Genomic DNA, 53,255 nt, shown 5'->3' with positions numbered 1-53,255 from the left:
AGGACATGAGGAAAGCATCCCCAGTCATTAAAGAACATTTCTTTTGTCAAAAACCATTAATTGGTTTCCAAAGCCCATTCACAGTAATCAGAAGACCAAATTCACAACACCACCGAGGAACCTGATGATGTTCTGGAAAAAGTGACTTTCCTACAGGAAATTACACAGCTACATTTCACTTATTTCAGTTCTGTCTTGGGTGTGCTTTTTCAGCACATTTGATTCACATAAGCTCTATAGTTCCTGTGCACAATCTGCACTGATTTCCTGGGAGTCAATGGAGCAGATATGGGGAATCATAGACAGTAACCTAGGAGGGAGGTTGCTCAGTAGTACAGCATGTATAGGATCAATCCCTGATACCTCCAGCTAATACCATGGTAAGCTACTATCAGCAGAGTGCAGAGCACCAGCCCATTCAGACCAATTATCCAACATAGTATAAAACAGAAATTCCATGTGCAGATGTGAGACAATTCACACAGAAGGAGAGCAGATGTTTGGACAGAGGACTTCCTGATTTGTTGGAACTGTGAGGAAGGAATGGAGTGAGTGGCTGAAGAAATGGATCAGTCTGACTGATCTTAGTGGGTTGGAAGATGGCAGCAGCAGACATGGGGCTGCTATGATATGAGCTGCATCATAACATAAGAATATCACTTGCTTCATGGGTGGGCTGGCTATGGCCCAAGGCCTCGGGGCAACCTTGATGTCACAAGGGCAGCCATATTTGTTTATTCATATGCCTACCTTGTTCACCTATTAAGTGTGTGCACGTGTGTAATATTTACCCAGGTGAAATAAATCAAATCTCCCTCCCCCCACCCCGTGCCTTACCTCAGAGGTAGCTAGATCATTTGACACCCGGAGCTAATAAATTTTTGACCTTCCCCCTATTACGACAAAACTATTTTCAGTAATAGTCATGGCATGAAATGAAATATTATAATGGCCAGGAAATAAACACTGAACATGTTTCCACAAGCAGGGGATGAAAAGTCAGTGCCCTCCCCTGCTGTTGCTCCCCTACATGTAGTACTCAGTGACACTGCCCCTGCCTTTGGAGGTTCAGTATAGCAATTGTGACTAATAACTGCTGATAAACCTATAGACCACCATGAATGTTTAGAATTCACTTTTATAGTTATCTAAGTGAGTGACCAACACCCAAACTTCCCCTCTCACACACACCCACATTAATAACCTCCAACCCTCTCCTATTCAACAAGCTGTGTAACTAGAAAAGCTGCATACAGGCAAAACCCATGAGTACATATTTTTCTGCTATGATTATTTATTTATTTATTTATTAGATTTGTATTCCGCCTTTCTCCCCGAAGGGCACCCAAGGCAGCTAACAGTCAAGTTAAAATACAAATAAGGATACAAATAAACATTAAGATACAGAACACTTAAAAATAATTAAAACAAGATAAAATACATAGCAGCAGATTAAAAGCACACAGTAAAAGACATAATTTATAAAAACAGTCCTTGTAGCGCCTCAAAGGCTTTCCTGAAGAAAAAAGTCTTCAGGCCCCGCCGGAACGTTAATAACGAGCAAGCTGTCCTCAATTCAAAGGGGAGGGAATTCCATAGTGCAGGTGCCACCACCGAAAAGGCCCTGTTTCTGGCCGCCATTCCCTTTACCACTATCAATGATGGCACAACCAACAGGGCCCCTTCTGATGACCTTAGAGAATGGATCGGACTATATGGAAGAAAGGCTTTAAAGATCATAACCAGCACCTTGAATTCAACCCGGAAACAAATGGGCAGCCAGTGCAGTCGCTGGAGTAGCAGCATGACAGAGTCAAACTGCTGACCCCCAGCAACTACCCAAGCCGCCATATTCTGCACTAACTGTAGCTTCCGGATTGTCTTCAGGGGCAGCCCCACGTAGAACGCGTTACAATAATCTAATCTTGATGTCACTATGGCATGGACCACCGTGGCCAGATCTGCCCAAGACAGGTATGGCCGCAGCTGGTGCCCCAGCAGAAGCTGGGCAAAGGCACTCCCAGGCAGGCTTTGGGACTGAACTTTGAGGAGTTTTGCAGCCTCAACTGGCACCCCTTTTGGCAACTGGCAACCAACCTTTATATTTTGCAGCTATGGAGCACCTCCCCACCTAAAAAAAGAAAAGAAAAGAAAATTTTTTTTATTCCTCATAGGGATTTGAACCCCTAGCCTCTGGTTCCACAGAGTAGCACTTTAGCAATTGAGCCATAAGAGCTCTTAGGCTCAAAGTGTTTGGAATTAATACTTGAGGCGCTGATGGCCACCAGCTGGGCTCAAGACCTTATATATTAGTTCTGAACACTTTAACTATAGGCTTTCCTATAGCCCAATGGAGAGAGTGCTGGGCTGTGGAGCACATATAGGCTTTCCTATAGCCCAATGGAGAGAGTGCTGGGCTGTGGAGCACAAGGTTGGAGGTTCAAATCCCTCCCTAGCCAGCAGTGCTGGGTGGGGGCGGCGCAGGGAGGGAAAAAAGGTGGGGGCGGGGAGGAGGGGGAAAAAAGGTGCTGGAATGCTGTTCTGGTGTGTTCCATTACAAAAAAAAGCCCTGATTATGATACATGGAAAAGAGAGCTAAGAACAGCCCCACTGGATCAGGCCGTAGGCCCATCTAGTCCAGATTCCTGTATCTCACAGCAGCCCACCAAATGCCCTAGGGAGCACACCAGATAACAAGAGACCTGCATCCTGGTGCCCTCCCTTGCATTGGCATTCTGACATAGCCCATTTCTAAAATCAGGAGGTTGCACATACACATCATGGCTTGTAACCCATAATGGATTTTTCCTCCAGAAACGTGTCCAATCCCCTTTTAAAGGCATTCAGGCCAGATGCTGTCACCACATCCTGAGGCAAGGAGTTCCACAGACCAACCACATGCTGAGTAAAGAAATATTTTCTTTTGTCTGTCCTAACCCTCCCAACACTCAATTTTAGTGGATGTCCTCTGGTTCTGGTGTTATGTGAGAGTGTAAAGAGCATCTCTATGTCCACTTTATCCTTCCCATGCATAATTTTGCATGTCTCAATCATGTCCCCTCTGAGGCGCCTCTTTTCTAGGCTGAAGAGGCCTAAACGCCGTAGCCTTTCCTAATAAGGAAGCTGCCCCAGCCCAGCAATCATCTTAGTCGCTCTCTTTTGCACGTGACTCATACCTTATTGGTTCCATGTTGTATCATAATAACATGTCATTGGGTCTCAGAACAATCAGTCTCATAGGTCAGGTCTGAGTTTTAAAAATCCACTTTTTGTTCCATAAGGCCATTGCGTTTTCATTTTCTAATTAGTCATAACTTTTGATAGAATAAAGATATTCCAATGCAGCTTATTTCATTGCATTCTGCATTAAATTACCTTTCCAATGATATATAACATGATGTTATTGGTATTATTCATACATACCAAGATTTTCACAATTTTGGTCACTAGTGTCAAGCTCAGCTTGTTGACCCCCTAAAGCTTGATGCCCAGTGCAACAGCTACCCCCTGCACCCCTTTAGCTACACCACTGCACTCTCCACTACTGTTACAGTACAAGCCTAAAAACTAGGTTAAACTAGGTGCAGGGATAACTGCATCAAACAATGCATTTGTATGAGAACAGTCAGTTCCAATGTGCTTGAAGCCTAACTCTCATATGAGGCATATAAATAATATTAATTATGTTATTATTACCAGGACTTTGTTAGTTTCATAGTCCAGACCTTGTAGAACTTAACTGTCCCATCATGACATACATAGCATAGCAGCCATTGGGAAACTATTGAAGGGCTTTGTAAATGCCTGGAGTATCATTCTAGTGGACAGCATAGCTGTAACATAATTGAGATCTCACAACACTGCCCAAAGAATGGTTGGCTGCATTTGTTTGGAAAGGAGTGTAAAAGAGGATTATGGAGATCCTCAAGGTTATGCAGTACCAGAGGCTTTGTCTTTAAATTCTAAGTTGCGTAAACCATTGAGGTTTTGGAGCCCAGCTTTTGCACATAAATATGGTTAACTATGACAAAGTGAGCAGTCCTGTTTAAAATCTGGATGACAATCCCTGGAAATGTTCAGGTTTTACTACGCCTCACTGTATACACATTCTGATTTACTGTGTCCTGCTTGGTTAACTGGTAAAATAGCTAAGATTTTCCAAGGTGTTCCTTCTGTACCAGTTTTGCAAGGCCTTATATTAATTTGCTTGCAGAGATGTTTGATCTAGAAAGTTCAGCTTTCGGGACAAAGAGCTTCATCCTCAATCTTATGGCTTAGGGAACATTAATATAGATAACTGAAAAGCAAAAAGGCAAAGCAGAAAATCAAATTTCAAAGGAGGTTGGAGACAGAACATCCTCAAAATCAGCTTTCTTGGTGTGAGTTCATCACAGTTTTCATTATAGTAGGAGCCAACCTAATCACACCATGCTTTATCGAATGATTAATACGTTGGAGTGGTTGGTAAACAGAGTCATTTTGTAGTCACGGCTTACTATCACCAGGCTGCTTGCTGTTAAGACTAAATGATCCACATAAGAAATAAGAACTGAGGCTGAGACACAAGTTCAAACAAGTACTTTACTTTCAGCTCTCAAATACTTGTATAGCATCTGCTTTAGGACCAGAGGTCCTAACAGCTTTGAACACATAAACACAGCCTAGGGTGCAATCCTATCCGGTGCTGGAACAGGTAAGCCAAGAGGCTTGTGCTGTATCCAGTGCAAGATAGGGGCTGCTAGATTATCTTTCTTGGTTTGAGAGTGCTAACTGCGGAAAGAGGTGGAGCTTGACAAAGCACATCCTTCTCTCTTGAAGTTCAGATAAAAACAGTTAAACTATCACTGATGATTGTTGCCTCATGGAACACTCCTGCCCATGGAATGTTGTGTCACTCCCTTCAGCTCCTGCAGCTGATGTTGCCCTTATTTCTAACACCCCTGTCGGATGCAGGAGTCCACTAGATTTAGTTTTTCTCACAGACTCTGTAAACATTCTCTTGACAAAGGTTTGGTCATAAAGTCTGCCTCCATGGTTTGTGTTGGGCAATGATCCATCTTAATAAATCCTTGTTGGAGCATATCACACACAAAATGGTATTTGATGTCTATGTGTTTTGTGCGTGAATTATGGCCCTCTAACTGCACCAGCCTTATACAACTCTGGTTGTTTTCTTTGAGCTCTGTTGGCTGTTCTTCTATTCCCGTATCTTTTAATAACTGATACAGCCATTTAACTTCTGTGCAAGCCTCAAATGTGGAGATGTATCCTTTTGTGGATAAAGCAACTGCAGCTTACTTTTGGTTTGCCCAGCTAATTGTCCCATCACTGTACAAGAACAAATGTCTCCAGTAGACTTATGGTCTGAATTATCCTCAGCCCAGTCTGAACCAGTATAACACACTAGTGTTGGATTGTCACTGCGTTTATATTCTGCAGGTCTTTCTAGATATCTACCTAACCCCTTTACTGCAATCTTTCTGTGTTGGAGAACTGGTTTTCTGTCTTAGGATTCCCACAGCAGTAGGAATATCTGGTTTAGTTGTGATTCAAAGATACAATAGCTTCCCTATGACCTCCCTATACCCATTGTTGTTAGACAATAGTTCACTTTCTCCCAGTTTGAAAAAATAGGTGTCTTCAAAGGTGTTGCCACTGGGTGTGCTTCTTTCAATTCTAGCGATTCCACTTTGTCCGACGTTTTTGTTCTTTGACTCAGAAGATAGCTTCCATCATCCCTTTCGATTTGTATGCCCAGATAATAGCTTATATTTCCTAATTCGTTCATCTCTGCCACTTGGTTTAGATCACTGGTTCCTAACCTGTGGTCTGGGGACCACAGGTGATCCGTGAGACCCTGAGAAGTGGTCTGTGAAGCCTCAGGGGAAAAAAGGATTGCCTTTGATCACTTCCAGCATGCTCCCCCATGGACCACCAGCAAGGACAGAGAATGAACTGCCCGCAGCCAGCAACAAAAGCAGCAACCCGTAAATCTTCAATATAAATAATACAAATAAAAAATCTCTAATTATTACAAATGTAATTGTATTTTTTGTGTAAAGGGCTGGGGACTGCATGTAGGGCTCATGGGAGGGGTACCCTCCCCAACTCTGTTTCACCCCCTCCCCTCCCCCTTTGGGAAGGGACCCAAAAGAAACATTGTACCCCCTGATATGGTTTTGCTTGGAGGCCTTGGCTCCATGTGGTCCATGCCCGTTCCAATATTTGTCTCAGTGGTCCATGTGCTTCTAAAGGTTGGGAACCACTGATTCAGATGATATACAGGCAAGAACTTTCCCTGCCTTCCCCATGCCCTGTAAAAACTTACCGTCAGTCACTCCTGCAGTGGGTCCTCCTGGCACTGAGGCCCAGCATTGACTGGCACTGGCCCTCCTTGCTCCCTGGGTGCCACAAACATGCTTTACAACATGGCACCTTTGCAATACCCAGAGCCGGCGATACATGCCTACCGCTGGTGGTAGGGCCCATAGGACTGGGCCCTTTGTTTATCTCTCTTGGTTTGAGAGCACTAACTGCTGGAAGAGCTCAACAAAGCACATCCTTCTCTCTTGAAGTTCAGGTAAAGACAGTTAAATTGCCACTGATGATTGACAGGTGGTAACTGTTGCATCATGGAACACTCCTGCCCATGGAGTGTTGTGTCACCCCCTTCAGCTCCTGCAGCTGATGCTGCCCTTATTTCTAATATAATACACCTTTGGCATGTTTTCAGTGGCATCGCTAGAGGGTGCAGGCCATGCCGGGTGACGTGCATGGGGGTGTGTGACACCCCTGCTAGAAAAAGTTTTTTAAATTGTTTTTTTTTAATAATGCCATCATGTTAATGCATGAAATGCAATGGAATAAACCATGATGAACTATCGCTATTCTATCAAAAGTTATAGCCAAAAAAACTAGCAGGGTGGGGCAATGGTGCATCACCATGCCCACTGTCTGGGGTGTGGCCCCATCCACTGCATGGGAGGCTGTCCATAATGGGAGTGACACGCGGGTCTCCTGCACTAGGTGATGCAGCCCTAGTGAGGGCACGGCATGTTTTGATTTGTTCCCCACATGTTGAAACTTGCAGATCCTGGTTAAAGCTGGGGTGGTTTCTTTGGGTGATATTTTTCCCCAAAATTTCTTGATTAAAATAGCAAATTGTGGTGTTACGCGTTTTTACCCAAATTCTTATTCAAAACTACAAACAGCGCAATAAGCATTTCAACTGTGAACTCTGTATCATTTTGGACCATTACCAAACATATATACTTAAATATTAATTGGTTTTCCGAGCTTCTCGAAAGTACAGCACCACACAGACAAGCAGAATTTTTTTTTTTTTAAATCACAGCATCCTACCTTTGCATTCCAGAATGGCATAAAATGTGCAAAAAAGCCACAGAAAGTGATCAGGTCAAGGTGCAGTACAATATAGAAAAAATAAAATCAGAGAAAGGCTTCACTGAGCCTTGCTTAGTTTTCCAAGCTTCTCAAAAGTGCAGCACCACACAGACAAGCCCCAGAAAAGGAGTTTACAGAGAGTGGCTCAGGGCAGAGGGGAGATCCAGATTCAAGCACATTCTCCTAATCACAGATCACAGTTTAGAACTCAGTTGCCTTACCTCCAGATTTCAGTACAGTGAAATGAAGAAAAGCAAAGAGTGAGCAAGGCAGGGTAGAACTGCAGGCTTCTCAATGCTTCTGCTCAGTGCTTCTTGCTTTCTCCTCACCCACTCACATCTCTTCCCCTCCCTTCCAGCTGCCACACATCTCACAGATACTTTTACTCAGCCTCTCCAGCACCAGAAATGCTTCAGGGGCTGAAAACTATTTGTAGATTTCTGAAAAGGAAGCAAAAGTGGTGTTATTTTGTGAAATGGGTGGTTTTTTGTGTTTTGATCTTAATATCTTTTTATGTAGCAATTTGAAAAGAAATTCTCATATTTCGTGTTCTGTGTTGGTCACAATAAAAAAAACAAAAACAGCCCTAGCTGTAGCAGACTCTCCTCCATTCTGCCTCCCCTTGTGGCTTGCTGTTCTCTGCCACTATCCCCAGTTTGCTATTCCCCCACCTGCAAATCTCCATCCCCCACCCCCTAAGGCTTGAAAAGTTACTCTTGTGCACCTCACGTCACCCCAGGCCAAAGTGCACTGGATCCCTTGAATCCATAAGAACATAAGAACAGCCCCACTGGATCAGGCCATAGGCCCATCTAGTCCAGCTTCCTGTATCTCACAGCGGCCCACCAAATGCCCCAGGGAGCACACCAGATAACAAGAGACCTCATCCTGGTGCCCTCCCTTGCATCTGGCATTCTGACATAACCCATTTCTAAAATCAGGAGGTTGCGCATACACATCATGGCTTGTACCCCATAATGGATTTTTCCTCCAGAAACTTGTCCAATCCCCTTTTAAAGGCGTCTAGGCTAGACGCCAGCACCACATCCTGTGGCAAGGAGTCCCACAGACCGACCACACGCTGAGTAAAGAAATATTTTCTTTTGTCTGTCCTAACCCGCCCAACACTCAATTTTAGTGGATGTCCCCTGGTTCTGGTATTATGTGAGAGTGTAAAGAGCATCTCCCTATCCACTCTGTCCATCCCCTGCATAATTTTGTATGTCTCAATCATGTCCCCCCTCAGGTGTCTCTTTTCTAGGCTGAAGAGGCCCAAACGCCGTAGACTTTCCTCATAAGGAAGGTGCCCCAGCCCCGTAATCAACTTAGTCGCTCTCTTTTGCACCTTTTCCATTTCCACTATGTCTTTTTTGAGATGCGGCGACCAGAACTGGACACAATACTCCAGGTGTGGCCTTACCATAGATTACCATACCATAGATTGTGGCTCCTCACAATCACTTCTAGTCTTCACCACTCGGAAAAGTTTGGTGTCGTCTGCAAACTTAGCCACTTCACTGCTCAACCCTGTCTCCAGGTCATTTATGAAGAGGTTGAAAAGCACCTTTTCAAAGCAACCTTTTCAAAAGGTTGAAAAGGTCCCAGGACAGATCCTTGGGGCACACCGCTTTTCACCTCTCTCCATTGTGAAAATTGCCCATTGACACCCACTCTCTGCTTCCTGGCCTCCAACCAGTTCTCAATCCACGAGAGAACCTGTCCTCTAATTCCTCTGTGGAGTTTTTTCAGTAGCCTTTGGTGAGGGACCGTGTCAAACGCCTTCTGAAAGTCCAGATATATAATGTCCACGGGTTCTCCTGCATCCACATGCCTGTTGACCTTTTCAAAGAATTCTATAAGGTTCGTGAGGCAAGACTTACCCTTACAGAAGCCATGCTGACTCTCCCTCAGCAAGGCCTGTTCATCTATGTGTTTTGAGATCCTATCTTTGATGAGGCATTCCACCATCTTACCCGGTATGGATGTTAGGCTGACCGGCCTATAGTTTCCCGGGTCCCCCCTCTTTCCCTTTTTAAAAATAGGCGTGACATTTGCTATCCTCCAATCTTCTGGCACCATGGCCGTTTTGAGGGACAAGTTGCATACCTTAGTCAAGAGGTCTGCAACTTCAGATTTAATATTCCCCTTAAATCCAGTTTGCTGTCCATTGCATTGTTACTGTTCATTGCTGCCATTGTGCATCTGGGACTTCATCCTTGCTCACTCGCTCAGGAGCTTTTTCTTTAACCACTTGCTTTTTCCTACATAAAATGTGAGTATCAAGGAAACACCAGAAAAGGAAAGCACCTCCCATTTGCCGCTGCTGCCCCTGAAGTGCAACCCCTGCAATATGCTCCTCTCCTAAATGAAGTCTGGTAGTCAGGCCAGCTCTGTTTTCAACCCTTCATTCATCAACCAGCAAATGAGTGTAAAACATCCATGAACGAAAAGAGGGTTGAAGCAGGGCCGGCCTATCCCTGAGACCAATTGAAGCAGTTGCCTCAGGCAGGTGGGGGAGCCCATCTCTGTCTGCCCATTTGTCTCCACTGCTCCTCCTTCTGCTCCTCAGATTGGAAAAGGAAGAGGGGAACAAAGAGTAAGACAAAATATGGAGGAGAGGAAATTGCTGAGCTAGAACATTGGAGAATGGGAGGAGCAAAGGCTGACACATCATTGGGTAAGGAGGTGCCAGGAGGTCTTGGGCTGGCCCTGGATTGAAGCATAGAAGCTGGCAGAAATAAATTGTTTGACTGTGGGCACAATCCTAACCCACTTTCCAGCACTGGCATAGCTGTGCTAGTGGGACGTGTGCTGCATCCTGCAGTTGGGTGTCACTCATGGAGGCCTCCTCAAAGTAAGGGAATGTTTGTTCCCTTCCCTCAGAGCTGCATTACTTTTATGTCAGTGCTGGAAAGTGGGTTAGGACTGCAGCCTGTGCTATATAACCCTCAGGATAACTGTGCCTTTTAGCATGCACAGTGGAGTCAAGGTAGTGGAATCCTGATCAGACCACTTCTATTTCTGGAAGGGTCGACAGTTTTAGGAGAAAGATTGCATGGATGGTACCATTCAAAAGGCCTCTATGATCAGGATAAGTCACATGAGTTGGTTGCTTTCATTCTTTAGCATGTGTGCACAGATTGAAAATCTGATCTTCTGTTATGCAAAACAGCCTCTTCCCTTTTGGTTTTATGTAGCCTGGCACTTGCTGGTGAACAAGAAGGTCCTGATGAGTGATAGATTTTGGTAGGCAGACATGATGCCAAAGCTCAGGAATGTGCTACACCCTGCTGCAGACTGGAAGGGTGGTTTGCTTATTTACCCTCTTACCACGTTCTTCCTCTGAAGAGAAGTCACTGTTATTGTCCCCTTACTGAAGATGTGGGACTGGTAAGACTTAAGGGAATCAAGGCTTGCCTGTGGCCACCTAGTAAGTTCATGACTCTGTTAAGATTTGAACCCAGGAGTTTTCAGTTCACAGAGCAAAGATAAATCCTTTTTTTGAGCTGGTATGTCAGTGATATAAAGGCTATGAAAAGCAAACACAAATATGATAATGAACACCTATTGCTCAGTGATCTTATTAACAACAGCAACAGTATTTATATACCGCTTTTCAACAAAAAGTTCACAAAGCGGTTTACAGAGAAAATCAAATATCGAATGGCTCCCTGTCCCCAAAGGGCTCACAATCTAAAACATTATTATACTCTGTTTATACATTATCCCTGCTAACTGAGCAAAGAGGCACCTTTTAAAGTGGTGCCCTCTTATCTTTAGCAAGGGGAGAACAACAGGGAACCATTTGATTTATTTTACTGTGTAAATAGCTTTGTGAACTACTCATGTTGAAAAGTGGTACATAAATATTCTTGATGGTGATGATGATGGAGGATAGCGGATGAAGGCACGAACAACAGACTAATTAATATATAGTCAATTTCCACCCAGAATATTCACTTTGCAAGTAACTTGTGAATATATCTTGTGAACAAAGCAAATATTACTTTGAGATATTCAGCCTGATCCTCTGCCTGTGTACTCAAAGTAGTGGGGTTTACTTGCAAGAAAGTGCACAGCCTCTCACAATTACACTATCCATTCTTGCTCACATGCAGGCCTGGTTGTCTCAGTGGTGGACGTGGGGTGGGGCAGGGCAGGGGGGCAAATGTCCCAGGTGCTGCACTTGCCATGTCCCCGCCGCTGCCGCGTCTGCCCGCTGCACTGCCCCAGCTGCCCGTCTGAGCTCTTCTACAGGCAGGTGATGCTCTGCAGGGTGCTTGGCAGCGGGCGAGAAGTCTTTTGAGGCTTCCCCTGCTGTTTTAAGCAATACTTCTGGTTTTGTCAATGGGACAAAATGGGACAACAATGGGAGAAGCCTCAGAAGGCTCTGTGAGTATCCTAGGGGTGGCATGTCAGGGAGGGTGGCATGTTGTAGACGTGCCGCAGGTCGCAATGAAGGCAGGTCCGCTACCGGGTTGTCCGTGCCTTCCAAACCGATCTGCTATCTACCAACAATTAATGAGGTGTGAGATAATCAAAAGCAAGGAGGATGTCACTTAATGGACATCACAGACCATCTTTAAAGACTTAAAGTCCTGAAGCAATTTTCAAGAAAATTTAACAGTAACTTCTGTTGATGCAGAAGTGTGAATACTTTCAAGTTACACAGAATCTGGAAAAGTAGCTGAAGCTCAGGTATCCACACTTGTTATCAATGCAAATGAGATCCTGTGGTACCTGTATTCTGTCCCCTAAGGAGGTAATAGCAGCTGGGGACAGGGTTTTGAGCAAGAAAACAGTGGAGGGAGGAAAGTGTTGAATATACTTCTCTACCTGCCACTGCCAGATCTTCAAAATAACCTTGTGGGGATACACAGGAGATCTGTGATCATTTTGACCCATGGGTCTAATCACACAACTGTGGACTTTTCAGATACAAAATACAGTGACCAGCAGGGGGCTACAGACTATTACAGTGATTTCAGAATATGTGGAGTACATCTTTTTAACCCCTTGCCTTATGCTCGCAAAAAGAGTTAACACATTTTCACTCCAAGGCACGCCCTTTCCGGGTGTTGAATAGATGCGGGTTGGAGGCAAGAGCTCAGAAAGGGAGTGGTTGTGCAAGGAGAAATGTTTATCTACAGGCGATAAATGCGGTCTGTGATAATCTTCTACTACTTCATTCAAGAACTAATTCTGTGTCATTCAGGAAAGTACTTGTCATGGAGGCATTTTATTGTCCTATGCCACCTTTTACAGGATAACTGTAGGTGTTTGTTTCTGGTGGGTAAGATAGGATTGCAGCAGAGGTTTCTAAACTGGGGTGTTGCAATACCCCAGTCAAGGAAGCCTGGTCACTGCCCCCTTAAGGGGTGCGGTGGTGGCTGCAGTATCCCCAGGAGTGCACCCTTGCTGCGAAAAAGGGAGGTTTTGTACTCAATGGGGGCTGCACTGGCCCACTGGAGGGGAGTTGTGAAGCAAACCATAAATGCGTTGCAATCATTTCAGGGAGCTATTTTGAGGTGTGGGGAGGCCTGCAGAGGGGTCCTCAGGCTGCCCGCACCTTCTGGAAGGCTGGGGCTGCCCTCAGTGAGAACAAAAAAAAATCTTTTTTCATGACAGCAGTGCTATCCTAGGGGTCGCTCCACCCCCCCCCCAACTTAAAGAGGTCCCAGCTCTTCTGGAGAGTTTGGGAACCTCTGGAGTACAGCCTAAGTCTTACTAAATGCAATGGGCTTACTTTTGAATAAAATAACTCCATTTTCGAACACTTCTAGGGATAACATTTCCTAGATTTCAGACAACGGAGAAACATTTTTTTTCCTGAGTTAAATCAAAGAGTGAAGAGTGAAGCAAACTTCACTCTTGAAAGCCAAAAATGGCAGGGGGTCGTGTCCAACAGTGCTGGAGTGACTGCAGTGATTTGGGAACCTAGAGGCTTTCCCCCTTATTGGGGGGGGTCGCACTGGCCTCAGGGAGGGTGTGGGAGGCCCACAGCCCCCTCCTTAGGCCTCCCTGATACAGTGGTGCCTCGCATAACGAAATTAATTCATTCCGCGAGTCCTTTCGTTATGCGAGTTTTTCGTTTTGCAAAGCGCGTTTTCCCATAGGAATGCATTGAAATTTAATTAATGCGTTCCTATGGGCAAGAAAAGTCAGAACAAAGTCAAATTTGGTTTACAAAGTGTTTATTAAGTGCTCTTTAAAGGCATAGATACTGTACTGAGGATTTCAAAAACGGGGGGGGATGCTGAGTGGGGAGCTTGAAGGCTGTAATCCTGTGCACACTTTCCTGGGAGCAAGTACAATGGGACTTACTTACATAAACTGACATGAAGATCCTCCCCTTACTAGGGTGAACGGGATCATAAACTGACATGAAGATCCTCCCCTTACTAGGGTGGAAGGGATCATAAACTGACATGAAGATCCTCCCCTTAAAACAAACCAAAACAAAACAAAACAAAAAATTTGTCTTGCGAAGCACGGGTCATAAAAATTTGTTGTGTGAGTTACCAAACTTCGCAAAACGCTTTCGTTCTGCGAGTTTTTCGGTGTGCGAGGCATTCGTTATGTGAGGTACCACTGTATTTGAAATCACTCTATGTGGGAATTGGAGCACACTTCCAGTTTTCATGTGAAAACCAGAAATGCGCTCTGATCCCCAAACAGAACAATTTCAAACATTGGGAGGCCTGCAGAGGGGGCTGTGGGCCTCCTGGACCCTCCCTGAGGCCAGTGTGACCCCCCCCAGGTCAGGGGGAAGGTCCTTGGTTTCCCATGGGGCAGCCATTACTGGGCCACTCGCTTTAAAGGGGGAATGGCCCAGTTTTCATCCCCAATGGTGGGTCACGACCCACCACTTTGGGAACCACTGCTCTAAGCACTTCTTTCACAGTACACTACTGTTTGTTGCACATAGTTTGGGAATTATGGCCATGGGATTTAGAATGTGAATGCCCCATTCCTTTCTGAATTGGAATCTATAGCCCCACAGTGCATTTTGCCCAGGGCCATCCCATCCATAAGGCTGACTAAGGTGCTTATCTCAGGGGGTGGATTAGTTGGGGTTCCCACTTGCCTACCTGCCTCCACTACACCTCTTCTTACTCCTTGGATTCAGAAACAGAGAATCAAAGGGGAAGAGGAGATGAGGAGAGAAGAGAATGGCAGGCTAGAACATCTCTTGTTACCCTCTTCCTTTTCAAATCCAAGGAGAAGCAGCAGAGGGTGTGCTGCCAGGTAAGGGGAAGTGGCATTTGGTGCATTGCCTCAAGCATGAGGGAGGTCTTGAGCCAGCCCTGATTTTGCCCTGTAGTCTACCTTCAGTAGAATACATCCACGTGGAATGTTTCTTGAAGACTGACCTCATATCCAGCAACTTGGTGCTTTGGCCTGGACATATGATTAGGAAGGGGGTCAATATCACAAACGAACATGAAATGCCAACACATTTTAATGCAAGTAGGCCATTGTGTTTAATTATTACATAGTTCTGCAAGCATACTAAAAACAATTTAATGAAATAAAGTTACATTTCAGTAAAATCCAAAAAAAATGTTTTGTCAATCGTTCCGTTGCCTTTGCATTCAGTTTGCAAAATTTCCTTTTTGGTAAGCAGTCTGCTAAAATGCTGCCTGCCTGCATGCAAGCAAGCTGAAGATCATACTGTTATTTGCTCTGTTAAACAGTTGTTTTATAATGGCTGAAAATTCAGAGAGGAGTCTCCTCAGGGAGCCAACCCTTACCAGTCCTGCTGTGCTACATCCCTGTTTGAACATATGTATTTGCCCATGTTAAATCAAATAAGACATGAACTGACCAAGATTGCTGATAAGATCTTGTATACTCTTGCTTTCTCCTGCACTGGAAAACCACCACTGCCTTTGCAACATTGGCAGCTGTTTCTCCAGTCTCCACCCTGGTCTTGGAGCTATTTACATGTCTATCGACTCACACACCTTGCTCTAAAAGCAGGGCCACAGAGACTGCTGTGCATAAAACAAACATAAGAACATAAGAACAGCCCCACTGGATCAGGCCATAGGCCCATCTAGTCCAGCTTCCTGTATCTCACAGCGGCCCACCAAATGCCCCAGGGAGCACACTAGATAACAAGAGACCTGCATCCTGGTGCCCTCCCTTGCATCTGGTATTCTGACATAGCCCATTTCTAAAATCAGGAGGTTGCACATACACATCATGGCTTGTAACCTGTAATGGATTTTTCCTCCAGAAACGTGTCCAATCCCCTTTTAAAGGCATCCAGGCCAGATTCTGTCACCACATCCTGTGGCAAGGAGTTCCACAGAACAACCACATGCCGAGTAAAGAAATATTTTCTTTTGTCTGTCCTAACTCTCCCACCACTCAATTTTAGTGGATGTCCCCTGGTTCTGGTGTTATGTGAGAGTGTAAAGAGCATCTCTATGTCCACGTTATCCTTCCCATGCATAATTTTGTAAGTCTCAATTATGTCCCCCCTCAGGCGTCTCCTTTCTAGACTGAAGAGGCCCAAACGCCGTAGCCTTTCCTCATAAGGAAGGCGCCCCAGCCCAGTAATCATTTTAGTCACTCTCTTTTGCACCTTTTCCATTTCTACTATATCCTTTTTGTGATGTGGCGACCAGAACCGGATGCAATACTCCAGGAGCGGCCTTACCATCGATTTGTACAATGGCATTATAATATTAGCCGTTTTGTTCTCAATACCTTTTCTAATGATCCCAAGCATAGAATTGGCCTTCTTCACTGCCGCCACACGTTGGGTCGACACTCATCGACCTGTCTACCACCACCCCAAGATCTCTCTCCTGATCTGTCACAGACAGCTCAGAACCCATCAGCCTATATGTGAAGTTTTGAGTTTTTGCCCCAATGTGCATGACTTTACACTTACTTACATTGAAACGCATCTGCCATTTTGCTGCCCATTCTGCCAGTTTGGGGAGATCCTTTTGGAGCTCCTCACAATCACTTCTGGTCTTCACCACTCAGAAAAGTTTGGTGTTGTCTGCAGACTTACAATCAAGAACAACTGAGAGCATAGACAAGTGAGAAATACCTGGTGCAATTACTACTTCAACATTCACACAATTCAGTGGGCACTTCACAAATGAGAATGAAAATGAAAACTGAAGCTGAACTTGAAAGACTTCACAGGAGTTTGTGAAGAAGGAGTTTGTGTGCTGGTCAAAGGTGCTTTTTCCTGCTCCCATGGTGCTGTAGGGATGCAGTGAATCACTCTGATTTCATACTATGCAGACTACAACTAGTGCGGACTTTATTTTTCAGGTGGAGTCTTCTGTCCCAGACATTTCCTTTCTGATACTAAACTCTGGGGAGAGTCATCCTGTTTGTATGTCTGAGGATCAGGGTAAAGATATCTCATGAAAGCACCCTGCTTCAAATCATAGAAGATGTCATTTTTACACACACACACACACACACACACACACACACACACACACACACACACAAAAAGAAATCACATTCCTATGGGGAAGAGGGCAGATGAGTGCTGATTACTAACAAAGAAAACTAGAGCACAATCCAGTGAAAGATAAGGACATATAACCACATTGACTGAAGTATGTACCTCACTCTCCCATTGAAAACAGTGGGATTCAAAGTGCTTATATTTGGCTGGATTGTGTCCCTAATCAAAAGGATCATATTTAGCATTATATGGCACATTCTGAGCAGCCAAAGAACTTTACCTGTCCAACACCCAGAAGCTCTTGAGTGCTATGTAAATAATCCTTTCCTGTACATTTGGTCAGTATTATTCTAACCATCTGTATAGTGTAGATGGGCCTGAGTCACTATGGTCTCCTTAACTTGTGTTCTATGTTTCTCTTCACTTGATCATAGCCAAAATATTACACTACTACACCACCTCCTATGATACTTGGACTGGGCTGACTGGGCCCTTCACAAATGTGAGATATCCAATAGAGTACTAGATTGAAAAATTTGGGGAAAATATTTAAGGACACAAGGACCTGAAGAGCCTTACTGGATAAGACCACAAGTTCAGCAATCCATTCGAAACATGAGTCAGCAAGATGCTTTCACAAGCTGGACACGAACACAACAGCCTCCCTGAACTCTTTGCTCCCTCCTCCAACTGCTTTTATACAATGCTTCTGAATAGGGAGGTTCTATTTAGATGTCATTTCCACATGCGCTGCCTCCGACGCATTCTTGGCATCACCTGGCAGGACAAAGTTCCTAACAACACAGTCCTGGAACGTGCTGGAATCCCTAGCATGTATGCATTGCTGAAACAGAGACGCCTGCGTTGGCTCGGTCATGTCGTGAGAATGGATGATGGGCGGATCCCAAAGGATCTCCTCTATGGAGAACTCGTGCAAGGAAAGCGCCCTACAGGTAGACCACAGCTGCGATACAAGGACATCTGCAAGAGGGATCTGAAGGCCTTAGGAATGGACCTCAAAAAGTGAGAAACCCTGGCCTCTGAGCGGCCCGCTCGGAGGCAGGCTGTGCAGCATGGCCTTTCCCAGTTTGAAGAGACACTTGGCCAACAGTCTGAGGCAAAGAGGCAAAGAAGGAAGGCCCCTAGCCAGGGAGCAGACCAGGGACAGACTGCACTTGCTCCCGGTGTGGAAGGGATTGTCACTCCTGGATTGGCCTTTTCAGCCACTTTAGCCGCTGTGCCAGAACCACCTTTCAGAGCGCAATACCATAGTCTTTCGAGACTGAAGGTTGCCAATACAATACAATTTAGATGTCACAACTGAGGGCCATTGAGAGATGCATCCTCCAGGAATTTGTGTGCCCTGTTAACTTTAATAGGTTGCCACAATTTGAATGTCTACTGTCATTCAATGAACTAAAGCTTGTACAGGTCTACTAGAAGTAAGTCCCATTGTAGTCAATGGGGGCTTACTCCCAGGATGATAAGATCTTTACTTGAGGTAGTAGAGGGGCACGAATGTAGTATGAGCAGAGGGCAAAACAGGAGTAGTGCCTAGTGCAGCCATTTTCAACCACTGTGCTGTGGCACACTGGTGTGCCACGAATGGTCTGCAGGTGTGCTGTGGGAGTTTGAAGGAGGGTCATTTATTAATAGGGCCATTGGGGAATGTGAGCCTCCCACCAACAGCATTGTGTGCCTTGTCAATTGTAAAAAAACTGATGGTGTGCCTTGGCAATTTTAGTACCTTGTCAGTGTGCCATGAGACAAAAAAGGTTGAAAACCACTGGCCTAGTGGTTAGTGACACTCTTCTCTTCTCACTCCCAACTTGTTGGTGTGTGTGTGGGGGGGTGTATTTGGGAATTTGATAGGTCTTGGATGCCACCAAGGTGGGGAAAAGCCAGAGAGAGGCCACCTTCAAAAGTACCCTCTTCTGATCTGTTCAGGAGTGCCCAAAATCTGGGGGTTACCACCACCTTTTTCTCTCTGTGTGTGGGGAAGGTGGGTTTAAAAGTAAAATCCATGCTGCTCCCTCCTCCATTTGCATCTCTCTCTCTCTCTCTCTCTCTCTCTCTCTCTCTCAGGATTAAAAATGTACATTGCTGCCTCCTGGACTGGAAAAGTACCACTTAATGGCAATTTTGCCCACTGTTAGATTGAGGGGGTTTACCACACAATATGTGACATACTATGTCTGACTGTTAATACTCAATGTTATTACAGTAATGAGTATCTAAGTCCAAGTTCCTAATAGGACTTAGGGCACAATCCAGTCAACCTTTGCATCTTCCTCATTCCCTTTTGTTCCTGATATGCTGCTTTCAGGGGTTTTTCTGAGGCTGACACCCTCACTTCATCAACAGCCCTCCTGTAAATGGGGATTCAATTGCATGCCCTGGAGTTAGGAGGTGAAGTCAAATTGAAAAGCAGGCCTTTGCCTTGTCTGTTGTTCTGCCCAGGAATGGCCTTGGTGAGTGAGGAAGGGGTGGGAAAAAAATTCCCTGAGCACCTTACCATATTATTACTGACTAAAGCCACTGCTGTGGGTGGACCAAGGAATGCATGAAGAGCCAGTATCAGTGGGGTTGGGGGAAAGCACTGAAACTATCTCATGCCTTCCATTCATTCAATTTGACAGCCCTTTAATGTATCAGTCCACCATCTATTCCTTCTAACTCAAGCAAGGGACCCAGAAGGGAATTCCAGGGATGAGCCATGCAGATTAAGGAAGGGTTTGTGAGAAACAGGTAGGTCTCAATGGCTCTGGGTTTAATTCAATAGGCTGTTATATAGTAAGGAAGGCAAAACTTGACCTCTCCAAAAGCCCAGTGGTGAGGTTATGGGAGGCAGTGGGAAGCAGGCAGCAGCAGTGAACTGGTACTATTTAATAATGACCAGATTTCCCAACTCCCAGAGTAGCATCACTGGACATCCAAGAATCGTACGTAAAATAGCAGTTTGTTGCTGTCCCCAACAATCACATGGTATCTTCACGGGCCCTAGTTTCTGAGGTAGTGATGGGGAGCACACTCCCACTGGCCAGGTTCAAGTGTGACCCTTTACATGGGTATGGGCCTGTGGTTCATGCTCCATCAGGCCCCACCTGTGGCGCCACACCTACTTGAGACACAGAGGTGCCCCTGTACTCTCCCACACCCTGGGTTCTTAACAGTTCTATAATGAACACTGGCTGAATGTTACTTGGAAACTGGAATTAAATGACTATATCATGAAATGGTGCAAAGGCAAATTGAGCCATTTGTCTTTTGGTGCCTCCATTCTTCCTGGAGTGGATCCTCCATCTTTTGATGGACTACAAGAGGTTCAAGGCCACCTTGCTTCTTAACTTGCAGGAAATTGCCATAATACTCAGCAGCCCCAAACAGGCCTGGTTAGTACTTGGATGGGAGACCGCCTGGGAATACCAAGTGCTGTCGTTCGAGACTGAAGGTTGCCAACCAACCAAAGCAGCATAGTCACTGCTCAGAAAAGTTGGGGCCAGTTCAGAAAGGCACAAAATGCAGCTGGCCCCTCATGTCAGTTTTGGGAGCAGAGTAACCATTTGGTTTGACAGTGTCACTAGGAACATCCCAGCTACAGGAGTGTTTCTCAAGGTTTGTCCTCCACTGTACCGCTTCACATGGTCCACCTATTTGATGTACGACTGGAAGTAATGCAATGATATAATCACTAGTTACTTCTGGGTTGGGAAGCTAGAGGTGACTCAACAAACACCAGTAAGAGGATGGACGGGAGGGCTTTTTCTATTGTGGAAAAGCATGCTTTGGAGCTCTGCCCTCTGAACCTCCTACCACTGTTCATTGCATCACATTCTCAGTCTTGCTGCTGGGCAGTAGAGTTCCAGGGGTTCTATGAGTACCACCAGACATCACCTCAAGTACCACTGGTGGTACCTGTACCACTGGTTGAGAAACACTGAGCTAGACAAATCCTTGTACAGTGTCAGTAATATATACAGCATGCACACAAAGTGAGATATGGGGACCCATCCTCTCAAGTTTGAGATGGGTGGAGGTTCACTGCTACCCCCTGGCCTTGGGAGTGACTCAGCTTTACAGATTGCTGAGTCAAATGTCTACAGATTTCCAGCATCTCATTTTGTAATGGTGAGGAAACTCAGCATTTTTCACTAGACCATTGTTTCCCAACCTGGAGGTCACAACCCCTCAGGAGTCAGGACAGGCATTCCAAACCTTCATTTGGGACACTACCCCCTTAAGGAGGGTAGTGACCCAACTGGGGACCCATAAGTGCCATTAATATCCTCCTCAGCCACAAAGCTTCCTGGGTGACCTTGGGCCAGTCACTTTCTCTCAGCCTCACCTACCTCACAGGGTTGCTGTGAGGACAAAAGGAGGGGAGCAGCTGTGTACACCGCCCTGAGCTCTTTGGAGGAAGATCGGTATAAAAATGTGAGAAATAAATAAATAAATAAATAAATAAATAAATAAAATGGCACTTCCGGATTTCACTGCCATGTAAGTAAGGTGGTTCTCCGTAAGGGGGTAGCATCCCAAACAAAGGTTGGGAAAACCACTGCACTCTAGACTAAGAGCTGAATGCTGCATGAAAGACAAGGCAATAGGGAAGGTCTTCTGACTTCAGAAGGAAAAGAAAAGAGCAAGTTATGGCTCCATGGGGGGAAAATTCATCTATATGTAAGGAGGTGCCAGAAGCAATCACAACACAAATGGGATTTGGGGAAGAAATCAAGAGTTGTGGCTGCAGTCCAGAACTAAGAAATGCTACAAGCAACTGTGTGCATGTTTTTTTCTGCAGCTCGGTGATGTTTTGCAGTCATCTTCACCCAGGAGGTCTACACCGCTCTCTTGTATGGTGCCGTTCACCATTCCAAAGGGATGGAGCCCTATTGTACTGTGAGCCTGAATGAGAAGACAAGGGGAACAAGATCCTTTTGGGTCACACTATCTGTGGGGTTTTTGTATGCAGAAAGAACAAACTTCCTCACCACTTTTTAAAAGGAAGTTCTGAGTCAGACGCTGCTGCAGCTGGTTTAGACAGGGAGGAGGGGTGGGAGGATGGAGAAGAGGCCAGGCAGACCCTGACTCATCAGGAGCGGCTTCTATGGACCTAGGGGCTCCAAAGGAAATGACATCACTCTGAGGGAGCAAGGGGGTGAGGGGTTTGCTTCAGGAGGCAAACTCAAGATGTGAAATATATCATATGTATTCTGGTGTTGTGGGGGAGGGGAGAAAGGAGGGCTGAGCAGAAGTATGAAGGAATCTATAAACCTCAAGGCCTTGGGCTAGGTGGGACGTGGGGGCCTTGTGAGGGGTGGGAAGTGATAGATCCAAGACTGGGCAGAAAACCCACTCATTAACCAGTGAGTTGCTGGCTTTTCTGTTCCTTTTAGCCTTCAATCTTCTGCATCCTTACTTAGGAGTAAGCCCCACTGAACTCTTGAAGACTTAACTTTTCAGGAACCACCATAACCACGAGAGCTGCAGTAGCAATACCTTGCTGACTTGAAACTAGGTCCTTTGGAACTCAATGAGACTTGTTGAGGAAAAATTGGGCTGTCATGTTCTCCCTGCTTACCTAGAAGTAAATTTCATTGAACTCGGTGAAACCAATAAACACATACCCACACTCGGGCTGTGTAGCAGCAATGTTTAGTTGGGAATAAGATCATAGAACTGAATGGGCCTTCTTTTTTTTCTTTTTTCTTTTTTTTAAGAAAACATACACAGATAAGATCAGGTGGTGGATCCTTTCGAATTCTGAGAAACTCGCTTCCGATTAAACAGCACGGGTGAGTGCCCGCCCCATCCTTACTTAGGAGGAAGTGCCATCGCAGTGGGGTTTACTCCAGAGTAAATTTACACTCGTTGGGCTGCAAGGCTGCTCAGAAAGGAGGAGGGAGAGCGTCTGGCAGTGACACAGAGGACCTTTTGGAGGAGCAAAAGCCTTGACCCCCCCTTCTTTCTTTTTTTTACTCTCCTCCTCCTCATTGCCACATTCCCCGATGAGTGAGCTCAGCTGTTCGCTCAGAGCTGCCTCTCTCCTTTTATGGTCAAACAACTTGGGCTGGGCGAGGCCCCTTTGGAAAAAAAAAAAAAGCATTGCGATCGGCTAGGAAGTGTTGGGGCGACCACAACTTCTCCCCCCCCCTCCCCGGTCTACTCCCCGCCCCCTCGATCTCCACCAACACCCCTCTTGGCAATCGAGCCGGCTCAGAAAGTTGCGCACGGGCCAGGCAGGAAGGCAGAGCCCTCCTGGCCACGGGGAGGAGTCGCTGGAGGTCGCGATCCGCCGTCTCCGGAGAGCAGCAGCAGCAGCACGCGCCTCACTGAGCGTCCCCCCGGGGACCTCCCAGCAGTTCTCTCCGGGGCTGCTGCCTCTGGAACCGTTGCCCCCGCTGTAAGTCTCATCTCTCGCCCCGCCACCAGCGGGGCTCTTGCAGAAAGCCGCTTGGTTAACTCCACCCTCGACGGGGAGAAATCTAAAATGCCCGCCTGGGTTGGAGGGCAGGGAAACCTCCTTTAAAAGGCTCCCCTCCCAGGGGCACCGCTTTTCTTTTACGCTTACTCCCCGGTGCTGGCTGGATTCTCTCCAGGGCCAGGCTCGCTCACATCCTCGTAATCGCCGCGCGCGTTCTAAGCGTGCTGCTTACCCCGGGGGGGGGGAAGCCCCACTGAATTTAGTGGAACTTCCTCCCAGGTAAGGGTGCTTAGGGCCGCAGCTGGAGGGACCCTGAAGGGGAGGAAGGCGATGTGCATGCTTGCTCGGGAGCCTCGTGAATCGCGCTGGCTGCTGCTTACTCTCGAGGAAATTTGGATTGGGCTGAGTGGGTGGGTGAGTGGGAGCCCCAGCCCATGCCTGTCTACTCAGAAGCAAGTCCCATGATAGTCAATGAGGCTTACTCCCAGGAAAGTGTGACTGGGATTGCAGCCTCCTAGGTCCTGTGGATTCCTTACTGGAGTTACTTCTGAGTAAGACGTAGTCAAAGCCCGGGCTCTCAGCCTATGCGTGTCTACTCGGAAGCAAGTCCCATGATAGTCAATGGGGCTTACTCCCAGGAAAGTGTGGCTATGATTGTAGCCTTCTTGGATTTCTTACTGGAGTTACTTCTGAGTGAGGTATAGTCAAAGCCCGGGCTGTTAGAGCCCAAGCCTGTGCCTATCTACTCAGAAGTAAGTCTCACTGTAGTCAGTGGGCTTACTCCCAGGAAAGTACGGCTAGGATTGCAGCCTGAGAGAAACGATCTGCTTCCCCAGAGAGCCTTCTCCTCCTCCTTGGGGGAGACCTTGACAAACCCCGCTTTCCCTGCAAGCTTCCTTTCCCTGCTCGGAGGAAACACCGCTCGCTGGCTGGGGAAAGTGGAGACGCGGGCCGCGAGGAGCCCGGGCAGCGGTGTGTGCGCGCACGCGCGCCTCTCAGCCCCCCCCCCCCGCGCCCCAGCAGTTCTCCAGATGTGTTGAGGTAGCGGAAAGAATCCGGCGCGCGCCCTCGTGAGGCGGCTACTGGGGCGGCGCGCCTGGTGCCCTCCTGCAGGAGAGAGGCTTGGGGTGCCTCTTGGCAGTCCATTGGCATGGCTTCTCCTCCTTGACCGTGGGGAGGCTGCAGGGATGTGGAGTCTGGCCTCTGTCGCCACCTCTCCAGCTTAGTCACAGGAAAGTGCTCCTCCCCCCTGGAGCTTTGCAATTCCCTTTCTCTCTCTCTCTCTCCCCCCCCCTTCCAAAGCAAACGGTGCAAGATTAGCCAGCAGTGTCTTGGTCTGGGAGGAGGGGAGGAAAAGGTGCTTCACTAAGAGCACAGCGCTTTCGGTGTCTCTTAACTTGTCCAGCCGGATTAAGAACCACCGCAAAATAAAGCCTCCCCTTTTAGAGGCAGTATATCTGTGAATACCAGGTGATGGAGTCAGACAATACATGAGTGTCTATCACTTTCAATAGATCGTCATCAATGGATGACGGTCATCACCCATAGATGTAGATCAACACCTGGTTGTCTTCTTCCAGAGGCTTTCAACCAGGGTGACCAGATGTGATAAGCACAAAGGAGGACAAGGTCTCCTCCCCCCCAAATGTACAAGGAAAATGTAGGACACGGCAGAATAAAAGCTAAAAACAGTCATGTATTGATTTCATGTGGTCAGTTTAAACACTGTGGGCCCGATCCTATCCAAATTTCCAGCACTGGTGCCGCGGCAATGCAGCCCCAAGGTAAGGGAACAAAAGTTCCCACACTTTAAGGAGGCCTCTATGATTGCCTCCCCACCAAAAGATGCAGTGCATGCCCCACTGGCACAGCTGCACCGGCACTAGAAAATTGGATAGGATTGGGCCCTATATCACTTATTAAATTTGAAACAATATTACATGTAATTTATGAATTCCAAGAAAGCTCTGCGCTACCTGCTCACAGGGAAAAGGAGGACATTTAAGTTCCTTTCCAGGACACGAGGCTAAAAAAGAGGATATTCCTGGAAAAAGAGGGCACCTGCTTTCAGCTGTGCAAGTAGACTGCTGGATCTCAAGCAGTTTAGGGGGGGATAATGGTGCTGTGGACCAGCCTGATGAACTCCAAGCGTAAAGGGCCACTGTTTAAAATTGGTCAGTGAGCCCCGGCAGCCATCATGACGCCATCAAAATAAATGATTCTTGTGTTTCTACAGAATCCTTTGTGCTGACGAGAGTTTGCTTTGTGCATGTCTTCTTAAAAGCTCTGCTATATTTACTAAGGAAAAAGAACCTCGGCATATTGGATTATATCTGACACATCAACATCAGTGGAAGCTGAATTGTTTGCTCTTTCCAAGAATTGTCACCTGAAAGCCATGGTCATGTCTCACTGCAGAGAAACTGTGCTTGCAGATTTACCTTTTGCAGAATGAGCAGTATTCAGTGACAGAGAAGGGCGTAGTCCTGAGTTGCAAGGAGGTTGTAGGCTCCCATTTAAAACTGGAACCGCTCTGCTTGGCTGCACTGGTTTCACTTCCCTACTGGTAGTAACAGAAGCTGCCTTTTATGTTTTAGGAGCTAAAACGCTGAACTCTGTGGCTCCCTGTCCTGCCAAAGTGTGAGCACTTCACATTGGGAAGTGTGAGCAAACTAATTGAGCTGTTTTTTTAAAATGTTGGGTAATACACAAGCCCTCTGTCCATTGTTGCATCACAGTAAAGTGTCCATGGTATCACAGTGTCTGGGAACATGCCACCAAGCCCAGCTGGGCTCAGTTGCTCTACCTCCTCTCTGAGAATGTCTGAATAGGCAAGCGCCACCCCTGGAGAGAGAATATCTCAATGATTTAAAATGCTCTGCACTCAGCACTCCAGATCATAGGGATACTCTCACAGCATTTGCCTCTTCAGACAACTGCTATGCTTGGAGAGAAGCTCTGAAGTGGGGAGAGGAGGCCTTGCTGGTGTGTTCCCAGATGTGATGCAACCAATGACAGTGTCATCATTGCATCATGTCTGAAGAGGACAATGACACACAGACAGATTAATCCAATTCATTGTCTGGTTTTGGGGGCAGGATTGTGGATTTGTGGCCCAGCAATCACAGCACATCAGCTGAATTTTTGATGACTGCCCCCATCTGGAAGTTCTTAAGTTCCAACCAGCATAAACATAAACAAGACAGTTATCAAAGCCCTGGAGGGCTCTGTGTCAGCTTGGTTGGCCCCAAGTTGTGACAATGCGTCCATTGTCTATGGCCAACAGAATCAAGTAGTAACATTTTTCTGTTTATATCCCTTGGTGAGATTGTATTTTTGAATTCTTTCTGCAAATCGAATGCAAGTGTTTCAAGGGGAGGTTGGGCTGAACCCCTCTCCTCTTTCCTCCTCCTCTATGTTCAGGATAGTGTCTTTCCGTTCCATGGAAGAGTATTCATGCATGTAATTCTCCTGTCTACCATCAGGAAAAGCTTTACCATTTGTTTCTGCTAGTTTGTATGAACTGGCCCATAGTCTGCTTCCCCCTCTCTGTCCAAATCCTCTCTGTACCAGCCCATGGAAGCCTTGCATGTTAATCCTCTTCAATCTACAACAGTGAGATTATATCAGAATTTGTATTTATTAGTGTCTGTAATGTCATTGACTTGTATGCTGCAAAAATGTACTGTGGAGAAGCTCATGTACTAGGTCACAGCTTCTCACCTAAAAGATTTTTACCCTGCCTGGCTATTCCTAATATATGGTTTTATCAGTTGCTGTTTTAACTGCAGAATGCTCAGTGGGTGTGTCCATTGTCTTGATTGTATGAATAAATTGGCAAGGGGTGCTTTGCACGATTACAGTTACATGCGGAAATTGTGGTTGACAGAGACGTTACCAGATTTCCCATCTCTGACAAAAAAACTGGCACTGAGATTTATTTTATTATATGAATCCTCTGTGCAGCCCACCAGAGGCACTCAAAGTGGCTCATGCTTAGAAATAATCAAATACAGATATAATACTTTCAGGAAACGGCAACAAAATAACATCATGTTCAGGAGAATATTTTCGTTGCGTAGACCCCAAGTCCCCATGTTTTCACCAATATTCTGAAAATTCCAGTAGAACAGGGTCTAATGGGCAGGGCCTAGGAGAGGGGGGTAAAGGGGGTAATTTGTACCTGGGCCCAGGGTCAGAAAGGGGGCCTAGGAGCCAAAGGAGGGGGCCCAGAAAGTTCCTGGGACTTGACATTTTCCTATCTTACTTGAACTCACTGCCAGCGCATAATGCTGGGGCACAACCACGTGCATGCAGTGTTAACTGCTGCTGCACACCATACACACCAGGCCCAGGAAAGTTTCCATGACCCTCCTTAACACAGTGTCAAATCTGGGAGGAATCTGGCCTGCTACAGTAGCTCTTTGGCTTGTGGATTCCATAACCATGAAGGAGTGTATAGAAGCTCAGAGACCCAGCTGTGGGGCTACAGCTGCTGCAGAAGTTCATTTTGATCCATTCTAGTGTGAGCCTAAATACAATTATGCTAATTTTCTGCAATGGATTTTCTATATTTCAAAAATTTTGGAGAAAGGAGTGTGTTTGGTTTTCCTCATTACTTTACAGAGCTGCTAATGCCGCATGGTCGGGTAGACCTGGACCCTATTTTGCTCCCTGTTCTGCCTGCCCCAATTGCCCCCCTTCTCCTTTGGGAAGAGGCCCAGAAGAAACTTTGTACCCCCTGCTAAAATTCCTGTCATAGGCCCTGCTAATGGGCCTCCTTGTAGGGAATTCCATAAGAAGAATGCCACCACAAACAAGTCCCTGTGCCTTGTAACTTTCCCCAACAACTGATAGCAGGGACCAGTGAAGGGATTCATTAGATCTTAATGCATGAGAGGAGGGGGACAATCACACTAGATTGTCTACGTCTCCTGAGCTTAGATAATTACAACCAAGAATTCCCTAAAGCGTTTAGGGTTTGAATTGCTTCTCAAGGTAATGGCCATCCCTAAAGTGTAAAAGTCCCCTCTCCACTCAAGTGCCAGTTTTAGGCATAAATGGCTTAGAGCCCCATCCTATCCAACTTTCCAGCACTGGTGCAGCAGCCCCAAGGTAAGAGAATAATACCTTGAGGAGGCCTCTGTGACTGCCTCCCCAAAACAGGAAGCAGTGCATACCCCATTGGCAGAGCAGCACTGGCACTGGAAAATTGGATAGGACTGGGTCCTTGGGCAGCAAATTTTGGTGTAATTTTTTAGCATGGGACCTCCTAACTTTATCTTGCTCAGGGGCCTCACCAAGTCTAAATCTGGCACTGTCCCCACTGCTTTTCCCATGGTCATGACCTTTCTCCTGGTTTGTTAAAAGGTTTCAGGCACTCATTGACACCATATTGGCTGCTGTCCCGAATAACTGCAGGGTGGGGTGGTGCCAGAGCTGTTCTGGAGTCTTCTCCATTTTGCAAGAGTCTATAGGGAACGTTTTCCCACAGGGCAGAAGGGATAACTCGTTTGGACCTGCCCAAGTGAGGTGGTTCATACTGTCTTGCTTACTACTTGTCCAGTGGATGTTGGTGTCTGGCCCTGTGCTGGTTCTTAATTGCCTTTCATTTCTGGTATGCATGTTTGTGTTCAGGTTCTTTCTTCATGGCTACCATGCCTGGAGTTTTTAACTATATTAAGTCTCTTTATTTCAAGCATCACAAGGGACTGGTTACAAGTGCTAAGAGGTGGTGCTGTCCTGTCTTGGGCAGTGAGGTCACTGGTAAGGCATAAGAGGGATGAGATAGGCAGGGCAGCTGCAAGTGGAAAGCTGCAGAGAGCATGTGGGCAAGGGGGTTGTCTTGGGGTTGAGGAGATGGAAACAGCTGCTCCTGCTTTGAGATGAAGTGTCCTTATGGAACAGCTGACTGCCTTGCTTTGTGTTCTTACGCGTTGACACTTCTATCCCATTTTTGTCATCTCTTGGAGAGTGTGCCAAGTATGAACTGAAAACTGAATATAACCAAAGCCTTTTGTTCTGTAAAGCATCTCAGGAGAAAAAAACAAATGCTTGGTGGTGAGATTCTCTGGCTTTCCGCTTGCAGGAAATAGAACTTGAGTATGTGATAACCTTGACTTTCAACTCCTGAACTCTCAGAGTCATGGGACTCATTTAGCAGTGTTCCACAAATTTTCAGAAGCCTTGGTAGCCAAATTCAAATTTATGGTTGAGCTGTTGGCTTTAGCAACTGCTCCTCTGGTGAAATTGGAACAGACCCGTGTGTGTGTGTGTGTGTGTGTGTGTGATCCCCGCAATTGTGCTGGGCTTCGAAGAGCCTCAGAAGCCCAATTCAACTGTAGAAGCAATACTTCTCCAGTTCCAACCTTGGAGCCACCAGGGAGGACTGGGGTTTATTTGATAACCTCTAGCCTTCACTTCCACATCAGGGAGTTGGAATGGGGTCAAGGATCTCTCCCACAGTTGTCCTCCATAGAGACCCATGCACATTTTGCTGTCTTAAAAGTTAGACCTATTGCTGGGTATATTTGGGGTGCTGATTAAAAAAACGGCATCAGTTTTGCCTTATCACATCTGGTTTTGGAGGTACGGCACAGCCTCATTAGTTAGCTGGGATAATTTGCTCTGGATGTATGGAGCCCTGCTTGCTCCTGCGCTTGCTTGTAGAAAGGCCAGCCTGTGAGAGGGGCGGGCTTTAGGGCAGCATTTCTGTAGCCTGACCTGGCAGAGGAGGCGTGTCAGTGAGGCTGGCTGGGTCCAGGAGCTGCTTCCTGTGCACAGAGGGGGGCGGGCAGCCAGGCGGCAGAGCAAGCAGAGATGCTTCACAGGAATGCTCATCTTTGGCCACTGTGACGGAAAGGACCAGACAGAGCCATTGCTGGCTGTGCGGGAGGAGGGCGGGCGGGTGTGCCTGTGCGTGTGGGGAATGCCAGGGACTCGCTTGCAGATGACACCACCATGGAAGCTGCCAGCTTCCCTTTTGTTCTGCTTCTGCTGCAGCTGTCCGAGCCTCTCTGCTGACCAGCCGGGGCCAGGGCCTTGAGGTAACCTGAAAGCAGAGGGCGGCAGGCAGAGTGTTACTGAAGAGGCAGCAGGGTCTGATTGTGTTGGCAAAGGGAAAGCGGGTGGCCATGCTGGGAGCTTTGTGGAACAGACCCCTCCCCAGCTGCTTTTGAAAGGAAAGGAATGCTTCTGAATTTGGCACATTCCCATGAAGCTGTGCCCCCACCCCTACTCAGACTCTCTATTTTAAGAATGCAATGCTAGCATGCAATTTTGGCCATTGCTGATTTTACCCAAAAGCACAGGCTTCTCACTATCTTTTAAATTGTGAAATTTCTGTTGTGATCTCCAAGTGCCTCTCTTTGCTTCCCTTCTCCGCTCCCACAAGTAGAGTGTTTATTCTGTGTGGGTACTAGAGAGTGGGTGAAGGTTGTCTGGTCTTTTGGATCCAGAATGGTTAATATTTGCTTTTTGCATCTGGTTGTATTTGTCCCATCTTGACTTTCTCCCACTACTTGCTGCCTTAAATGCCCTCCCCCTGGTGGCCTTCCCCTGATTATAACAGAGGCTCCCAAACTCTTCACCTTGTCTGATATCCTGTGTCTCTTCTTAGGTGCTGAGCCACCCCTGCAGCAAGATGGCCTCCTCGGGTGCCCCAGGAACCCGCATGACCTCCACAGTCAGTATCAACATCTCCACTCCAAGTTTCTATAGCCCCCAGAAAAAATTTGCGCCTGTTGTTGCTCCCAAGCCCAAAGTGAACCCCTTCAAGGCGGGTGGAGCTGCATCTGGAAATGGCTTGGAGCAGACGTTGCCGCTGCCACCACCTCCTTCTGGGGCCTGTGCCCAGATAGGGAAAGTGGGGGAAATCCCGATAGCTGTGGCACTTCCTCTCACTGAAGGTAAGTCACTGCCATAACTCTCTTTGCATTGCCTTTGGAAAACCCAAGAGTATTCTCCCAAAGGTTGCTGCACATTGTGTGCTGTTCTAGAGCATCCCCTGCTCCCCCTATTTTTGTAGTAGCATATGTTTGCAAGGGAGTGTGCAACACTGGACTGCGGCAATTGTCTCCTTGCTGAATGTTTGGTTGTCAGAATTGTTTTGCCAGATGCAGAAGTGAAAAACATTTACAGGAGAGAGAGGTTTAAGGTGTCTCTCTGCATAGTGTACTGTGGTGCACCACAGATTTGGCAAGCTGCATGAAAGAACTGAGCATGAGGACTAGAGCCTTTGCCAGAAACACATTAAGTAGCCATAGGCATACTGTTTCTTTAGCTTTAGTGCCCTGCCCTCTAAATCTGCAATATGGGAATAATAATACAGATCTGTTTAAAGGTCTGGTTGTAAGAATTTCTTAGATGGTAGGAAGAGCTTTGAGCCTTTGAAATTAGATTTATTTATTTTTAAAAAAAATGTTTACCCCTCCTTTCTGATAAAAGGCGGAAGGTGACAGTACTGTGGAATTCAATTTAATAAACAAAATGTGTAAATTGTAAGAATTTAGAAGTCTTTTCTTTGGGAGATGTTTAGAAGTCTTTTCACCCTCTTTTCTTGGTTCTAGTGATGAACTGGGTATGTTTGGTCAGGTCTGGGGGAATAGTTAATTTAGTACAAGGCAGAGGTACCCCTGAAGTTAGGTGTTCTAGAGTTTTAACACTGTTTTTGAACTCTTTTCCAAATGCTGCCTAAGGATGTGGGAGCAGTGTTGGATTTTTAAATTTTGTTTAAAGAGAGAGCATCCAGGACCAAGGGTACGTGTGTGCGTGTGCACGTGATGCGTATGTGTGGTAGCCCTGCTGCCTGCCCTGGGAGGAAGTGTTGCTAATTATGAGGACAGGCTGGTGAAATGCCAGGCACTCTGTAGATCAGGGGTGCTCAAATTTTCAACTTTAGGGATGCTGGACCTTTAACAAGTGTATAGAAGAGAGAATTTCAGCAGGTGCAACTTGTCATCCCGCAGATGACAAGCTGCACCTGCTGAAATTCTCTCTTCTATACACTTGTTAAAGGTCCAGCATCCCTAAAGTTGAAAGTTTGAGCACCCCTGCTGTAGATGCTTGGATATACTGCTGAATTTGTTTATGTGGGTTTGTAAATGGGAAAATGACTAAAGTCAGAGCCCAAAAGTACCTGAAAAATAACCGTACCCTTGTTCATTCTATTCCTTCTTCTCTGGATGGAGAGGATGGTTGTCATGTGCTACACAGAAAACACAACCTAGATGAAAATTTTCATTTGGTTTGTATTTGTATCTGACAGCTGCTATCTTTCCTGTTTTTAAGGGTGTTTCTTTCGGCATAGTCATTAAGAGCTCTGTCCTTTAAAAAAAGTCAAGCACAGTTTTTTTTTTGTTTTTTGTTTTGCCTCAGAGCCATCTTCATTCTTTAGTTCACAGAAACTAGAAATTAAGCTGCCATATTTTCGTTCTGGTACAGCTGAAGGACATATCTCAAGGATATGTCCTTGACTTCACGGTGCAGGATTGCTGTAATGTTACAAAGCTTCTCTTTTAGGATACAAGGAGGAAGTGTCTGTATGTTTTTATCTCATCGGAGGTAAACCCAAGAACCTTGTGTCTTGGATAAAAGCCTGTTTCTCCATTAACTGAGCTATGGAGAAAGCACCAGAGGCACTTGCAAGGCAAGTGCCAACTTAATATTCTACTGATCTAACATGCAAGTAAAACTTCATTGAATTCGAGTAGGAATTAATAATTAGTTTTTTAAAGGTGGGTTTGGTTGACACACACCTCAGTGTGAGGGAAACTGTAGACTAAAAGCTTCTGGATGCTTTTCGGGGAAACACCAAATGAGCTGAACTTTACCAGTTCAAGTGCTAATCTTAACAGACCCTGGGATTGATGTTCTGCAACCAAAAATCTCTTTTGTTGCTAGTGCTGAGTTTTGTGTTATGCTAATTGACCAGTAGTGGTTGAAGATTTGGAGTGGGTCATTCCTGAGTTTGCCTGTACAAACTCTTGAACACAACCCTGCATGGTCCTCATGCAGTATGGTCCATAGAGATGTTCCACAGGAATAAAAACTCTCCACAAGTTGTCACCCTGTTGCCAGGTACACAGCATTGCATCCAGGCCTGACCATGTTTTTCATCCTGTGGTACTCGTACCGCTGGTGGTACTTGAGATGTGTGTCCAGTGGTACACACAGGACCCCATGTCCCTGCTGCCTGCCAGCAAGACTGACAATGCAACATGACAAACAGCTGTCGGAGGCTTGGTTCAGTGGGCAGAGCTCCAGCTTGTGCTTTTTGCAAGCTCAGAAAAACCCTCCTGTCTGCCTGAGCCTCTTACCACTGTTTGTCATGTTGTGCTGGCCTCTCAGTCCAGAAGTAACTGGTGATGACAATTCAAATGCTGTTCAGTGTAGACCAGAGGTGCCCAAAGTTTTTGACAGGAGGGCCACATCATCTCTCTGACACTGTGTCGGGGGCCGGGGAAGAAAATAATTAATTTATATTTAAAATTTGAATAAATTTACATAAATGAATATATTAGAGATGGAACTTATATGAATGAATGAAGGTCTTGCAATAACTCAAGGCCTATAAAAGGCCTTGCACAAAGCAAGGCTGGCCTTTCCTTCTCTGCCACTGCTGCATCATAGATGTGAAGCAGCAAGCAGTGGAGGGAGCCCTCGTGCCACAGCTCACATGAGTAGTCGCCCTCATTTGTGTCAGGCCAGTGTGGGCTCCAGCAAGTCTCCAGAGGGCCAGAGGCTCATTGGAGACTGGGGGCTCCCTGAGGGCCACATTGGGAGTCCTCAAGGGCCGCAAGTGGCCCCAGGGCCGGGGTTTGGGCACCCCTGGGTAGACCTTTAGCTCTTCCTCTATAAGCATCCACAAGTTTGTTTTATAGGCCTCTGCATGTGTTTCTGGTTCTGCAGTCTGTGTGTACTGGGGGAGAACAAGCTTCTGGATGCTTTTAGGGGAAACACAAAATGACCTGATCCCCATGCTGTGCCCTGAGCCGTAGCAGCAGCTTGGTAGGGAAAGGGAGACCTTTTCTGAATCAACAGCTGCTTGTGCATAGAAATGCATTGTGCCTACTGCTGTCGTCTGTGTTTCATAGCTTCTTAGCACCACTGTTTACAGACCTTTTTCCTCTGTATACATTACTGTCTGCTTTGGATTCTGCTTCTTGCCTTTATATCAGTAGCTTCCAGTCCTTGAAGACCTCTGCTACAATAAAGTTGGTCTTCAAATGTGCCTCAGATCTTTGTTTTTTGCTCCAGCTGACTAACAGGGCAGCTTCCCTGGGGAGACCTGTTTGCTGTGTCCCAAATGTCAGTTCTGCATGATTTCTGCTGCCCAAGCAGGTTTGAGTACTGTGTGGGTATGTACTTCTGTGCAGGATCAGTTTGTTGCTTTTGTTAATGGTGCCTTTCTGAGAGAATGTAGCACTTTTAACTGCAAAGCACCCTTGAGACCTAGAGGGATCTTGGTGAAAGAGACAGTAGGGCAAATGGTGAAGCCTGACAAATTGAGAAAGGAAAGACATAGAAGCATCCTGTGAATGTACTGAGATGGGGTGGGAATACTTCTTCTTCTCTCCCTTCCCCATATGATGAGCACGTATCTCAAATCTGCTCTCAGCTGGGCTGCATAAACAGGAGATCATGGGGTAAGACTGTTCCGGTACTGCATGGTTGAATGGCCCCATGACAATTAGAACAGTGGGGGTGGTGGAAAGTTCAGTCTAGCCTTCTTCCTGATGTGCAAGTTTTCAAAGAGTAGATAGATCTTTCCTGAGGGTGTGTGGTCCAGCTTGAGAAAATTTCTGTTGTGTGATCGGCAGCTGTTTGGGTAGTCTTCGGGGTGGGAACCAGTGTCTTTGTTCTGTGTCAGCAGCCATGCATGTTGATGGTATGATAGAAATAGATAATCCCTATATATCATAATTATCTGTAATGCCTGCAAATAATTGAGTCAAATGACAAGGCGTGTGAAGTGCTTTTCCTCAATTGTTCCTGCAGTCTTAAGTGTATCTGGAAGCGCACTCATTGAAACTTACTTCCAGGTTAACATTTATGGGATTCTGCTATATGAAATATTTTTCCTACTCTTCAGCTGACTTTATTCTGGAGCTTTTCTTCAGATGCTCTCTGAATTAGCTTTGGTGCTGCTGCAGTGTGTGGTGATTCTACAAGCAGTGTTGTTTCTACATCGTGTTGCACCCTGGTAGGAAAATGAAGTCTTCCTCTCTCTCTCTCTCTCTCTCCCCCTCTCTCTTCCACCCCACGGGAACAACATTGGTCTAAAATTTACTTCATGAAGCAATCATGTTTCACTGCTTCCTGTGTTTATGTACATTGCTTATGTGTTCCTGCTCAGGAGCTTATTAGAGCATAGAATACTATTTTCTCCTTGGTCAGCTCTTCATTTGGACAGTGTTTTCATGGTCCTCAGGAGAACGGTGTTCCCAGCTAATCTTTAATTCTCAAATTCCTGACTGCCAGGGTGGTGCATGAGATGTGTAGCCAAGCTCCTCATTCTCTTCAAGTTCTATCTTACCCAGGACTTTTGGGCCAAGTCTATAGGGTGGGCCAAAGAACTATGTTAGCTGGTTGAGCAAGTCTGCTGGTTCACCGCTTCAGGGTATCTCTCAGGCCTGGTCCTCACTGAGGTGGCAAGCCTTGGGCCTGGGCTATACCACAGTAGATGGAGGCACTTCTGACTGGAGGTCTCTCAACCAAAAATTCTGTCCATGTAGACAAGTAACTGTGGGGGAAATAAGGTCTAGCCCTGCCTCTTTCCTGGCAGCTTACTTTGTAAATTGTAACATCCTTCCTTTTTTCCTGCAGCTATGCAAGGTGACTGACAAGATAACTAAAAAAAAAAAATCTGTTGAAACAAATTTAATAGTACCTGTAGTGGGAAGCACTTAACCTCCTTCCTTTCTAAAATCATAATCAGATAAAATCAGCTCCTGAATAGGAGGAAAAAGGAGCTACCTGAGCATGTTGAGGCTGGGTTCCACTTCAGAAAAGGCTACTCCCTCTTTGTCGCCCTGAAAATGGGGTCCTCTTGTTACCAGTTTGTTCAAATTTCCAGCATGTACATAAGAACAGCCCCACTGGATCAGGCCATAGGCCCATCTAGTCCAGCTTCCTGTATCTCACAGCGGCCCACCAAATGCCCCAGGGAGCACACCAGACAACAAGAGACCTCATTCTGGTGCCCTCCCTTGCGTCTGGCATTCTGAGAGAGCAATACACTTTTGTCCTTCAAATAAAGTGATTATCGCTGACTTTTGATTTAAATTTTGGTAGAATCAGATCTAGCTTCCAAGGGTTTAAGAACTTATACTGATGATGAATCCAAGCACTGATGTTTCCTCTCTGCCATACAGAGTGTTGAAGTAGGCACTAACTTCAGAAGCTGTTGGTGTCTTTCTATTTAAATACACAATAGTGGTTGGTGGTAGAGAGAGTAGTAGGCAAAAAGGCTGCTCAGAGGCCAGTTGGACTTAGCACTCAGAATTGCCAAATAACTCATGCCTGGCTTTGCCCATCTGCAAACTGGAAATCTTGTTCATATCATATGTGTGGAGCTTTATGAGGCATTTTTGGTCTTTTGGAAGATGCCCATTTTCCAGAACAGGAGCATACCATAACAATTTGTCATAACTATCAGTCCGGTGTCCTTTGACCTTGCGTAGCTTGTCATACCGCCGGTTGACAGAAGATGTTGCCAACATTGAGAGCCAACTTGGTGCCACCTCAGCGAAATCAAACGAAACTAGAAACTTCTGTCTGGCTTGATGTGTGGAGAATCTCAGAAACCTCATGCATGAGCAGCAGCAATTTGTTCAGGTGCTTTGATTAACAGAAGGCAAAGCATTCCCTTGATCTCTTCCCAAGGAGGAATGTATTGGTCATTTCTGCAGAAGAGTCATTCTGTCTGTCACAATACCAGTTTTCCCCAAATGCAAGGCTGGGCAACTGGCAGCTTGGGTTTTCGATCCAGCCCTCCGACTTCTTCCGTCTGCCCCTCTAATTGACCTCTAATTCCAAGGATGACCCCTCATCCCCTCCCCTTACTGCATTTTCCATGAGAGTGAAGCACCAGTTCTGAAGCCTTTTCAGTCTTGTTTGCTTGTGTCTTGGTTCACAAGGAGTGGCTATGGTACATAATGAGCAGAGAATCTTAGAATCATAACGTTGGAAGGTACCCACAATGTCATCCAGTCCAACCGCCTGCCTATAGCAGGAAATATATAGAGCAGTGATTTTCCAGTCTTTTTTGTCTCATGGCACACTGACAAGGTACTAAAATTGTCAAGGCCCACCATCAGTTTTTGACAATTGACAAGGCACACCATGCCCTCGACCAAACTTCTGTGGCACATCTGGGGACCATTCGCGGCACACCAGTGTGCCACAGCACAGTGGTTGAAACTGGCTGATCTAGAGCATCTCCAGCAGGTGCCTGTTGAGCCTCTACTTGAAGGTCTCCATGGAGGGAGAATCCACCTTTGGTGGTCTGTTTCACTGCCAAACACCCTGACTATCAAGAATTTCTTCCTGATGTCCAGCCGTAATCTCCTCTTTTGCAATTTGTACTCATTTGATCCAGATTTGATCTTCTAGATATGCTGTTGTTTATGGGGGAGAGGAGTTGCAAGAACCCTTTGCCTGGCACTCTGCTTGGATGAGTGGGTGTGGATGGATGAACTAAGGTCGTTGTTCAAAAATTAAGCACCTAGTTGGTGGTTAGAGCTCAGTCTTTTGCAGAATATTACATGGAGGAGGAGAGAACGGTTGATGAGAGTAGTATCTTTTCTTTCTCCTTCCTTCAGGAGATGTTGTGTGGGAGATCCATTCCTGTGTGCTGTTGTCCCCTGAGGTTACTTGCTTAGATATGCACGGATACGAACTCAGTGGTGGGGAAACATGGCATCTTGATCTAATGCATTGTGATTGGAGGAGTGGGGCAGTCCTGTCTTTCTGGGAAACCAGGGAACCTGGGCTTTGCCCATAATCCTAGTACAGGTGTAAGGGATCCAGAGATTCCCCTGTAACTAGCTATTGTAGGTAGGTTGTTTTCTTGACTGCACAACACTGAGGTGCAATGGAACTGATTGTGTGTAGGCTTCCTATAAGGTACAACAAGCCTTTTCACAGATGGGCTCATGTGACCAATTCAGAACACACAGTGCAAGAATTGAGTGTACCACAGATGGTGTTAGTCAAGCGCATAACACCAGATTACTCATGCCAATGATTTAAGCTACAGGGAAAGCAAAAAGACTGTCTAAAAGTTACGGTGGAATATCTAACGGGTTGCAGAAAGCTTGGTGGTGTCCAATCCCTCCTTTTTGTTTTTGTTTGTTTGCATGTTCCAAACCGTAGCTAAAAGCCCATGAAGTTTGATGGAAAAAGGAGGGGGTTTCAGTCCTCTTTTTTCTCTCTCCCCCATGTACCATTGAAGCCTTTGCTTCTGGCTAAGCCAAGGACAGAGCCATGTTGTTTTTTTCTCCAAACTTGATCTGTCTGCCGAACTGAGACTAGGGCCCAGAAGCTGAACTTGGGGTGGGGATGGGAAAATGGGTTGCTCACTGCAATGTTGTCCACTAAGTGCAGGCCTCTCCTTTTCTTCATAAGCCATTCACTTACTATCTTGTAGAGAGAGGTGCACTGGGGACTGAACCTGCTCCGACTTTGACTCATTGGTTGTGTGAAAGGGTGATAGGATGTTGGGAACCAGGGTATGTTTTTTGCACACAATGAGCACAAAGCACTTCCCTTTTCCCCAGTTCTATGTGCGGATGGAAAAATTAAGCTTTCACAAAACCATATGATGAAGGAGCAACAGTGACTGTGCTTTGTTGTATCCTGTTTATTGTGGTTAAGTCTTGGAATTACATAAGCAATAATGATGCTAATCTCCTTGTAGCAATGGGAAAGTATTTTAACCTAGTTCACAGTCTGGTTGCCCTTGGCACCTTCCATAAAATGTCTCTACCACTTAAAAAAAAAAAAGTTCCCCTACCACCCCCTACTCTCATAGTACCTCCCCTTGCATTCATTTTTTTGTAATTATTTGGAAGTGAAAAGGTTTAGCCTGTAGTTGCTGTTGGTGAATAGTGATGTAATCTGGACACTTGTCTAGTACTTCTGAAAACAATTGTTCTGCCTTGTTCACCAGGAAAAAATGAGGCCAAAGGATCAAGAGACAAGCTGGAGTTTTTTTTTTGGGCGGGCGGGGGGGGGGGAATTGCAGGGAGATTGCTGCAGGATAGGAATATAGCTGTCACTGCTGCCCACAGGAGTAGAATGCCTAGCTAAGCAGTGCCCTTCATTTCTCTCTCCTGCCTCTAGTTTTTGTGGCTTTAATCTAGCTCGATCCTTTGTAAACAGATAGAATCAGTATTTGTCCCCTAAAGGTCAAGCCTTCTCTTTCTCCCAAGATGATAGAGGAATGTAGCAGGCCTTGTTCTGCTGGCACAGTGGGTTGTTCACTTGAATGATGGATTCGACGGCAGTCCTGGAAATCTACAGTATGTTCAGTTGCACCTTGTTTTGTGTATCAGAATTGTCTGATGCAAAACCCCAGATCCTCGTACAAACCCCAGGCAATGCTAGCTAACATCCCCTTTATACAGGATTGCTGATTTCTCCACTGTTGTCACTCCAAGAACATTAAAAATAAAATAAGGCTCTCTAATTATGCAACTGGATGGAACAAAATGTTTTTTAAAGAGGAGATAGCGAAGTCTGTGCCAACTTGGCAGGGAATGGCTGCAAGATATATTGCTTGTATCCAATTTCAAATGACAACATTACAAAAATTGTAGCTCCAGTTGTTGGAGTTGCAATTTCCTCTCTGCTGACTTACTGCATATGTGAGGGTTACATTCCCCATCTGTATTGGACCACAACTGTGGCAGAAATTAATAGAACGACCAATTACAATGTTCCAGTAACTCCCAGAGGTCCACCTCTGGACTTGTAAATGATGATGTTATGCTCAAAGTGTGCTATCTTGCTTGTATTAGATTTATTGACTGTTGTAAAAAATTTTTCCCTCCCCTGTGTTTAAAGAGTGGATTTCCAGGGTATGGCAAAGATCACAATTGTCTAAACTGAGTGAAATTGTTGAGTCAAGACACTGTAGACAAAACACAGGAAAAACTTCCTAAAGCAGTGGTTCTCACCCTTTTTAGCCCGGGACCCACTTCTGAGAATGAAAAACTGTCTGGGGCCCACTGGAAGTGATGTCAACAACCTGGAAGTGATGTCATAGCCAGAAATGACATCATCAAACAGGAAGTGACATCACTGTGATGTCAGAGCCGGACGTGATGTCATCAGACAGGAAGTTCTTGCCTAGAAACTCAAACTGTAAATGACAAGAGACAGTATTCCAGCTCAGAAGCTTCTTCCAATTCTCCCTGCCCTCGCTACCGTTGCTATCAAGCAAAAAATAAAACATCCGGAACAAAATATTTGTGTATTTATTTACTACTGTTTTTATTTCTATCTTTATTTACAAAATCTCAAGCTTCTTCTTGTATTGTGCTTGAAACTAACAAACACTGATGTGGCTATTGATACTGTGCTCAGCACTAGGCAGAAACAAGTGCACCCTACTCATGCACCTCAAGACAAGAAGCAGCTGGAGCTTTTGTAAATAAAGGAAATAAAAACGGTAGTATCCCCCTCAGAAGGAAGAGAATCAGGAACACTTCCCCTCATCTCCCCCAAGCCTAAGCACTTCTACTCAGAATTGACTCCCATTATTGGCAATTGGCCTTACTCCCAGGTAAGAGTAGACAGAATTGCAGCCTAAGCGAGAAGTAAGAAGAGGGGAAGGGTGCACATCAGAGAAGCGACTGGGGGAACAGCACTCTCCCTGGCTGCTTCCCCCTCCCACATGCCAGGCTTGCCCTCCCTCCTCCCCCACTTATTGGGTGCTCTCTTGGCAGCCAGGCAACCAGAGATCCCCCCTCACCCCAGCAAAGATATAAAGAGAGGACATGCTAGCCAGGGCAGGAAAGGATCGTGGCTTCCAGGTGATTTCAGAGGGAGAGAGGTTGTGATGCAGAGGATGAGAACGGCAGTGGGGTGGTGGCGGCGATGCTGCTTTCAAAGCAGGCTCACAAGAGGGGAGATCGCGGGGGTCTGCCTCTACTCACCCAAGCCCTGTGTTCAGGTCTCCGCCTACACTCACCAGCGCCGGGACACGGGGGAGCTGCTCTGTCTTGCAACCCTGAGGCAGCCCATCCCATCAAGGCAGCCAAGCTGACAAAGGTTGGCGGGGAGAAGCCTGGCTGGCTCTTCCGTGTCTCTCCCGGTCCTTCTTTGCCTGCAATCCAAGCCCACACTCCACAATTGGCCCCCCCTGAGGGAAGCCTCCAAGTGCAGAGGGAGGTCCAGCTGGAAGGCAGCAGCACTCTTTCTGGGGAAAAGTGGCACGCTGCTTTCTTTGCACATGTGCAAGCCGCTCTTAATGAGAGTTACGTCTCAATGCTGGGAAGTTTTAAATGGCAACGCTCAGGCTTTGCCCACTTCTAAAATGGCGTTGCCTAGGTCTTTTGCCATCTTCCAAGATGGCTGCCGCCAGCTTCCTGCGGCCCACCAGAAATCCAGTTGTGACTCACCAAGTGGGTCCCTACCCACAGTTTGAGAACCACTGTCCTAAAGGATTGTGATCTTTTTATCTGCATAATATTTATTAACGTACACAACTGCTTTTTGATATTTGATTTTCCCTGAGATTTTTTTTCTTTACAGGCGTAGCCATGTATGCCTCTCTATGTATTTTGAACTGCTCTCCAAATGGGGTTCTAGGTGCATATGTGTTACATAGACATCCTGGAAAGCACAGCTATATTTGCAGCAGGGGCAGAAGCTTTTTCAGCATTCCTGGGGAACAACATGGGAGCAACTGCAGAGAATGGGGCAGCAGCTGTTGTGATCTAGTGGTTACTGTGTCTGACTTGGATCAAGGGGACCTGGTTTCAAATCCCCACTCTGCCTTGGAGCTTCCTCTGTGACGCAGGGCCAGCGGCAGTTGCTTTGTGTAGCTTATCTTGCAGGGTTGTTGTGAGGATAAAAATGAATGGATGGATGAGGATCAGGGCTAGCCAAAGATATTCTGACAGTAAAGTTTGAGATGTCACCTCCCCCTCCCCAGTAAAAACACAACATAAAGTCATAGATTACTTTTTGATTCATAAGAAGACATATCGTCAATTCAAAGGAGGGTGACACTTTGTTCTATGCAAAATATCAAAGAGCAAGCTTTTGAGTTCTACAGAACTCTTCATCAGGCAGATGGTTAGCAAAATGATAAGAGGAGAGCATGTTGTAAGATCCCCGATAGTCTGCAGTTTGTAAAATATAAACTAGTGCTTTACTTGCAGACTAGGATCAGCCCTGAAAAATATGAGATGTTCTTCATACACACACAGGGTTGCTAAGACAAAAGAAGGAAGTAAGAAATGATTACGCCCTTCTCCCGCTCATTCTACAAGTATAAGTCCTGTAAATGAATGCAGTCTGCAGTCTTATACACACTTACCTGGGAGTAAGTCTCATTGAATTTAATTAGACTTGCTTCTTAGTAGACATGCACAGAATTGCACTGGCAGTATAGTCTCCAGTCCAAATTTGAAAACACTGTTTCTTTAAAATGCAGAGATGAATACAGAAGGAAAAGCAAAACTGAAAGCTAGTGGGGGTGGTGGAGAGGGCAAAACTTGCTTCAGAGAGGGGGAAAAGAAGGCAGAGCAAGGGGGGAGCAGTGCTAGGGGAGTGGAGCTGAGAAGGGGCAAATGAGGAAGAGACAATAGAAGGCAACACAGAAAAGAGAAAAGGCAACAATTCCATCCCTCCATCTGCCAGCCTGCTGTGGAAATCAAAGCGCATTCACCAGCAGGATAGGCAGAGGCTGTTTCTTTAGTTGTTTCCCTTACAGCCCATTGTTGGAGAAAAGGGAGAAGACACTAACAAGGTCCCACAGCAAGGCCTGCCTGGCAGCTAGAAACACTAGCTGCAGTTTTGTGCTGTTGCACCACTTTGCATTTTGCGTGGAGCTCCTGGCTGGCATGCACAGGAGGCTCTGGCTGCCGTATGGTCAGGGTAGTTTCTGTGTTCTTCCAGTGTGGTGCTGAATTTCACTGACCCATTAATCCACCACTCTACACAACTGCTCACAGGCTGCAATCCTACCCACACTTTCCTGAGAGTAAGCTCCATTGACCACTCTGGGACTTACTTCAGAGTAGACATGCATAGGATTGGGCTCACAGGCTGCAATCCTACCCACACTTTCCTGAGAGTAAGCCCCATTGACCACAATAGGACTTACTTTGAGTAGATTCACTTGGTGTAACAGGACTGGCTCCCCCTTATTTAATTATTTTTTATTTTAATTTAATTATTTATAATAATTTATTTTAATTTGCTTGATGATGTCACTTCTGGCCATGACATCCCTTCCAATGGGTCCTGGACAGACTGTCATTCTAAAAAGTGGGTCCCAGTGCTAAAAGTTTGAGAACTACTGCAATAAGGTCTTAGTAAGTTGACACGGGGTGTGTGTGTGTGTGAGACTCTACAAGTTTTCAAAATCACTAAAATCGGAATTTGGAGGAATAAGACTATCATGTTATATATCAATCAATGCGTAATTTCATGCAGAATGCAATGAAACAAACCACAATGAAATATCTGTGTTCTGACAAAAGGTACAGCCAAAAAACCGGTGGAAGCGGGGCAATGGCACATCACCACGCCCACCACCTGGGGCGTTGCCCCGCCCACTGCATGGGGTGACACACAGGCCTCCTGCACTGCGTGATGCGAATCCTGGTGACGCCACTGCTGGAAGTGGCCTATTGGCTGCATAAGAGGGATGGAACTAAGGGCCCAATCTTATCCAGTATTCCAGCTGATGCAGCTACAATGCAACCCAGCAGTAAGGGAACCATCTTTTCAGCTGCATCAGTGCTGGAAAGTTGGATAGGACAGGATTGGGCCCTAAGTGTGTGCAGTGGCAAAGTCCTTCGTATTGCTGCTACTAATTGCGTTAGTTGTAAGCAGGTCTGCAGCATTTTGTTCCATTTTTTTTAAAAAAACCTTTCTAATTCATTAAGAAGGGGCCTCTGATTGAACAGAAGACTTCTCTTTAAAAATATATTAATGCAAGTCCTTTTCAAAACTGCAGGTGGCCAGCACCTTCTAGAGGCATTCCCTTCTGTGGGCAAGAAAAGGGGAAATATCTAATAGGATGCTTGTTTGCCTGGGTCTTAAAAACGGGGGAAGTCTGCTTCTTCCTTCAGAACTATTGCATTGATCCCTTTGCAAATTTTAGGCTTTTTAAATTGGGTGACAGTCCTGTGTTGTCTCCTCTTGCTGTTGTAGGAAATGCGACTCTTGTTAGCTGGCTGGGGGAGGGGTGTTTGAGAGTGATGTGAGGGGCAGACCATAATTATGTGCAACTCTCTTGTTCTGTTTGCAGAGTTTCCACTGCCACCCCCACCCCCTCCGGGTGAAGAGATGGTCCTCTCCTCCAGTGCATTTCCTCCCCCGCCACCTCCTTTTGAGGAACCGTTTCCCCCAGCCCCAGAAGAAGTCTTTCCTTCACCTCCTCCTCCCATGGTGGAGGAGGAAGCTGTGGCTCCAAGAGGGCTGCCTGCCCCCCAGGTGAGTTTGTGCACAAGATAAGTGGGGTGGGGTAGTCGTAGGGTTTATTGGAATAGATGCTTTTCCATTACTTTCCTGTTCCCATACCATGAAGTAGGGGCGGATCCAGTGTTTGTGTTGGGGGGGGGGGTCCATGATCACTACCAACTCCACGGTCCAGGTCAACTGGGCAGGTAGACCTGGGCTCCAGGTTGAACTTGATGGCCTCTGTGGCTGAGGTTCAGTGGGTGGGTAGACCTGCTCTCCTGCCTGGACTTGGATCCCAGATCTACCTGCTGGGTAGACCTGGGCTCCCGATTTAATTTATTGCCTCCATGGCCAAAGTTTACTGGGCTGTTTGACCTGGGCTCGTGCCTGGTCTTGGAGCTATTGGCTGGAGTGGGAGCCCAGGTCTACCCAGCTGGTAGATCTGGGTAGAAGTCCAGATCTACAGTAAATCTGGGCTCTAAGTCCAGACGGGAGCCCTGTTCTACCCCGATGGCTGATCTGGGTTACTGCCTGGACTTGGAGCCCAGGTCTACTGGATGGGTAGACCTGGGCTCCCATTCCAGTTAATCTCACCAGTGCCCTGCCCAGTGGGTGTTCCCCCCTTCCTGATTTTGCTTCCCAGCCCAGTAGGTACTCTTCCCTGCTGGCAGACAGTTGGGGGGGGGCCAAGCACCCATGGCCCCCCCTTGGATCTGCCTCTGCCATGAAGGAAGCCATAAGAAGTCTTAAGACTGAAGAAGGGTGGGACAAGAACTACCATTCTCTGGGCTTACCCAAGGAGGGAGCGCTGTGCTCAGCTGCCTGATTTTTTTTTTAAACTGTGCACCAAGAAATAGGGAATTCTGATTTCTCTGAAAGTGATTTTTTAAAAACCTATTGTGTGTAACTGTTTGTACAAGTGTTGCGTGTACCTCTACTCCTGTGATCCAAGGAGTAGGGGCTTTTCTCCTGACCAGTGACAATCCTACTCAACCATCTCTCTGGCTTCTGAGATTTCACCAGTCATTGTCCACCAACTTTCAAGTGTGTCTTGACCACTTAATGAACTAAAACTTTAGAGCTCTATTTTATTTAAACAATGAAAGCTGAGACTCTCTGTCATGTTTTGCTGCTTCCAGTCTCTTGCTGCTCATGGTTCTCCTTTGCATTCTCTTGAATTTACTTTTTTACTAAGCACTAACAAGCATTGACTATAAAGGTTTGTGGCCCTGGCAGCCCAAATGACCTCTCTAACCTGTGACTTCCTTTCTCCTGCATGGTGGAAGGGGCAGGCCCGTGGGAAGATGAGCAGTATTGATTTGGAGATTGATTCTTTGTCCTCAATGCTGGATGAAATGCAGAAGAATGATCCCTTCAAGTCCCGGGTGAGCTGTATTACAGGATGACCATTGCAAGGCCTGGTTCTTATCGTGTTGGTAGACCTGTGCCTGGGCTGTACCAGTTCAGACTGCTGGTGGGGTTCATGTGATCAGGTGTGCTTTCATGCTCAAAAAGTTCCTGCTCATACAAACAAAAGGAAAAAAGGCTACCATGTAGGGGAGAAGGCTATATGTATGAGAACCCTTTCCTCGTAGAACCCTTTCCCCTGACATGTTAGGTCTCTGTGTGAAGGAACTTTTTTTGTTGATAGAAAAGCATTCAGACATTTGAGCCTCCCCCTTGCAGTTTGAAGTACTACAGCTCAGACCTAGGTTTATCACCTCAGTCGAGAACCAGAACCATATCTTGGATTCTGAGAAAAGAGGATTGAATCAGTCTTGCTATTTAGGCATTTGTCTTTAATAAAAGCAGGCATTTGATCACAGAGTCTGCACAGATGCCCAAATTCTCTTTGATGAGCTTTTTTCATCCCAGGGCAGCTGGGACGTCCGTATCTGTTTGTAATGTTCGTAACGTTACGTGTTGAGTGCAGATGTGTGGTAAAATGGCTGTCTGTAACCACCCCTGCTCTCCTAGACCACCTTATACCTCCTATTCCGTTCTCCATTTTTAGTTGACATTTGAGGGCAAGTTGGATCGATCTAGTCTGAAGTTGGATGAGTGCTGTGAAATTGACCTTTCCTCCTCTGATAACCTTCTCCATTCTTGCAGGTGTCTTCAGGATCTATGGCTTCTGTAGGCCATCTTGGATCTAGAGGCTCCCCAGAAACTGTGGTTCCACTTAAAGATGTTACAGCTCCCATTTCTTTCCCCTCTAATGCTAACTCCAGTCCCAGTGGAAGCTACATGCCCAGATCTCAGGGAGAAACATCTCCTGTTCCACCACCGTGGGTTACCTCAAAGCAGCGTAAAGACTTGCCATCAACACAGCTTCCAGTGCCACCTCCTGCTTCAGTTCCAGCTCCATCGGCCCCTAAATATACTCCACCTCCTGTGGCCACTGCCCCCAAATTTGTACCAAAACCAGCTCCTTCTAGTTTTCCAAGACAAGTCGCCCCTGCTCCTGCCCCTACTCCTACCCCAGCCCCTGCTCAGTCTCGCTTCCCAGCTCCTTCTGCTGCAGGTCCATTCCAGAAGCCACAGCCTCCCAATTTCACCTATGCACAGCAGCGGGAAAAGCCCCAGGTTCAGGAGAAGCCGCGCCCTGCTGGACAGCCGCTTGTCCCACGAGACATGGTGAGGGGGTGAATCTGAGCATGGGGTGGAAAAGTAAGGGAGATGTGCCTCAGGGGATTGCTTTTATTTAACTAGGAGCTAAATAAAATTCTTGGGAGTGTCGGACCTTGCTGGACACCATAGCTGTTCCCACCTTCCTCGGCAGCCGTTTAAGTGGAGAAGGCAGCTGTAATAGGACTCATGAGTTTGGGGTTCTCAGACTACCCAAAAGATGAAGCTCAATTTGTATATCTTCTAACTTCACTGTATCCCCGCCTCCACAGTACTGTTAAGGAAGATGCATTCTTTCCTAGCTTGGTCTTCCTTTACAGTGAAGCCAGAGCTTGAGAAACGTGCTTTGGGTTTGGAAGCCAGCCCCAAAACTTAGGAGACAGAAAAATTAATTTGAACTGAAAACCCCCACCCAATTGACTCTTTCTGTCCCCTTGCCTGGCTTTTTTGAACTGAAAACGTTGATCTTTGCCCTTCCTTCCTTCAGGCTTTGAAAAATCCACCCTGCTTTCCCCTTGGCACTTAACCTTCCTTCTCCCCTGACACAGCCTTTCCCTCCCTCTTTTTAAAATTCAGAAACAAAGAAAGAAACGTAACCAGTGTCTGTCTTTCTGTCTTTCTTGGGGGAAAAACAGCCATTTCTTAGGCATAATAATGAAAGATTTCATTGTTGCATCTAAGAAATGGCTGGGTTTTTTCCAAAAGTTTTCCCTTGATAAAACTGTACAGGTTGAAATGTTCTCTTTCACTCAGCTATTAAAAGTTAAAACAGGTTCCTTTACCTTTTCACCAGCTGTGTTGAAAGGCAGTTTCCTATGGAGGAGCCCCAGTCTCCTTTGGCATCCGATCTGTTCGGTGACAATTAGAAGAAGAGGGTGCAGGCTGGATAACTTGGAGTCAGAAGGGGCATGTGTGGATGGAGGCATCTTTCTACTATTCTATAATAACAAATGGAGACTGATCATCAGAAAATGTTCTTGAGTATGGGGTGCTTGGGAGGTAAGAAGAGTTCTGTAGCATTCTCAATGACTTAATATTTTTGTGCAGCGCAACCCTGTAGTCCATGCAAACGCTGGACCAGATCCTCCCAGAGGAAATTCTGCTTTGACTATGAAGGAAGTTGAGGAGCTGGAGATGCTAACTCAGAAGCTCATGAAGGACATGGACCACCCACCCCTTGCAGAAGCCTCCACTTCTGGTACGTGTTTGGCGCAGGGCTGGAAATGGGACTTCAGGCTAAAAAATTTTGTTTGGGAGTAGGAGGATAGGCAACAATAAAACTCAAAAGTGTGCCTTATGTAGCAAGCTCACATACACACAAAAATTTAGGTGGTAGAGCAGGAGTATCAAGATTCATTTCATTCAGTAGGCCGAATAGCATTCATGGTGTTTGCTGAGGGCCAGAAGTGACATCATTAAACAGGAAGGGATGTCATTAAGCAGGTGATGACCATAAATGAACACTTTCTCTCACTCAGGAACTCATTAGCTGCAAATGACAGACGAGAAAGTCTGCATATCTTGATCATAGATTCAAGAGATGGGAGAGTCCAATTATCGTGAGGGCTTCCCTTTCAGCAGTGACACTTACATACTGCTACATAGCTGAGAGCAGCTGATAGTGGTGCTGGGAGAGCCCGACAACTGGATAAAGTCCTCTGTGGGCCGCACGTTTGAGACTCGTGGTAGATCATTTCCCATCTCTTTCTCCATATCAGGAAAAACTTCACCTTCTAAAGCTTTATGTGCTGGAACAAATAGGTGTCAGCAAGCCCATTTCCACTGAGAGGTGCTGCTGGGTATTGCCAGGAGCAATGTCAGTCAGCAGCATCGTGACCTCACAAGTCTTTCTCTTCTTCCTTTTTGCCATGGAAGAGCTCTGTGGCCTGTGCCACAAGGCCCTGTCGCGAACACAGCCAGCTGTCCGTGCCCTGGACAAGCTCTTCCATGTTGAGTGCTTCACCTGTTTCAAGTGTGAGAGGCAGCTGCAGGGGCAGCAGTTCTACAACGTGGATGAAAAACCCTTCTGTGAGGAATGCTATGCTGTGAGTACGACTGGGTGGGGATGGGATGGGCAGAATCATAGAGATTTGGGCATAGGGGGAGGAGCCATGGTATGACCTTGGCTTGCTTGTTACCATAGCGACACAAGGTCCACTTCTGTGTCATCTGCTTTTGTGTTGCTCTGGTAATGTCTAAGGACCACCTAGGTAAAGTGCATGATGGGGCATCTTTTCTCAGAGGCTTGCCAACCAACCCAAGTCAAATGGCTTGGTCAGATTTTGGTTCTCCTAGTCAATTGCTAGAACAGAAAGAAGTTGTGTTCGTTCCTTGTTGCCTTCCTTATAAGGATGCATTTTCAAAGACAGGCAGGCCTTTCAACTACTCTTCTGTGCGTTTGAAGGCACACTCTGCCAGTTGTGAGAGGAAGCAGCTTCCCTTTAGAGGGGTTGCAAGCTTTTGGGAAAAGGCTCTCAAAATACCCAGTGCTCCTAACCGCATGTTTGTGAACAGGATTAGATTGATTACAGCTCTGTTTGTGCAGGGCTGGGTAGAATCTGATCCTGCATTCATCTCTTCTAGCTCTCCTTGCAGGAGGCCCCTACAAACATAACTTGGAACAAGGGCATGGGGATGCAGATGACTCTCTTGGCCTGAGTGCAATGTTTTTTCTGTATTGGTACTAGGACTACAAGTCTCAGCACCCCTAGTGGGGAAACGATGCTTCATGCATCATTGCCAGCAAGGAGAAGGACTTCTGAGACTTTTAGTCCTAATTTTAACAGGGAAAGATTGGAATCTAGAGCAGTGGTTCTCACACATTTAACACTGGGACCCACTTTTTAGAATGAGAATCTGTCAGGACCCACTGGAAATGATGTCATGACCGGAAGTGACATCATCAAGCAGGAAACCTTTTAATAATCCTAGGTTGCAATCCTAGGAGTAAATTCCATTGGCTATCATTGTTAAAAGAATATACACAGTAGCTTGTGAAAAGTACAGGTCTGTAACATTTCCCCAAATGCAGTCACATACAATGGGAGCATCAAGCCTAATAGATTAAAAATAAAATGTTGAAATGATTGGGGACCCACCTGAAATTGGCTTGCGTCCCACCTAGTGTGCGACCCACCTCGTGACCTGCAGTTTGAGAAACACTGATCTAGAGGGTGCCCACCTGCCACTACTTCCCTGCCTCATGGCAAGTTTCCCTCTTTCTCCTGTGTCACCTTGGGGCAGCAAGTCTTGTCACCTCTCCTGTTCCTCAGCCCCTAGAAACCGGTCTTGTGGAAGAATAGTGATGGAGGCAAAAGGCAAGTGAGCACTTTATGATCACTCACCAATTCTTGAGCATCTTTAGGGTGGAAGGGATGCTTGTGCATTCTTATTCAATTTTTTAAAAGACCCATTTTCTCCCCCCTCCCCCTTAGTTCACTTACCGTGAGAGAAGATTTTTCCCCGGACAGGTGCTCCTCATGCCCTCAGAAATCACATTATTTCTGTAATTGTTAAATCAACTCTGTAAGGTAGACCAGTGTTATCCCTGTTTGGCATATTAAGATGACTAAGATCACCTTGGGCTGGTTTGGATAATATTTACCAAACCAGACCCTCTTTGCTCAATGAGCTGTAAGATTGTGCAAGTCCTTCTCCTCCTGGAGCACAGTCCTCCTTTTTGGAATTATGGGGAAGGGCGGTTCATCCAAACCACCCCTTTGCACATGCCCCATGAAAATAAGCACCGAGACCTGGTTTCTTGAACTGGCATCGAGCAGGCCAGCTGGCACCATTAGTCACTGCACGGTAGGATTTATCCAGGACGTAGTTCCACATGAACTGAATTGTGTGTGAGGAATAGTTTAAATATACATCCTCCCTCAGTTAAGAAAAAATGGAAAGTGCACTGGAAGGAAGAAGAGGATGTGTGTGGTCCTGCTCTTCATCCAGTAAAGAGGGAATGGCTCAGGAAATGTAGTCTGAACTGGCCCCTTGTGAGTTGGGTGGTGGGATGAGGCTTAAGCCAGGGGTGTCTGATTTGCAGCTTTTGCTCTTGGCCACTGACAGACTTCAACTCAGTTGGCTAAACGGTGCTTAAGGGTGATGGACAGATGCTAGAGAGATTTGGAATATGGGGTTTTTGGGGAAGGAGTTGGGTTCTGAATCACTTTGAGAGTTTGGAGAGAAACCATCACAACTGTGTCTTTCCTTTACTCACCTTCGTCCATCTCCACATGCATGCTCTTCCCCCCCCCCCACATGCACACATAGATAATGTGTAGACTATCGGATGTATGACCACCACTTTCCTTTTGAGAAGCACTGCCTCATGGCAAAGTGAGGGGGGTGTAAAACTGCCACAGGAAAGTAGCTGGCCAGTAGATGAGGAAGCATGTAGAGTAGCCTATTGTTGAATTCCTGGAGAACTAATCCTCTGACTCGCCTCTTGTTCTTCAGGGTACCCTGGAAAAGTGTTGTGTGTGCAGACAGACTATCACAGACAGGATGCTGCGGGCCACAGGCAATTCCTACCACCCTCAGTGTTTCACCTGTGTGGTGTGCCACAAACCCCTCGAGGGGGCCTCCTTCATTGTGGACAAAGGCAACCAACCACACTGTGTGGATGACTATCACAGGTATGCCACTTCTCAGTTCATTTGCTACCTCTTGGACCACCCATCCGGCAGCTGCTTGGCTGACCAGGGCAACTCTTGTCCAGCTGGAATGCTGATACTGAAGGTACTGAGTCCTCCATCCCTCTTCTTGTGTGCCTGCAGAAAATATGCCCCCCGCTGTTCTGTATGTACTGAGCCTATCATGCCTGAGCCTGGAAAGGATGAGACCGTCCGTGTGGTGGCCCTGGAGAAGAACTTCCACATGAAATGTTACAAATGTGAGGTGAGCAAATTCTCCTTGCTACCCACCATCCAGTTTTCTTCCGCTTCCTCCTCAGATGTCATTGACGTTCCAGCCTTTCAGCATGGTTGAATTTTTTTTCCCCTTGTCCTTTTCAGGATTGCGGGAAGCCCCTCTCCATCGAGGCAGATGACAATGGCTGTTTCCCCCTGGATGGACACGTGCTGTGTAGGAAGTGTCACACCACGCGAGTCAAAGCTGCCGCCTGAGGGCCGTGGAGCAGGGTGCGCCCTTGGTGTATTCCCCCTTCTCTCAGTGGGCCTGACATTCTCTGTGATTCCCAGCCTCTCTCCTTGAAATCCTAGTACATTTTTTCCTAGAAAAGCATCTTTTGGCAACATCTCTTCCTTCACTTCCAAGCTCCCCCCTTTTTTTAAAAAAAAAAAAATCTTGCCTTTTCAGTATGGGGTCTTCCTTAACTCCTCACTTGCCCTGGCTGCAGTATATTGTTCTAGACGCTGTGGAAAGTGACTTGGAAGCATGACTTGCTGTAAGCCCTGCAGTACCTTTTTCTTAGTAATAAAATAATCCTGGTGAACAAGGCTGGAGTCCTACAACCTGCTCTTTCTCCCCGACCCTAAAAAGTGATCATCTGCTTTGCTCAGACTGGGGAACATGAAACTGCTGAATGGTGGCTTTGGCCCTCAGTCTGAGGAAGGCACAGTCTTTGCTCTTGGGGGGGGGGGGATACAGCAAACTGAGGGGCTCTTTTTTCCATGGTATGAAAATGGGTTGGATCAAAGTTTGAAAATATGAGGGGCTCTTTTTCTATACTTGCCTGATTCCTTGTCAGTG

At 46.3% G+C, this 53,255-nt stretch overlaps 1 protein-coding gene across 4 annotated transcripts; it reads left to right on the top strand.

Moving 5' to 3' along the window:
- The first annotated feature begins 23,014 nt into the window (after positions 1 to 23,014).
- ZYX (zyxin) lies at positions 23,015 to 53,003 on the top strand. Of its 4 annotated transcripts, none has more exons than XM_066614738.1 (10): positions 23,015 to 23,252; positions 30,892 to 31,180; positions 44,764 to 44,948; positions 46,208 to 46,300; positions 47,028 to 47,552; positions 48,591 to 48,741; positions 49,419 to 49,588; positions 52,002 to 52,180; positions 52,322 to 52,442; positions 52,559 to 53,003. In XM_066614738.1, the coding sequence occupies exons 2-10, from the start codon at positions 30,916 to 30,918 to the stop codon at positions 52,667 to 52,669; spliced, it is 1,800 nt and encodes a 599-aa protein (XP_066470835.1). In that variant the 5' UTR covers positions 23,015 to 23,252; positions 30,892 to 30,915; the 3' UTR covers positions 52,670 to 53,003. The 4 variants fall into 4 exon arrangements, with proteins under 4 accessions (XP_066470835.1, XP_066470833.1, XP_066470836.1 ...); XM_066614736.1 differs by having other exon boundaries at positions 46,202 to 46,300; XM_066614737.1 differs by lacking the exon at positions 23,015 to 23,252 and adding an exon at positions 30,251 to 30,319 and having other exon boundaries at positions 46,202 to 46,300.
- Positions 53,004 to 53,255: the final 252 nt, after the last annotated feature.

This window comes from Tiliqua scincoides, chromosome 2 (genome assembly GCF_035046505.1).
Source record: "Tiliqua scincoides isolate rTilSci1 chromosome 2, rTilSci1.hap2, whole genome shotgun sequence".
NCBI lineage: Eukaryota > Metazoa > Chordata > Lepidosauria > Squamata > Scincidae > Tiliqua > Tiliqua scincoides.
This window is presented reverse-complemented; position numbering and strand designations above follow the sequence as displayed.

Excerpts from the sequence above, each read along its gene's own strand:
- ZYX (XM_066614736.1), top strand. The coding sequence starts at position 30,916 with ATGGCCTCCTCGGGTGCCCCAGGAACCCGCATGACCTCCACAGTCAGT. Across the intron at positions 46,301-47,027 it reads ATGATCCCTTCAAGTCCCGG|GTGTCTTCAGGATCTATGGC; the intron begins GTGAGCTGTATT and ends CCATTCTTGCAG. Across the intron at positions 48,742-49,418 it reads TGCAGAAGCCTCCACTTCTG|AGCTCTGTGGCCTGTGCCAC; the intron begins GTACGTGTTTGG and ends TTGCCATGGAAG.